This window comes from Spinacia oleracea, chromosome 4 (genome assembly GCF_020520425.1).
Source record: "Spinacia oleracea cultivar Varoflay chromosome 4, BTI_SOV_V1, whole genome shotgun sequence".
Taxonomy (NCBI): Eukaryota; Viridiplantae; Streptophyta; class Magnoliopsida; order Caryophyllales; family Amaranthaceae; genus Spinacia; species Spinacia oleracea.
The window spans coordinates 81,277,309-81,349,397 of NC_079490.1; the positions used below are offsets into that span (position 1 = coordinate 81,277,309).

Consider the following 72,089-nt stretch of genomic DNA (forward strand, 5'->3'; position numbering starts at 1 on the left):
ATAAGGTAAGAGTTGTCATCCTTATTATGTCCAGAGGTGTTCCTCGGTTTCAGAGTTCAACTGATCAAATAAACAGATAATCATAGCCTATGATTCATCCGAGCACGGCCATGCATTTCACAGTTTCTAGCTCTCCGAGTGGCCTTGTACAACTTTTAAGCATCTCATCCCGTTTTATGGGAGGACAATCCCAATCTTGCGATCTTGAGATTAGACTTCGTTTGATAGGTGATTACCTGAGCGTTGCCTTTATAGCCTCCTTTTACGGTGCGACGGTTGGTCAACGTCAAAGCAACCAGTTCTCAAACAAGTAATCTCAAATCACTCAGGTATTGAGGATTTAGTGTCTAATAATTTTAATGAAATTTACTTATGACAGATTTTCATCTCTTACAGTAAAGTTTCATAGGTCTATCCGATACTAGTCTTCCCAAAGTAAGTATCTATGCAAATGATTATGACATTGCCATGTCCACATAGTTCAAGAAACAGAACTACTAGTCATCTTGCATTCTAGTCGTCTAACGTTTTCTATGCGTCCAATTTTATAGAAAACTCCGACTAGGGACCATTTTCAACCTTTGACATTCAAGTTCACTTGATAGACATTTCTTAGTCACAGGACTGGTCCTGACAGTCTATCTTGAATATATCGTCAAATTGAAGGGACTCATCATTTAATAAACCACAAATTAAATGGAAAAATGAATTCTTTTCATTTATTGTGAATGATTAACCAATAATGTTTTACAAAGATTTAAACTCTAAAACTTTAAAACATTAAACAGGGTCATCAAAGCCATTCTCCAATATGCTTGATTCCCATAGCTGCAGTGTGCGAGTTGTGCTTCGCCTGCGGCAGAGGTTTAGTCAATGGATCTGATATGTTGTCATCAGTTCCAATCTTGTTTATCTCGACTTCTTTTCTTTCAACGAACTCTCGTAGAAGGTGAAATCTACGAAGTACATGCTTGACTCTCTGGTGGTGTCTAGGCTCCTTTGCCTGTGCAATAGCTCCGTTATTATCACAATACAGGGCTATTGGTCCTTTAATGGAGGGGACTACACCAAGTTCACCTATGAACTTCCTTAGCCATATAGCTTCCTTTGCTGCTTCATGTGCAGCAATGTACTCCGCTTCAGTTGTAGAATCCGCAATGGTGCTTTGCTTAGCACTTTTCCAGCTTACTGCACCTCCGTTGAGGCAGAAGACAAACCCAGGCTGTGATCTGAAATCATCTTTGTCGGTTTGGAAACTTGCGTCCGTATAGCCTTTAACAATTAATTCATCATCTCCACCATAGACCAGGAAGTCATCTTTGTGCCTTTTCAGGTACTTCAGAATATTCTTGGCAGCAGTCCAATGCGCCTCTCCTGGGTCTGACTGGCATCTGCTCGTAGCACTGAGTGCGTACGCAACATCCGGGCGTGTACATATCATAGCATACATTATTAAACCAATCAATGATGCATATGGAATCCCATTCATTCGTCTACGCTCATCAAGTGTTTTTGGGCACTGATTCTTGCTTAGAGTTATTCCATGAGACATGGGTAGGTAGCCTCGCTTGGAGTCCGCCATCTTGAACCTATCAAGCACCTTATTGATATAAGTGCTTTGACTAAGTCCAATCATCCTTTTAGATCTATCTCTGTAAATCTTGATGCCCAATATGTACTGTGCTTCTCCTAGATCCTTCATCGAAAAACATTTCCCAAGCCAAATCTTGACAGAGTTCAACATAGGAATGTCATTTCCAATAAGTAATATGTCGTCGACATATAATACTAGGAAAGCAATTTTGCTCCCACTGACCTTGTATACACAAGATTCGTCTGCGTTCTTGATGAAACCAAAGTCACTGACTGCTTCATCAAAACGTATATTCCAGCTCCTGGATGCCTGCTTCAATCCGTAGATTGACTTCTTTAGCTTGCATACCTTTTTAGCATTCTTTGGATCCTCAAAACCTTCAGGCTGTGTCATTAACACAGTTTCTGTTAAAACGCCGTTTAAGAAAGCAGTTTTGACATCCATCTGCCATATTTCGTAATCGTAATATGCAGCGATTGCTAACATTATCCGAATAGACTTTAGCATTGCAACTGGTGAAAAGGTTTCATCGTAATCCACACCGTGGACTTGTCTGTAACCTTTTGCAACCAATCTAGCTTTGAAAACTTCAAGTTTCCCATCCTTGTCCTTTTTCAGTTTGAAAACCCATTTGCTTCCAATGGCTTGGTAGCCATCTGGCAAATCGACCAAATCCCATACTTGGTTTTCAGACATGGAGTCTAATTCAGATTGCATGGCTTCTTGCCATTGCTTGGAGCTAGGGCTCGTCATAGCTTGTTTGTAAGCCGCAGGTTCATCACTTTCAAGTAATAGAACGTCATAGCTCTGGTTTGTCAAAATACCTAAGTACCTTTCCGGTTGAGATCTATATCTTTGCGATCTACGCGGGGTAACATTTCTAGATTGACCATGATTCTCACCAGATTCTTCTAAAGATCTTGAGTTTCATCCTGAATGTCATCTTGAGCATTCTCTAGAGTTTGTTGTTCGACTCGAATTTCTTCGAGGTCTACTTTTCTCCCACTTGTCATTTTGGAAATGTGATCTTTCTCCAAAAAGACACCATCTCGAGCAACAAACACCTTGTTCTCAGATGTATTGTAGAAGTAATACCCCTTTGTTTCCTTTGGATAGCCCACAAGGATACATTTGTCAGATTTTGGATGAAGTTTGTCTGAAATTAATCGTTTGACGTATACTTCACATCCCCAAATCTTCAGAAAAGACACATTTGGAGGCTTTCCAAACCATAATTCATATGGAGTCTTTTCAACAGCTTTAGACGGAGCTCTATTTATAGTGAGTGCAGCTGTATTTAGTGCATGTCCCCAAAATTCTAATGGAAGTTTGGCCTGACCCATCATTGACCTGACCATGTCTAGCAAGGTTCTGTTCCTCCGTTCCGACACACCGTTCCATTGTGGTGTTCCAGGAGGAGTCAATTCTGATAGAATTCCACATTCTTTCAGATGGTCATCAAATTCATAGCTCAGATATTCACCGCCTCTATCAGACCGCAGTGCCTTAATCTTCTTGCCTAATTGATTCTCTACTTCACTCTGAAATTCCTTGAATTTGTCAAAGGATTCAGACTTATGCTTCATTAGGTAGACATAACCATATCTACTGAAGTCATCAGTGAAAGTGATAAAGTAGCTGAAACCACCTCTAGCATTTGTACTCATTGGTCCACATACATCTGTATGGATTAAACCTAATGGTTCATTTGCCCTTTCTCCAACTTTAGAGAAAGGTTGCTTTGTCATTTTGCCAAGTAAACATGATTCGCATTTACCATAATCCTCTAAGTCAAATGGTTCTAGAATTCCTTCCTTTTGAAGTCTTTCTAAGCGTTTCAAGTTTATATGGCCTAATCGACAATGCCACAGATAGGTGAGATCTGAATCATCCTTTTTGGCCCTTTTGGTATTTATGTTATATACTTGTTTGTCGTGATCTAATAAATAAAGTCCATTGACTAATCTAGCAGATCCATAAAACATCTCTTTAAAATAAAACGAACAACTATTGTCTTTTATTAAAAAGGAAAATCCCTTAGCATTTAAGCAAGAAACTGAAATGATGTTTTTAGTAAGACTTGGAACATGGAAACATTCTTCCAGTCCCAAAACTAGCCCGGAGGACAACGACAAATAGTAAGTTCCTACAGCTAATGCAGCAATCCGTGCTCCATTTCCCACTCGTAGGTCGACTTCACCCTTGCTTAACTTTCTACTTCTTCTTAGTCCCTGTGGATTGGAACATAAGTGTGAGCCACAACCTGTATCTAATACCCAAGAAGTTGAATTAGCAAGTATACAGTCTATAACGAAAATACCTGAAGATGGAACGACTGTTCCGTTCTTCTGATCTTCCTTTAGCTTCAAGCAATCTCTCTTCCAATGCCCCTTCTTCTTGCAGTAGAAGCATTCGGATTCAGAAGTGGGTTGACTGACCTTCCTCTTTACAGATTTGGCGCCAGTTTGCTTAGTTGGGCTGGCCTTGTTGCCACCTTTCTTAGCATTCCTCTTCTTTCCAGATTTCTTGAACTTGCCCCCACGCACCATAAGCACATCCTGCTTATCACTTTTGAGCGTCTTTTCAGCGGTCTTCAGCATACCGTGAAGCTCAGTGAGCGTTTTGTCCAGACTATTCATACTGTAGTTCAGTTTGAACTGATCATACCCGCTATGAAGAGAATGGAGGATGGTGTCTATAGCCATTTCCTGAGAAAATTGCTGATCCAGCCGACTCATATTCTCAATGAGTCTAATCATTTTGAGAACATGTGGACTTACGGGCTCGCCTTTCTTAAGCTTGGTCTCAAGAATTTGCCTATGAGTCTCGAATCTTTCGACTCGAGCCAGATCTTGGAACATGTTCTTCAACTCACTGATGATTGTGAAAGCATCTGAGTTGATGAACGTTTTCTGCAGATCCGCACTCATGGTGGCGAGCATTAGACATTTCACATCCTTGTTGGCATCAATCCAACGATTGAGGGCTGCCTGAGTGACCCCGTCGCCTGCGGCTTCGGGCATCGCCTCTTCTAGGACATACTCCTTTTCTTCCTGCATAAGAACTATTTGCAAGTTCCTTTGCCAGTCAAGGAAGTTCTTCCCGTTCAACTTCTCCTTTTCGAGAATCGATCGAATGTTGAATGAATTGTTGTTTGCCATATTTAAAACTACAATTGAAAAGAATAAACAAATAAATAACCATTCACAGTTTCTCTTAATAAACTTAAATTCTAGCATACATGCATAATTCAATGTTTATTAAGCATTTTATTCAAGTTATGTGTTCCGGCAGGTGTGAATAAAATGATTCCAAGATCCTAAAATCATTGAAGAACTAAGCACAGTTTGTCGACTTAATCCTAAAACATCTTAGGTAAGCAAAAGCCTTTTGCTAATAGTCTAGAAACTATTCTTGGTTGATAGGTACGTCTAAGAACTTATTAGGTAAACCTATCGATTTTGCCACGACATAAAAGGACTCCTTACTTATATCGTTGAGTTTCACCAAAACTAACATGTACTCACAATTATTTGTGTACCTTGCCCCTTTAGGACCAATAAGTAACACCTCGCTGAGCGAAAACTATTACTAGATTGATGTAAAGGATATCCAAGCAAGTGTATATTTTGGCATGGCACCTTTTAACTCAATTTTTAAGTTTGGAACTTAAGGCTCTTACTATGTTGGTTAGATTTTAAGTGAACTAAAATCCTTAATCATGCAACATAATCAAGCTTTTGATCTCATGCATTTTAAGACATATTTAAAAGCAATAAATAACTTAAAACATGCATAAGATAAATGTGATCTAGTATGGCCCGACTTCATCTTGAAGCTTTAACTTCAAAGTCCGTCTTGAAAATCTCCGTGGGAGGCACCATTTTCTTCAAATAGAATAAGCTATAATTAAAACTAATTACAACTATTTGATGGTACGCAGACCATATTTGAATTTAAAAAAAAAACTTTGGTACTTTAGACTCTTTACATTCAAATTAATGGTACGCAGACCATATTTTCTATCCTATTTGGGCCATACTAGTCACTTCATAACCTGCAAAACAGTACATATACAATATATACCATTCACCCATTCATTATCATGAATGGCCCACATAGCTGGTTAGTAAAACACATTATGCATCACGTAAACATTTGCAGCAATTAATCAAGGGCACCAATAATCTACCAATTATTCAGTCCTTATTAATTCTAATCAAGTTGTTTTAACCTTAAGGATTTTTAGACCTAATCAAGAGTTTATGACTAAAAGGGGCTCCCACTTAAACCAATAAATTCATATGCTTTACTAATTTTAAACATAAAAATGTATTTCTAGTCTGACTGAAAACATACAAATTTAATTAAAATTTAAAGCTCATATAAATTTATAATTTGAATCCAAAAAATTTAATTTAATTTCAGTCGTATTTAAATTAATTCATGATTTTAATTTTAGTAAAATAATTAGAATAAATAAAATTTATTATAATTACAATATTCAAAATTAAAATCCAAGAAAATAATTTAAATTTTTAATTTTAAAATTAATTAAAATTACGTAAACTGAAAATTTCAAAACGATCTAATCGTAACGCAACAACCCCACGCAACGCACGCCCATGGGCCACACGCACACAGCCATCGCTGGCCATGTGCGCGCAGCCCATGCGCTGCGTCGCATTGCTGCTGCTGCTCTCCTTCGCAAGGCATCACGCGAGCTGGTGCTCGCTGCGCGCGCCAGCGCTCGATGCACGCGAGCCATCGCTCGCTGCGCTCGCTCGCCAGCGCTCGCTTCATGCGAGCCAGCGCTCGCTTTATGCGGGCCATTGCTCGCTGCGCGCGCTCGCTAGCGCTTGCTGCGCGCGCTTGCCAGCGCTCGATCCTGCGAGCCATCGCTCGCTGCACGAGGCATCGACGCTGGGCGTAGCACTTGTGGCACGCGAGCTTGCGCGAGGCAGTGCGCGCTGTGGCGCAGCTCGCTTGCTGCCCACACGCGACTGCTGTGCCTTGCTTTCGCCCTCGCCCATTCGTCCATTGCTCACAGCCCACGACACAAGGCAGGGATGCTGCCTTGTGCTCGTGCACCATGGCCTTGCTCATTGCATTCGTGCCGCATGGGCGACGAGCTCCCTTGCTCGTCGTCACATGCCCGCACTATACAACACCCCTTAAGGGTAACACGTAGCGTCCATTGCTTTGTGCGTGCCAGTTATATGAGCGAATCGCATAAAATTTAAAAAATTTATATTTAAAATTAATGACAAATTAATAAATAATATTAATTTCATAATTTTAGGGCGAAAAATCGAAAATTTATTATTCAATTGATTTCCGATTAACATGGATTCAAGTCTAGGTCATAAAAATTTAAAATTTTAACATAAATTTACAATTTTTATGGTGGTTTTTAATCATAGGTATCTAATTAAATTATAATTAATTATGAAAATCAAATTAATTCTAAATTATTCTAATTTTCAACAAATTAATCATAATTACAAATTAGATTTCATAATTAACAAGGCTAGGCATTCAAACTTGTTAAACATATACAGTAGGTCAATAAAAAATTCAAGATTTATCAACAAGAATCGCAAATATTTAATTTAACATCTTAAATTTACGAAATTTTGCATTCGAAAAACTAAAACCTCCGAAAAGTCATAGTTAGGCTTCGAATTTGAGAATTCTGGGTTCGGCAGAAAAATACTCTTTTTGTCAAAATTTTAGAATGCCTTTTACATGCGGAATTGACACAAAAATCACTCGATTTGGATGAGTAATGAAGAAACTGCCGAAAAACTGCGTACGTATAATTAAATAAACGCAATTTGCAATTAATTAACAATTACGAAAATGAATCACCCCTTTTAATTCTTGCAAATTTGTAATATTTAACCATGTTCATGCAATTTAGATTATGAAAATAATAAGAGGCTCGTGATACCACTGTTAGGTTATGATACATATGACAATTCATAAATCATGCGGAAAAACCATAAAGCCAGGAAAACATATTATTTACACATAATCATTTAGCATAGTTTAGATGCATACTCTTTGTTGCGTGCCTTCCCTAGCTGCGCCCGAACCGAACAAGAACAAGTCTTTAGGACTCCAAGTGTTGTCCCTCCGTAGATAGTCCACAGCACGTCCGGATCTGCCTTAAGATTGACCAACTAGAATCGCCCCTAAGGTACTTAGAATTTTCGGCACTTTATAGGCAATTGTATGACTGAATTTTGCTCTCAAAACTCACTTTGAATACTTGAATGCTCGATATAAATATGTGACCCTAGGCACCTATTTATAGAGTTATGGAAAAGGATTTGGAATCCTATTAGGATACTAATTTATTTAATTATAATCCTACTAGGACTCTAATTAAATAAACTAAATCTTTTAGGATTAGATTTAATCATATGACAAATCCCGGTAGCATTATGATTCGAGTAGCACACAAACACACACGCACGCACAGCAGCCCACGAGGGGCGCCATGCGCGCGCGCGCAGCCCGCGAGCTCGCAGCCCACTGCCGCAAGCCCACACGCTGCCGCAGCCTTGGCGCGCGCTGGGCCTGCCTTGCGGTGGGCCTGGCGCAGCCTTGGCTGGTGCGTTTGTGGCGCGCTGGCTTGCTGGGCGATGGCCCGGCTTCGTGCTGGGCCTTCGTCTGGCAGGCCTCGTCCGATGCTAATTCGTACGGTAGGCTTCCGATTAATTTCCCGATTCCGGAATTCATTTCCGATACGAACAATATTCAATATTTCCGATTCCGGAATTTATTTTCCGTTTCGAACAAATATTTAATATTTCCGTTTCCGGAATTATTTTCCGATTCCGATAATATTTCCGATTCTGACAATATTTCCGTTTCCGGCAATATTTCCGATTCCGGCAATATTTCCATTTCCGATAATATTTTCCGATACGTACCATGTTTCCGTTTCCGGCAACATCTACGACTTGGATAATATTTATATTTCCGATACGATCCATATTTCCGTTTCCGGCAATATCATCGTTTCCGGAGTATTCATTTCTTGCCTGTGACGATCTCAGCTCTCACTGAAACCAAGATCCGTCGATTCCGAATATCCATAGATGGAGTATTTAATGCCATTAAATACTTGATTCGTTTACGTACTATTTGTGTGACCCTACGGGTCCAGTCAAGAGTAAGCTGTGGATTAATATCATTAATTCCACTTGAACTGAAGCGGCCTCTAGCTAGGCATTCAACTCACTTGATCTCACTGAATTATTAACTTGTTAATTAATACTGAACCGCATTTATTAGACTTAACATTGAATGCATACTTGGACCAAGGGCATTATTTCCTTCATCTAGAACTTGGGAGGCTAAATGCTTAAAGTCCAAATATTTTAATATGAAAAGATCTCAACTTTAATATGCTCCACAACTTTGACATTGATTCTAGTTTAAGGAAGTGATTACAAACAACCTTAAACGTCATAGAATCCATAACTTATATTTGAATCATAAAAGGGTTTGATTTTGTAAAAATGTGTGATTGTTGTAAGTAACACTTTTAAGAGTAAAAGTGTCAACTTTACTAATCATTTTTGGAGTAAAGATTGAATCTTGTATGGCATAATGGAAATGGTGTTTTGGACAATCATTTGGAGAGGGTTTTAAGAGTTAAACCTCCCAAAGATGACACCTTTGGCATAATTCTTCCTAGTTAATCAAGGGTATGAACCCTAATGATAACATCATAGGATTTTGTATTTAGAAAGGAAGAAGCATAGAATGCATTATAGATTTGAGTAGGGATTCAGAATTACCTAATTAGGGTTAGGTTGGATTTCCGATTGTGCTCCCAATTGCTTAAATATTTGAGATTGTATAAGAATTTGGAGTTTAGAATTTGATTTATGTGTTTTGATTTTGAGAACTGATTTCGAAATTACGACGTTCTGTTTTTGATTTGCTGCCCTAAAATGCTTGGAAATGAGGGCTTAAATAGAGAATTAATCGGCTAAAATCCTAAAGCCAGCTGCGACTGGCACAGGGTCTGCGCCTGGCGCAGGTGACGTGGCTTAGAATCCGCCAAAGCAATGACGATGACGCCGTCCTTGCATTTGTCTCTTATGGATGTACCTTTGTACGAATTGTACGAAGTTGGTACGTAGTGAATGCTTAATGATTAAGGCTTTGATTTTGTGACTAAAAACAATCCTTTATCGGGTTTGAACTCGGTTTTACGGGACGGTCCCCGGCATGCTCGGTTTTGTGGGTCGGCGCCCGACATGCTCGGTTTTGTGGGTCGGCGCCCGAATTCGGATTGCTTAATGTCATTTTGACTGGAAAAGGCCTTGTAAAGCCAATGGAGAGGTCCATTGGGTGAGATTGTGTTTGGATTTTGAAATTGACTTTTGGAAATTGAATTTTGTACCGAGTTTCGAAATGGGAACGGGCTCGGGAATTGGACTTTGGATTTTGGATTTTGGAATATATTTTAGCAATTGGGACTTTCGCACGGAGTTGCACCAACCACCTAGCAAGGATAATAGTATCGTCATCATCCCTTTAGGGGAGACACGATTTAGGTGTCTACACTACCTCTCAGTGTATTTATTTCCCTATATCCTACATTAATTCTTTATTAATTACGATTAATGGAAAAATTTGTTTGGTCTTTTATTCTCATCCTCTGGATCTTGATTCAAAGGCTGCGATCTGCTCTCCGGGAGCTTGTCTTGGTTTCTTCATCTGTGATTATGATTATTTTCCACCTTTAGTGGATTTAATTTTACTTACAAAATCTTGTTGCTTCATTTTGGCCAATACGATGCCTGATTGTTCTTAGTGGACGAGTTTGGCGGACCTTGCTTGCTGGAGTTATTCTAACTCTTCGATTTTCTCAGGGAAGTACCTATTTTTGGCTCATAATTGTCTTGGAAATTGTCGTATTCGTTTTATCTCTTCTGATCTGGTGTTTTCCTCCCTTATTCGTATCCTTGAAGCTTGTGATAGTTATATTTTTTGGCTTAATTTTCGTTGGTTAACTCACCGTGCTCTTGTGCCCGTTTTACTCCTAGATCTAGCCTTAATTGGTGTTTACTATAATTTTGGATAATTTTTTCTGGCTTGTCATTAGTTCTATTTATTTATTCCATGTGTTTTCTCTAAGCGTGCTTATTAATGTGTTTATTACTGTGTTCTTCTATATCCCATTATTTAATTGGTGTTGTAAGACCCCCCCGCCCTTTTTTAAATTCTGGACATTATATATATGCCCCCCATTTTCACTATTGTGATCACACCTCCACCTGTCCTCTCTTCTCCTTTCTGAATTTTCACTATAAGCTTAAGTATTTGAACTTCTCATTCATGTGTGATATTCCTTCATCCTCCAACTATGCCTCACTTTTCAAGAAAAACAATCCTTCAGTTCCCACTCAATCTCAATTTGCATGTCTTCTTGGTAGTTTAGTTAATACCATCCCCAACCCCATATCCCACTCAGACTCAGAGTCTGTTGGAAGTCACAATTTTATTGATGCTCCCCATACCCCACCTTCGAACACTTCACACACTTTCCTTAGAGAGGTTCACAACGAATCTCCCGCTGTGATTTCTCTTAATGTTCCTCGTCTTGCTGATGATGAGGTATCTCTTATGGAAAAGTCTTGTTTATATGGGAGAGGTTGGGGGGAATTCATTCCTCAATCTGCTATCATTGCAAGATTAAACAAGTATTGGAACAAAACTAAGGATGAGATCAAATTCATGTATTTGGATAATGGTTGGTTTTTAATTCAGTTTGATAACCCACTAACTAAGTTAGATGTCTGGAATGGTAGGCCTTGGTTTGTTCAAGGCCTGAACTTTGTGCTAGTGCCTTGGTATGCTGGGTTTAGGGCTCAATTCTGTCGAATAACTAGTGTGGATCAGTGGGTCAAGATCCCCTTCTTGCCTACTGAATATTGGGCTTGGAGGCATCTTAACCAGATTGTCTCTTGTGTTGGTCATCCTATTAGACTTGATCGTTATACCCAACAAAACGTATAAAAAGGTCAGTTTGCCCGAGTTTGTGTTAATCTTAATATCACTAAACCTGTTCCGAGATCCATCACTCTCAACTTTGGGACACACTCTAAAGAATATTTCTTGTCCTATGAAGGAGTATGGGAGGTTTGCCTCCTTTGTGGTGATCCTAAACATACTATGAATTCCTGCCCTAATAAGCCTCCTCCGTGCCTCAAGTTAGTTGTTGCTAAGTTCGAATCTGCATCCCTAACTTCTCCCACCCATCCTGATAAGGCTAGTTCCTCTGATTGGTGTACTGTCCTCCCCAAAAGGAGGTCCAAACCACAAATCTTTGTCAAAGGAAACCGTTCTAGGTTCCACCCTTTTGTCCCCCCAGTGTATGTCAAACCTGCTACTACTGATAAAAGCCTTGTTGTTGCTGGTGACCTAATTCCAGTTACTAATCCTTTTAAGAAACTGGCTGAGTTCCAAGTTTCTACAGGGGTGACAATGACTCTCAAGCCTCCTGGTCTTGATTCTGATCATCAACGCATGCTTAATGATATTGACAACCACAATACCTTGAATGAGGCTCTCCCTGGTTCTAGTACTATGTTTCCTGATACTGATCTTCCTTCGGGTGATATTTGTCTTGCTCTTGAGAGGCATGATGTGCCTTTCAACATGATTGATGATGATGAGATGGATAACTGGGAGGATCATGATGACTTTCTCAATCCTAGAATGCCCCCAAGGCTGCTGGACCTGCAAAAAAGGAGGAAGAGAGACTCATCTAGTCTCTCTCCACCCTCCTCTCCAATTTCTTAAGTTATGATAGACATGCATTGGTTTTTTGGTTCTACTTTTACGCTTTGGTTTCTATGCCCAGACTTTTGTGCTTGCCTGTTTATCACTCTTATCAATCATCATTTTCTGGATCAAGGAATTATGTTGATTGTACCTCTGCAACCTTTTTGCTTGGAATGGTTTTCTTTGTATCCGGCTTTATGTACTATGTATTTTCAATTTTTTAGCTCTTTTATCCTTAGTTGCTTCTACTTACTAGGTTTCTGGTTTCATGTGGCACTTATCTCAATCATGTATCTATCTCTAGGCACCCATGCATGATGGTTAATGAAATTGTAGTTTGCTTTTTATATGGTTATGCAGTGTTCACTATGCTTCAATCTTCTGCAGTTCAGCCCCTTTATGTTCGCAGCACTATTAACTTGACTTATCTTGCCGTCTCACTTCAATCTTCTGCATCTAGTGAGTTATTTTCTATTGCTGCCAATCTGCTTGCCCCTATTGCTGCCTGTCTGTGGTGTGCTTACTCTGCAGGACCAGATTTCCAAACTAGGCCCCCTTTCAAGTTGAGGTACCCATTTACTAGGATGCTGCTTGGAAGGTGGAAGCTTGGTTATGTGAGGCAATCCTCTAGTGAGCCTATGTTCGATGATGCATCTAATAATTCCCTTCATTCTTGGCCTGAGAACTATAATACACCCCCCCTCCTTTTCCTATCAGGGTCAAAGTGTATAGCTTGAAAAATTGGGTTTTTCACCTCCTTACACTGATTTTTTTCTAACTTATGCACATGTTTTTGGTTAGTTTCAGACTCGATAACTCTTGGTTCCGGGAGCTTTCTGAATCAGTTATGCACCTGGGCTACCTTCTTTTGGGGTTCAGTTCAAGAATGGAAGCATAATGTAGTTTATGTAACTTCTTGTACCACATTTTTATTTCGTTCCACAGCAACATGAGTTCTATCTTTTTTGTACAAGGACTCCAAACCCTTAAGGGTACGGGTTTTTCTACCCGACTTTGTTTTTATTTTCAAACTTATGACTCAGACTATAAACTCTGATATTGACTCGCCTAAGGAGTTTACTCCTTATCGGAAGCGGATTTTATTATGTGGGACTGTTTTTTCCTACTTGTACCAGTTTCTAGAATGCGCTTTGAATTGTGCTTATAACTCAAAGAAATGCAACTCACATTTTAAAGAAAGATGCAATGAAACCTTAGTAATGATCAAATTTACTCATTTTGTATATAAATGAAAGTCCGCGCTTGGAATATACGAGGTGGTAAACGAGATCACGCAATAGCTGAACTTATGAACCTAAAACAACAAGAAAACCCAGATATATGCTTCATAATAGAAACATTAACTAACAATATTCACAGACAAGCAATTGTTTAAGCTAATCGTTTTTAGAGACATCTAATTATTGATCTTGTCAATCATTGCGGAGGAATTTGGGCCCTTTGGAATGAAGATAGTATCAAGGTTATTAATTCGAACCTAACAGATAGGTGTGCACACTTGATAATTCTCTTTAAACAAACAAACACCACCTTTTTAATCTCAGGTTTTTATTGCCTAGCAAAAGAGGAAGATAAGCCACGCTTTTGGGAGGATCTTTCGTCCTTTTACGCCAACATTTCCCTTCCTTGGCTCCTCATTGGAGATTTTAATGAACTTCTCTCACCAATCGACAAATTTGGCGGGAATCCTATTCATTCACAACAATGTCAACGCTTTTCGACCTTCCTTACCAACAATAATGCTATAGATGTCCCATGTTTGCAGACTGCTTACTCTTGGAAATCAAACCAAGATGCCTTTCTCCTTGAACGCATTGATCGGGCCATCATTGACACACAATTCTCTAACTTGTTTCCCAAAAGCATTGTCAAGTATGGTATCTTTTTAGTATCTGATCATGCACCAGTAATCTTCGACTCAAATTCTGAAACTTCCAACACAAATCGCCTATTCCGTTTCAACAACATGTGGACCCTTGACCAAGAATCTCACACCATTGTTGCCAAAGAATGGAATATCCGGAAGGAAGGCTCTTGTTTTTTACAGAATCCGGGATAAGCTCTCGGCTATAAAACTTCGCCTTCGTGATTGGGCAAAAGTCAAATATGGGAATAATATTGCCAAGCTGCAGAAGAATAGCGAAAATATTGCGGAGATTAAATCCCATCTAATAGCCCAACCTTTCAACCAAATTCTCATAATCATCTATTAAGAATGATCAAACAAAGGGAAAAATTACTTGTTTTTGGTCAGTCAGCCTGGAAATCTTTTAACAAGAAGAAATGGCTCATTCAAGGAGATAAAAACTCCAGATTCTTTCATCAAAAGATAAAATAGCAATCTGCGAGGAACACGATCTTTCGATTACAGAACGATTTAGGGAAATGGGAATCTGATCCCTCCATTGTCAAAAGTATACTTATTAATTCGTTAAAACAACGTTTCTTATCCTCCTCGGATCCCAATAGGCAACTTGATCTCTCCTTTCTGCCACAATGACTCTCCCAAGAACAACAAAGTGATATGTTAAAACCCTTTTTGGACAATGATATTAAAGAGGCCTTCTTCTCCTCTTAAATCTCCAGGATCAGATGGTTTTGGCCCCCAATTCTTTAAAGCTTATTGGCCAATAATCGGCACTGAGGTAATTACGGCTGTGAAAAGTTTCTTCTTTTATGGAAAAATTCTCAAGGCTCTTAATCACACAATAATTGCACTCATCCCAAAAAATGACAATCTTGGGAATCCAAACCACGTTAGACCCATCAGTCTATGTAATACTATGTATAAAGTAATCTCTAAGTTATTAGATAGTATACTACGACCAATTCTATAGCAACATATAAGCCCCTTCCAAAATGCCTTTACAGCAGAACGATCCATCCATGATAACATGTTGATCGCTCATGAAATTTTGAATACGTTCCAAATCAACATCAAAAGTTGGATGGTGTGCCCTTAAACTCGATATGAAAAAAGCTTTTATGATAGAATCGAATGAGACTTTCTCTGGGCTACTCTGTCATCCTTTGGTTTTCCAAATTAATGGATCCAGCGGGTCAAAGCTTGTGTTACTACAGTTTCTTACTCTCTTAAAATCAATGGCTCCACTACGGAACATTTTACGCCTTCTAGAGGTATTCTCCAAGGAGACCCTCTCTCCCCCTATCTTTTTCTTATATGCATGGAAGTCTTTATTTTTATGCTTACTAAAAGTAGCACACTGCCAAGCACTGAGAATGGAATTCGTATTGCACCACTTACTCCCAAAGTTCATTGCCTCCTTTTCGCCGACGGCAGTCTTCTGTTTGTTAAAGCTACATCCTCGGCAACAAACCATTTAAAATACTTGATTAATACTTTTTGCAACTTTTCAGGCCAATTAGTTAATTTTCACAAGTCAGCGATTATCTTCTCAAAAAAGATTGAAAATTCCCGGTCGGATAATCTTGCAGGAAATTTCTCAATGACTAAATATTCTTCCTTAGGGAGATATCTTGGTGCACATTTTTCGTCCTTCAAACCAAGAAAAACAGAATACGGTGCTCTACTTCAAAAGAATATCTCTCGTATCAATCTATGGAATGCTTACTTCCTTTCAAAAGCAGGTAGAACCATCCTTATTCAAAGCAATCTCGAAGCATTACCAGCTTATGTCTATTATTCTTTCCTCCTTCCTCAAAAGACTTGTTCTAATCTAGACTCTATCCATCGTAATTTATTTTGGAAGCAATCCCCAAATTCAACGCATACTCCTCTTATCTTGTGGAATAAAATTTGCCAACCTAAAAATATGGGGGGCTTGGGTCTCCGAAAAATGAGACCTTTAAACCAAGCCTTCCTTGCGAAACTCGGATGGAAGATTTACAGAATGAACAAAGCTTATGGGTCTCCCTTATTAAGAAAAACTATCTTGCTAACACGACTTTTTTCGAGTGTATGCCTAAACCAAAACATTCTTCTATTTGGAGACGTATCCTTAATGAAAGAGAAATCCCGTGCAAAGGAATCCGACGGAAAATTGGGAATAGGAAATCTATTAATTTTTGGCTTGACAACTGGGCAATCTAGGATAATCGTCTCAAACACCTGAATTTGAATATTAGTAATGTCAATACCGACCTACAGCTGATTTTATACTTCCCAATCATGAATGGGACCGTCTAAAATTAGCTTATACGGTTCCTCGGTCCTTAGCAATAAAAATCCAGGGTCTCCCTATTCCGACAACTAATTTAGATGATACCCCGATTTGGGGTGTCACCTCATCCGGGGATTTCTCTGTAAAGTATGCTACTTGGATAGCGCATGGGTTGGATAATTTTCTCCAAAAGTGAAACCATAACTGAATTTGGAAACTAGATATCCCACCTAAAATAACTATCTTCCTATGGAAAATATGCCACAATAGCATCCCAGTCAGAGACACGCTACATAAACGAAACATTCTTCCCTTCGATGTGTGTCCTCTGTGTGACACTTATATTGAAACCATAAATCATTTGTTTATTCAATGCCCATATTCCAAACTCATGTGGGATCTCCCACTAACTAACACTGGCTAGATTATTCTATAACCTCGCATGATCTTCTTGAAAATATGAAGCTTCTAAGAAAATACCCCATTTCCTTGTGTAAATTCACCTTTCTTATATGGTCACTCTAGAAGGAAATGAATGATTGTATTTTCCCCTTCAAAGTTTTTCATAAAGCTAACTCGGCTTATCATGAATGGAAGTATCGGCTGCAATTAGATCATCACCAGCTGAAGGGCACCCCTTTCACCTCACACACTTCCACTGATTCCTCTCCACTTTCTCCTCCAGTCATGGTTCTCTAGTACCCCCCCCTCCAATGGGTACCTTCAAACTCAATTTTGATGGCTCTAGTAAATCTTCATCGACAACAGCAGGAATTATCATCTGCAACGGTGCAGGAATCTCTATCTCAGCAGTACCTTAATCCTTGGTCACACTCAGTCTTTCATGGCTGAAGCTATTTCTCTTCACAAAGGACTTTAAGAAGCTAGGCGACTCAACATTGGTCACATTCAGATAGAAGGCGATAATCGTCTTATCATTAATTCAGTCAAAGGATTATCGGCGACTCCTTGGAAAATTCATAACATCATTACTGACATCAAACACCTCCTCGGCCTTTTTGATACTTGGGAAATCAACAAGTTTTCAGAGAAGCAAATTCAGCAGCAGATTGGATAGCAAATGTTGGACATCTAATTGTTAGGAATATGTATATAGATTCTACGACTAGCGAAAGTTTATCTTCCATTATTTGTAGTGACTAATTAGGAGTGACTCTCACGCGGAGAGGCTCTTAAGTATATTCTCCTTACCTTTCAAAAAAAAGTTATCGATGTTAGACAATCACTGTTCTATAAGGGAACGACTGAAATGTTTGCTTTTTAGTATTTCTCCTATTTATTTATCTTTATACACATAAAATGGCCAAATGGGGTTTATCTATTACGGGGTATGGTCTAAGTTGTCGATGTTAGACAATCTTTATCATTAGTCACACGTCCCAGCTGGTTGGGCGAACTTCTAGGGAGTGACTCAAGCGTTGACCTGCGTAGTTGGGCTGGTTAACCTGTGTTAGGTGCTGGTTCAGTAGGGTCCCTTCTTCTTACCTAAAAAAAACTACTCTACTATCTATAAATCACTAATCAATATTAAATCACTACGAAATTGAGATATCAAATATTAAATTCGATCCCAAACAATAATTTTTTTTCTTTCTTTTTTCGGTGCAAATAAGCCACAAGGCAATACAAATTACGAATGGGGAGACTCGAATTTGAGACCTATTATACAAAAGTCTTCGATCTTAATCACTGGGTCCATATATCATTGGTTCCAATTTGGAATACATAAACATACAAAAAATATACTACTTATATATATATATATATATATATATATATATATATATATATATATATATATATATATATATATATATATATATATATATATATATATATATATATATATATATATATATATATATATATATATAGGACCAGGTTCTGGTGAGAACCTCCCTTAAGATAAGAACCTCCTTATAATGAGAACCTCTTATCACCGTCCTATTAAACCTAGATTAACGGATGAGATCAAATCTTAACAAACTCACTCCCGATCACCTTTGGTTCAAAAATTCAAACACATGCGTTTCTCTCTCCTCCTTCCAAAAATATCACGACTTTCTCTCTCTACTTCCCTGAGAAATCGGCTGTGATTCCTGTCTCTTCAAATATCTTCAAAATTGTTGCAATTTTTTAGCTGGATTTTATGCCAATTTCTAGAGATGATTTCGATCAGTTATTTGAGAGTTTTCAAGTTATTTGGTGAATTCACTCCAAATGTTATCAATCGTAGAGGTAAATGTTGCTAATAAATTCAATTAGATTTCTCGATTTTTAATTTCACTAATTTTAATTGTTAATTTTCTTTGATCTTCGCATGTTGATTGAATCATTTTTCGGCATGAATTGCAAGTTCATCAATAATATGCTGAGAAGATAGAGATAAGTGTTATTAATTCAGTCCAATTCGATTTATAGGTTTTTAAATTGAATACTTAGAAGATCATCTTGTTCGATGTTCTTCCCCTTTTGGTTACCGGACTGATTGTCGTCCTCCATCATCGTTGATTGAAACAACTCGGAATTGAAGCGAGTACAACAAAAACAAAAAATTCCACAAAAAGGTAACGTAACCTAATTTTTGTTTAGTTTTGAAGATATTTTGTTTACTTCTGACTATAATAAGTGTACTTTTGAAGCAATGTTTTGTTTACTTTTGAATCTTGATAGTCAGTTTTGGTTCTGGAATTAGCTGATTTATAAACTATTCTAGAGAAAATTTGTGTGTAAAACTGGAATTAGCTGTTTTAGAAGCAGTTAAACTTGATTTTGAGGTTATTATCCTATGCTGGAGTACTGAGTGTAATTTCCTCGATATGTGGTCCTCGAAATCAGAAGCAACTGAGAAATCAGCAGCACTAGCAGTTACAACACTCTACTCGATGCTATCCTCGTTAGGTGTATATCGAGTTGTTTGGGGTTGTACTTCCATCAGAGGGTACTACTAGCCTAGGCATCTGATTCACTGGGTTGGAAGTACACGAAAGGCACTCGATCTCAAACAAGTCGGAGCTAGCATCGCTCTCTGTGTTCTTGTACGTCTCACTAGGCGCGTCTAAGGTGCTAAACTCCTCAATTCCTCTGGACAAATGAAAAATACCTGTTTGTGTGTTGTTCTCTTTTCCCCCATTATTCTGTACACTGATTTTTTTAGCTCTCTGGTTTTGTTAAGGCTAAAATCTCTGGTTTGGCCCTATATTGGAGATTGCAATATAATCCATATCAATTGAAGTATTAATGTTAGTATTAGTATTACAGCATTCGTTAAAGCTACTTATACATGACTCCTTTGCAGCTTTAACTAGCGCGAAAGTAGCATCATAAGCCCTGTTTACTTTCTTATTTTGGCTTCCATGAATTTGATTGAAACTCCCACATGTTGAGTGTCTCGCCCTGTCCAGCGGCTTCCTAGCCCTGGTTTAATACCAACAATTTCTTGTTGAATCTGCAAAGAGAGTACTCACTACTCAATGTAGGTAATAAAAATTCATGTTAATTCGATGGAATTTCATAGTTAATTTGAAATCAGTCATGGCAACTAGCTAGCAAGGCCTCTACAAAGGAAAGCGATAAAGATGAGATTTTGTTTGTAATCTTTACTTTTAAATTAGTTCCATTTATTTTTTTTAGTCATTTATCTACTTTTAAGCAACTTGAGATTTTGTTTATGTGAATTACTTAAATCAGTTCCATTTACTTTAAAATTAGTTCCATTTTACTTTTCAGAGTTAATTATCTACTTTCGATAATTATGCTTAGAAGTAAATTCTTTTGTAAGTCTGGATATGAATACTTATGAGCCTTTTCCATAACTTTTACATTTGGCATCTTTGAATATAATTAAGATGGTGTTTTGACCAAACCAGGCCAAACAGATAAAGAGACTAATTTGTGCAAGAGTAAACTAAATCTCTCTAAAAGTAAATTTAATCTATGTAAAAGTAAAAAAAATGATAACGGAACTTTGGTTTTAATTTTTTTTCTTAAATATTAAGCCGAAACCTATTAGCTCAAATAGGAGAGCAATGTGCCATTGCACATGGATGTAGGTTCAACTCCTACATAAGTTGGTGATTCATATGCGTAAAAAAAACTCAAAAATGGATAAGAAACTCAAAAGTAAATTAAAATTACTCAAAAGTAAATTAAAAGTACTTAGAAGTAAATAAGAAAATATAAAAGTAAACATTCGCAGATTGTTAGTTTCTTTTTTGTTTGTTTGAGAAATGAAATCAGTATTTTTTCTGTTGGTATGTTTAGTGTTGCAGAAAATTTTGAGGGTCTGCAGACCTGTTGCAAGCGCTCCAATGCTCGTTGAGTTAGTTTTTGTCCAGTTCAGCAAAAGTAAACAATATAGACTCAAAAGTAAATAAAGGAGACTAAAAAGTAACAATATAGACTCGAAAGTAAATAAAGGAAACTCAAAAGTAAATGAACCTACGTGGGATTCGAACCCACATCTTTTTGCACAATGATATACCAATTGAGCTAGTAGGTTTTGTGATAAGATTCAATGCATCACATCCATTCCCTGAAGCCAATCAACTCATTTGTTACATTGTTCATCAAAATTATTCATAAAGTAAATAAAAAGAACTTAAAACTAAATCGAAAGAACTCAAAAGTAAATCTCAAAATTAAGCATATGTATACTAAAAAATCAAATGTAAATAATACTAACTCATAAGTAAATTAAAAAATCTCAAAAGTAAATAGAAATGTTCTAAATGTATTTACCAACAGTGTCCCAAGAAGATTTGAAAAACTTACTGGAATAGCCAGCAGGCCTTAGGCGCCTTTGAATCCTGAAAGTCAAAAACTGCATTCTTTACATCCTCACTTGCATAGATCCTATTCTAATCCAGGTTTAAAGTATGCCCAACAGTAGGGACCTCCAGGTCAAAGTTAGGTTCTCAATGAACATACTCAGGGTAGAATCGACACTGGTCCAGTGGTCTTGAGTCTCTTGACATCAATACGAGCCTAAAAGAATGCTTGACACTTCCTTCTTTGGTTACAGCTGCATCTGTATTCAGTTTGTAGTGTTAAGCAGAGGGTTCACCTGAACAACAACAATATCAGCTTGGTTTGACATACACCAAATTAACCACAAGTAAACTTAATATCTCTAATAGTAACCTAAATACCTCCAAAAGTGAACAAAATAATAATTAAACATTCTGCATCAAGTCTACATCAACTAGCTACTGCCAACAGATAAGTACGCGGTTGCCTAGGTGATAAGAACAAAGGTTGCATCTGATCAGAACAAAAGGTTTAATATGTTCAATTTCTGTTTCAGGAAGCTGCGTTAGTGGGTTGGAATTGTAGGATGAGTTTCATATTTGCGCATTTGCACAACTCTCTTATCCAACACACAAAGATAAATCCACGTGGGATTCGAACCCACATCTTTTGCGCTTTTGCACAATGCTTTCCAATTGAGCTAGTAGGTTATTATCTAAACATAGATTCGGGATAACTAGAATACATTCACATATTTTTCCTTTTGTTAAATTTAAAAGTAGATAGAAGACCCATAAAAGTAAATATAATCAATTCAAAAGTAAAGGTTTTCATATTAAACGTAAATAAAATAATACAAAAAGTAAAAACCTTGATAAATGCAATAAAGCTATTGCTACGTGTCTATGTGATTGTGTACTCTTATTGCTATCTGATAATAAGTAGAGTAAATTGACTGTCGAAGTAAAGAAGAAAAAAATGCAAAAGTAGTTAAGAAACTCCAACAGAGGCCACAAAACCAACCTATCATTCAGGAACCTATCTTAGCATAACAGACTAAGCACCACACATAACCCATCATAACGTGGTGTGTTGACAAAAACAGATAAAGTAACTGAATTGAGCGAAAGTAAACTAAATCCCCCTAAATGTAGACTAAATCCCTCTAAATGTAAACAAAATACTAATGAAACTTGAATTGTAATATCTTCTTAAAAACTAATAGCTCAAATTGACCATGAACTACTCAGACGCAGACAACAACAAGCAGCAAAAACAAACATGTATCGACCTGTTACATAATTCAACCTTGAACAGTTGACTTCAGATCGAACATCATGCATCAGGTCTACAATAACTAGCTACTGCCAAGTGCAAACAGACCTGCATAACCAGCAGATCTGAACGTGGGTGTCTGGTTGGTCAGAACAAAGGCTGCCTCCAATAGAACTAAAACCTCGTTTGCAAACAAGACTGCTACAACATATAAAAGAACATAAATATATCCACCATACCACCCCCACTACAACCTCAAATACTCACTAATACTCAAGGATTGTCACTTAATACATCTAAATACAAACAACTTTGGATATAAAACTAAAAATCCACTATTAATGGCTCTAGCGCGGGGATTAGGCGGGTGAGTATGACTGTATCCATAGTTCCATTCTCATCCCACTACCCAAGATGGGTAGAACTTTCAAGTATAGGTATGCATTCACCTTTTTTCTCCCACCTATAATCCCTATTTGTAGTCATCAAATGCTACAGACTACAGAGACTGATGGACTCCTCAATTTACAGTGCATCCATATACCTCTCAAAACTGAATATGGCTCCAAGTCAATACGTTAGACACTGCAGTTAGGCCGCCAAAATAAGACAACAATTACAGATGAAAACCTATGTCAATTTTTTAATAAAACAGACATAGTGTATGCTCAAAACTAATCTGATCAAACACTTTAACAACTGAACAGTTTAGAGGCAATTACAACTCACCTGCATATTTCAGGTGATTCTTCGGGATCAAGATGGCCAGAATTTGCAATATTAACAGCCAAACTGTCCCCCCAATTGGCATCATGTGATTTATAAAGGTTATAATTACTTATATACAACAACGTAAATCAAACTTGCAGAGCTGGGAGCATCCATCTGTTATACTTCTCCTAATACCATGGTTTCCCCTAATCCTCCCTTTTTTTTAATGTCAGATCTTCATTGGCTCTAGAGTGGTGCTAAGATGACTCAATTATTGCTTTGACAAATATACATTCGATTTGAATAATACAAAACTTAATCAATAGAAAACACTAATTTAACGGAATTAAATAAACAAACACGGATTCAAAACCCTAATTTGTAAAATCAATCGATAATATCAACAAAACAAGATAAGGAACATGAATAAGGGAACAAAACATTATTCGAAAACCAAATTGAATACAAATCAAATACATGAACATAAAAATTTGAATAACAACAACAAAATAATTAGCAAAATCGAAGAACAACTGCATACTAATTCAATGAAGAGATAGAAATTAAAATAACAAAAACTGAAACAAAATCCAAAAAATAAAATACGTACCTGACAAATTAATTGGAAGAGAGTTGCAAAAAAAAGTTGGAGATATTTGCAAGAACAACGAGAATGTTGAAGAAGATAAAGCCCAAGAGTAGAGAGGATTTGCAAGAGGAGAGAGAAAACTCAATGAAGAGAGAGAATTATGGATTCGCTATTGTGTGGGGAAGAGGTCGTTCAACAATGCAATATTACCATATTACCCTTATTTTTTTGATTTGTTCGGGTGAGATGTGGATCGTTAGATTGATTTGATCGACGGCTGAGATTAGTTCACAGTTCTCATCTTAAGGGGTGGTTCTCACCGGATGCTGATTATATATATATATATAATAACATATTTTTTTCTAATATAATTTCAGACGCATCGCGTGCATATAAGACTAGTATATAATAACGAAACATGAATCAACCCATATTATCCCAAATTACGTCCAACGTACACTCTGACAATATCCCAAGTACTCTAACCAAATTATTTAAAGTCAAGTTTTGCAATAACCCCTTCATAATATCCATTTAACTTTCGAAATCGACAAGTAGTAATAATAATACGGAATTTTCAAGAAATGACCCCGAGGTTTGCGTTAATGCACCAAATACCCCTAATGTTTTCCGATTTCACCAAATACCCATGACGTTTTAAAAAATAACACAAAATGCCCTTAATGAGCATTTTACGTCCATTCCGTTAACTTTCCTTTAACATAGCCTCTAATTACGGATTTTTCATGAAATGACCCCGAGGTTTGCGTTAATGCACCAAATAACCCTAATGTTTCCCGAATGCACCAAATACCCATGACGTTTTAAAAAATAACACAAAATGTCCTTAATGAGCAATTTTCGTCCATTTCATTAACTTTTCTGTTAACATAGCCTCTAATTTTTATTATTTTCCTATTATTTTATTTATTTTGTTTATTTTCCTAATTTATTTTTTTATTTACTTTGCTCATCTCTCTTTCTCCATGGCAGTCTCTCAACTCTCTTTCCTTTCTTCTCCTTCTATGGATTCTCTTCCATCTCCAATCCTCCACCAAAAAAATTATTTTATCTTCCTCGCCATCATATCATCATAATCACATCACAAATGAAATCCTAAAAAACCGAGCGACCAAAACCACCACCCAGAACCACCAAATCCGCAACCACCCCAAGCCCCCTCTCTCCCCCATGGCAGTCTCTCGATCAGTTCCTTTCTCTCTCTTCGTCACAACCATCCCAAGCTCCAAATTATTTCTCTAACTCGCCGCTCAAACAATCCAACGCCGCCGACCCGCCGTTAGTCGCCTTCACAACCACAAGCCCAGATCAAAGCCAACCACCCTGATCTCTAACAATCGACTTCACAACCATGAGCCCAGATTGAAGGCCAAAAAACGAGCCCAGATAGTGGAGAGTCATTGGAAAATGCGACAGCCCATATCAGAAGCCAACAACAACCTCGCCGCTTAGAAAGTCTGACCCCTGCAGGCGACTCGCCGCCCTCACCCTCCATGTTCGCCTCCTTGAATTTAATTATTCAGGTATTTTTAAAATTTATTTATTTAGGTAATTAAATTATTTTGGTAACCTAAATTGAATTTTAAAAGTAATTTTTTTTCCAGCTTGGTTTTCTGATGAAGTATGGAATAGGAAGAGTAATTGTTGAATTAATTACGGGATTGAGTGGTAATAATGGTTTCTATGGTAGTTAGATATGAGAAAGAATAAGATGAAGATGATGGCGAATTGAAGTGAAGAAGAAGAACAACAAAAGTGAAGAAGAATTCCCCAACAAAAGTTTTGGGGTTAATTGATGTTTTTTGGATTAATTTATAATTTTTTGGGTTTAATTACTTAAATTAAGGGTTAACTAGTGTGTGGCCCGGGCGATGCCCCGATTGCTACATTGAATAGTTAAAATTTTAGAATTTTCTTAAGCTCGATATTTGATAAAATACATGTATACCATAAAGTGAAAAGTATCCATCCAGTTCGCCAAATACACAAACACACTACGTCGTTTATCATGGGAAATAATTTTTCAATTACATCATCTTACAATTTGTATAATTTGTTTTCTAGTGGAACAAAGTGATTCAAATTAATAAACACCAAATTAGATATATACAGCAATGCAAAGCATTTATGTAGTTGATGCTTATGAGACTTATGACATAATGTCTATTCATGGTTGTCCTAATTCTTTAATATTGTTTTTTTCCCAAAATAGTCGATAGAAAATAAAAAGTCACATAAAAATTTAGTTGTTTTAGACTTCATGTTAACATTCATTTATAAATTAATGTGAAGAGATAAACCACAATTAGTTGTTGGTAAAGATGGTAATGAGAGTTATCATCCACACTTGAGGTCTGGAGTTCGAACCTTATTGTACGTGTTGATTTTTGGTTGTTTATGATATGCCATTCATTTGGTGAGTGAATGATGTGGCGCAAAGGGAAGAGTACTACGTGACACATAGACATTTTTCTCAACACCTTTTAATATATTAGTATAGATGTTATAATTAATAGATAAAATGGTTGATTAAGGGTAAAATGGTAAACATACGCTAATGGAGACTTAACGCCTGTTAGTCTTACGAACATTTTGTGTTATATTTTAAAACGTAAGGGGTATTTGGTGCATTTGGAAAATATTAGAGGGAATTTGGTGCATTAACACATAAAAAATCCGATAATAATATCGTAAATGGCAAAATGATACATAAAAGTACTACCTCTTAATTAAAGTTATGAGCGTAGCATAATGTAGTACATAGTTTCAAGTAAAAATAGTTACTCCGTACATAAAAGTAGTAAAAAACATCCTTACCTTGTAAACACTTTGTACCTAAATTACACAAATATAATATACTACACTTAGCACATAGTTAAATAAAACTACTCCCTAATGGGATCCTAGACACGATGAACATGATAATTACCTCGCGAAGTGTAAAATTGGTAGTATTTATGGAGTTGATGATGGGTTGATGAAGCGATTGACGGTAATCATATTGGTGAAGATGAAAAGTTATAACTCATACAATTAAAATGGTTTGATATTTTTGTCATTCAAAGCATTTGACAGAAGTACCGGAGGAAATACTCAACCTCCAATATTACATTAAATGAGTTTAATTTAAGAAGGAGAATAAAGTTTATGTTTTAAAGAATTGAAATTAGGGGTAATAACTAAAGAGATAAATATACCTATTTTTATTAAAATATTAATTTTAAAATAAATTTGTTGACATTCGGACTAGTTTTTCATTAATTTGACTTAATACAAGTAATCACCAATTTCTAATTCAAATGTTTTAAATCAATTATGTTCAACTAGCCTAATAGAATCATGTTAGGATTGTTGCATGAAAATGATTATTGTATTGAATTTACATACACCTTAGTTAATCTGAATAAGTGTTTTGTTCCTGAATCCGGATCTCTTTTCCAATGCCTTAATCCGAGTTATTTTTATTCTTTCCAAACGGGCTATAAATTGTTTGGTGGCTAATCTTTAGATGTACAATATTCTAAGTCGTAGGGTGTTCAATTTTTCTAAGTATTTAATGTACAAAACCAAGGTATAATTAGTCATGAACTCTAAGTGGCTTCCCTTGAGTGTTGGATTGTAAAAAATCAAGTCATTTGGTGCACATATATTTCTTTTTGTCTAGGTTAGATTGTGTGCTTTTAGCATTTTGTCAAAACAATTTGTTAATCTCATGAAAATCAACATTTAGAAAACTTTTTATACTGATCAAAATAATCCCTCACACATCCCCTTGCAATCCCCCAAATAATTGACTTACTATTAACCCTCTAAATAAATAATTGACCCACTTACATATTATTTTAAAAAATTAAACTCAAACCTTTTAAATTTATGTGGCGATCAAAGTGTATCACTTAAAAAATATGGAGGGAGTAAAATGTCACACACACATTGCTTACGTAAATACTAGTTTGATACGAGTATAACAGAACATGTCGACAACAACGCTTGCCATTTAGTGTAAAATTTTGCACGGTCCACTTGCGTAGAGAGATCAGACGATGCACTGCTTAGTGTACTCAACCATTGGTCATGGCTTGGTCATTAGGAGGGAGAGAGCATTAAAAAGAATAAAGAAATATGAGAGATAAGAAGTAGGGAAGAGAGAGAAGCATGACCTGGTCATGCCCATCACCAAAACTAACTCTTGGGCATAAAAGGTAGTGAGGACAAGTGGAAATAACATTGTTTATTTATTTTTATTTTTTGTTATTAGTAATATAAAGGATTTTTTGGATAAAACCACCTTTTAAAGTTCAACTTTTTGAAAAAACCACCTTATATGTTTTTTTTTTTTAAAAAACCACCTTTTATGTTCAAAGTTTTAGAAATCACCACCAAATACTAACGTCCGTCTACAATTTCGTCCGTGGGGTCCGCAACCAATGACCCAAAATTAATTTTCCCTCCTCTTTTTCTTCCTTCTTCCTCCCATTGAACAGAGCCTCCATTGTCAAACCTCTCTCCAAAAATTTGCTCAAAAATTCGCAACCTTACACTCAATTCTCTCCCAAATTTTCAAGTACAATTCATTAGCAATCCATTTTCGGCGCTTGCCCCCAAAAATCAACATAGTTCGCGTGCTTAAGCAGGTAAATTGAAATTAGGGTTCTTAAATTGTTGAATTTGGGGATTTTCCAATTTGGGGATTTTAACTCAATTGATTGTTGCAGGTTGATGGACCACGAGAGTATTGTTATTGCGGAGCTCCTGTGGCAATTCATATGGTGTTATTCATGTGTTGCCTAATGTTTGTAGTTATTCATGTGTTGCCTAATGTTTGTAGTTATTGTATTTGGTGTTGTGATTTTATTTAAGTAGTTCTTGGATTAGTGGTGTCGTTAATGATCCGAATATAGGATGGTTTGAGCGAATTGATTTAGTGTATTGATGGAAATGTAATATCGTATGAATCAATGAATGAATATTTTTGTGTTACCTTTCCGTTGTAATTTCGCATCAACAAGGATTAATGAAGAGGCAAATAAGTTGCTACAATTATCGTAAATCTTGTCATTTTTCTATTTTTTTAGGTCTAAACTCCGTCAACTCAAAACTTTCCAAATTGGTTATGGTCTCTCCTAAACCCTTCAATTATTCGACACCTAAATGATGGTTGAAAAGTAATGATAAATATTCAAAGAATCGTACACGATCAAAGATTGAGTCATTATTACTTGGGAAGGTGTTAAACAATTAAAAGCGAACTAATGTGGACCTTCCTCACCAAAGTCAACATTAATCAACATAAGTCAACCATGGTTACATTTGCCATTCTCACCTGATCAACCAACAAGAACATTTACAACAATGCAATATCAACATCTCCATAGCACAACTAATTTATCAACCAAAGTTGATTGACCAAAGTCAACCTAAGTCAACTTTGGTTGTGTTGCCTATTCTGACATGATGCAACAATTGTAACAACATCAACAACTGAAGAACAACACCAGCAGCAAGAAGAAGAACACCAGCAGCAAGAACAAATACAATACCAGCAGCAATCACCACCAATACCAGAAGCAAGAACAATAATACCAGGAACAAGAACAACTTAAAAACAAGATTACCAAGGCGTTAATTTGATTAATTGTCATAATACTAAGTCAAAATTAGCAAAATTACCACCAGTTGTTGTGTTGTTATGAAAATAGCAAAATTACACTTCAAGGCATTGCAAATGCTAGAAACTACAAACTACAAACTACAAATTAGAAGGAATGTTCCTCCTCACTGGTAATTTAGTCCTAGGTTGTTGTGGCTGAGTTTGGGACTGGTGTTGATGAGTTTGGGACTGTTGTGTTTGGGTTACTTGGGATTGGGGCTGACTTGAAGTTCCTGCACATGCAGCTGCAGCTACAGCAACCTTAAGTACCCTTTCTTCCTTCTTTATTCTCTGTTCAGCAACCCATGGAGTGTTGGATGTTGGCCTACCACCCTTCCCTTTGTAAGCTGGTTGATCAGGTGCAACATCCTTCTTGCAAGTTGTTATGTTGTGACCAAGTCCACCACACTTCCCACACTTGTTTTGTTTTTTTGGTCTTTTAGGGTGCTCAACCTGGGTATGTTGGTCTCCCTTGGCCTTCTTCCCTTTCCCTTGTTTCTCCCCTGCTTCCAGTCTCCTCTTGTTTTCCTTTGGCCTACCAGGTTGTACCTTGTATCTAGGTGGTGCTGGTGCAGGAACACCTACAATGTTGGATAATAAGGGGCAAATTAAAGGCAAGCATATTACATAAATCAATGATTATTTAACTAATTTCATGTGCAACAAGCCAATTACAAATTAATTTCATTGTTTATTCATAGAAAAACACCCAAATTATATTTTAATCAACCAAATAGCATCAATTTTAACAAATCAATTTTTTAGGGTTCATAATCAATAAAACCAGAATTTTTTTTACTAATTAATTGCCACAGGAGCTCCGGAATAACAATACTCTCGTGGTCCATCAACCTGCAACAATCAATTGAGTTAAAATCCCCAAATTGGAAAACCCCCAAATTCACCAATTTAAGAACCCTAATTTCAATTTACCTGTTTAAGCACGCGAACCATGTTGATTTTTGGGGGAAAGCGCCGAAAATTGATTGCCAATGAATTGTACTTGAAAATTTAGGAGAGAATTGAGTGTAAGGTTGCGAATTTTTGAGCAAATTTTTGGAGAGAGGTTTGACAATGGAGGCTCTGTTCAATGGGAGGAAGAAGGAAGAGAAAGAGGAGGGAAAATTAATTTTGGGTCGTTGGTTGTGGGCCCCATAGACGGAATTGTAGACGAACGTTAGTATTTGGTGGTGATTTCTAAAACTTTGAACATAAAAGGTGGTTATTTAAAAAAAACATATAAGGTGGTTTTTTCAAAAAGTTGAACTTTAAAAGGTGGTTTTATCCAAAAAATCCTAATATAAAAGTAGAAAAAAAGTAAAAGATAACTACTCTTAATTTATTATCCATTGGGGGTTATAGTCATGATTGGGAATGAGATTTGGTCATAAGTAAAATGTAAGAGAGAGAAATTTTATTTTATTTGATGAAACTCTTTTTGGTCATCCATTGGTTTGCTAATGCATAACTTTGATGATGAAGTATTTTCGGATATCTGATATGTGTGGCAACACACATCAGAGCAAAAGACAAATAGCTAAAAGACAAAATAGGGAAAAAATGAATTACCATTCATGTTAAAAAAAAGTACCATTCTGTAAAAAAAAGTACCATTCAATTTCCTTTTTTTCTTTTTTCTATTTTGTCTTTTGCTATGATATGCATTTGCAAGCACATATCAGATATGCAAAAATATACTTCCTCTAACTTTGATAGCCTACAAACAACAAAACGAGCAAACAAATATATCCTAGATGTCGTTTGCACATAACTTTAGGTAGTTTTTGGATATGAATATTTCATTTCAAATGACAAATTCCAATTCCTTAATTTCAAATTCTGGCGTTAAATTCCAAATAATTTGTTTGTGAAAAACAAAAACTTTAAATCCATCATTTCAAAATTCCAATATTGTATGGGAAGATACTCCTTATAATTTATATTTCAAATTAAACAATTCCTAAATATTTCCATGCAATTAAAACGGAAATTAAATCCAAATTGTGCAGAAGCAACACTTAACAGTCAAATTCAAACAAAAAGTTAATGTTTTGGATCTTATATTTGAAGCCCAAGGTGATGAAGAATCAGATCACAAAAACTCATTATCGCATAAAAATAATTTGAAATTCAACATTCCCTCAATCATTTTTTTTCAATCTCCTTCGCCACTTCCATTATCCATCTTCATTCTCATATTTTCTCTCTCTTTAAACAAGAAAAAAAAACAGTATTGTTAACTTCCTTGATCTGCTCCGATGGACGCTGCGCTTTCAAGCTCAAATTAATGGCGTCTTCTATTGTTGTCTTTTCCAGCAGATGAACGGGCCAACGATCAGAGGTGAATGGTAGGTATGACTATATGAGTAGTAGAGGAGAGAGAGATTGAGGAGAGAGATTTTTAAATCTTCTTTATTCATCGTCGGTATCATCGAGGAAGGAAAAGACTAAAGAACGTAATAGCTGGAATTTAAAATGACATGGTTTTAAAAAGAATTTTCAAATTCTCATTTTGGGTTGATTTTAGGTAGTATACAAAATTGGACCAAATTCAATTCGAAATTCTTTTTATTTCCAAACAATTGGATTTGGCGAAATCCATCAATTGAAATGAAATCTTCACATCCAAACACACCATTAAGGAGAATTCATAGACAACCTTCAAAGTGTTGGAATTGAAGAAATCCACATGATATTCAGAGCATATGCCATATTTACATAGTAATCAGGTACTTCTCCATGATTTACATATCCAAAACTACACACAATAATATACATGTAATAGGTGAATAAGCTTGTCTACATATCCAATACGACTCGTGCATCCAGACGCCACACGGCCAAGGATTAGTGAATAGAACTTGGAAACCAAATGAATTCAATGAGAGTAATGGGCAGTTCAACAAATTAATTGATGACCGGGCACAGCTAGAACAATATTTGTTAAATTGTTGTACTCTCCCAAGTAATAACACCAGATGAAAGCTACTCTTATTTCATAGTTCATACTATGAACGTCTTCTTCGAACTTTTTTGACCACGTTTTCTTCTAGGATTAGCAGCAATTATGCAAGAAAAAGCATTGACAAGTTCAGAATCCTCATCACTTATTAGCATCTGGGCGGCATTGGGGTTGTCAAGGAGCAGCTTTGCAACAAGATATCCTGCGATTGACCAAGTCTGGAATAACCGGGCTTGCTTACCAATAAACCTTGCTCTTTTAGTGTCATAATATTCAGGCCACTTATCCTGTGATAAGCGTTTCTCAGCAATACGAACAGCCCTAGCAGCTATTTCAGGTCTATTCATCTTGATACATGCAACAGTGAGCTGTGAAAAAAATATAACAAACTGTTAGTATGAAAATTTATACCACTAAACGCAACATGGCTTTTTAACCACTTCAATTAGTTTATAAATCTTTCACTCATCCATGCACAGATTCTGGATGCAAACATGTGAGATTCACACAGACAACTATAGATACAGCAAAACAAAACCTCCCATGAGCACAATAATTGATGGAACAGATACAAGTATTGTGTGTCAGCAAACGGCCTTGCCACAAGAATTTTGTTTACTAACCTGCCAAAGCAATGTCGGCCAGGAGCCAGCATTGTGATAGGACCAGGGTCTGCAAAAATGACGGAGCTATGTCAGGATAGAGAATTACCTGAGGACGTATCCTCTATCAATCCCACCTTCAGAGTCCCATACTAAAAAAATAATTTCCCGTTCACATATTTTCACACTTTATCGTTACTAATACTTCCTAAATTTGTGTTGGAAGTCAAAATGAGACACGGGAAGGAGAATTCAATGCAACAAGCAGGGCAGAAATCTTACGTATTCTTGGGATCAGAGCCAGTGATAATTTGCCATTCCTGACCTTCAAGAGCAGGATAGCATATCTTTAAAGGCATATCAGCCACAAGGTCTGTCCATTTGGTTTCAATGAGGTCCAATATGGCATGGGACTGATCCTTCGTTGCCAGGCCACTTACCACAGACCAAATATTACCCAGAGAGAAAAATCGAAAATCCATGTGTGCTGGTTGCAAGTTACCAATTAGATAACCTCCTTTCCCTGGCATCCATTCTACTAGCCAAGGAGAGATCTGATCAGGGTAGATATTAAATTTGTTGACAGCATCATATGAGTATTCTTCAGTCTTATAACGATATATCTCATTGAGTTTCTTCATATCAATCCAATAATATTCTCTGATATGAAATGCCAATGCAACCAAACGATTATTCAATGCACGTATAAGATCTGCTGATCCATCTTCTGGAGCAAGCATTTCACGAGCACAACGCAATGCAGAATAAAAAAGTGCCTGAAAAACACGCAGTATTATGTAAAACATCATACTCCCTCCGTCCCTAAAAGATTGCCCTATTTGCCCGTTCACAGACACAACTTGAAACGTAAATATCCCTAACTCTACAAGCGTAACAATGATAAAAAGTTATTTCAAAAATATATTAATGAAACAAATCTAACAAGACTCCACATGACTATTATTTTCTATAGGGTAATGATAATTCATGGTAAAATATTCCAAGGTTTGACCAAAAAAATTGCAATGTGGCAATTTTTTAGAGGAGATGAAGTATGTGGTAACTTCACAATTCATTCAAAAGACAAAATAGTACTCCCTCCGTCCCATAATATAGTGTTATATGTTTTCCTAATCGGGTGTCCCAAACTGATGTGCCTACTTTGACTATTTCCTTTTTAATCAGTTAATTTTTACCCACAATACCCTGATAAGAAAATTATAATACCGAAATTGTCCCAAAAAGTACAAAAATTTGAGCAGACACTCTTCCTTTCAACCCTTATCTAGTGCCCACAAATCTATTAGTTCACTTGATCTTGTACATTTAGCTGTAATATGATGGTTATTGATTATCGACTTGTTTCTCTTAACCATGTTCACCACCAGGGTTAGCTAATATTCCCCTACCCCTTGAACTGCGAAATTCTGTGATTAAATTCACTTGTTCCTAATCGCAGTTCGGTCGCTTCGTCTTCTTCAGGGAACTGCAGTTTTTTCCTTTTTTGTTTTTAATGCCTAAGAGCACCCACATCCACGACTGAAGCCTCCAGTCAAGTGAATGTTGACAGTATAAAATTGCAACAATGTTGACTTGTAATATCTGTCAAGTTAGCTTACTACTTGCCCCAGGTATTCTAATGTCAAGCTTCCTCTTGAGCCAAATAAAGAGAATAAGAGATACATCATTGGCTTTCTTATTTATCTTTTGCTGAGTGGAAGAACAAAATGCATTGTTTTTATATTTCTTTTACTTTTACTGGACAAGAAGTAGAAAAATGGTGGGATTTTACAAGTTCAGACGAATTTGTTGCCATATCTGAACGCTATTATGCGCAATTCAATATTAATTATATATATATATATATATATATATATATATATATATATATATATAGGGGAGGGATCCGGTAAGAACACCTCCTTATGTAAGAACACTTCTTACGGTAAGAACACTTTTACACTCTCCATGTTCTAAATTTGTTCAACCATGTTCAAAATTTGTTCAACCATGTTCAAAATTTGCTCAACCATGTTCTAAATTTATTCAACCATGTTCTAAATTTTCAAGCTCATGTTCTAAATTTATTCAACCATGTTCTAAATTTTCAAGCCCATGTTCTAAATTTATTCAACCATGTTCTAAAGTTATTCAACGATGTTCTAAATTTGTTCAACTATGTTTTAAATTTATTCAAGCATGTTTTAATTTTGTTCAACCATGTTCTAAATTTTTTAACTCATGTTCTAAATTAATTCAAGCATGTTCTAAAATTATTCAACCATGATCTAAATTTTCAAGCTCATGTTCTAAATTTATTCAAGCATGTTCTAAATTTATTCAACGATGTTCTAAATTTGTTCAACGATGTTCTAAATTTATTCAAGCATGTTCTAAATGTGTTCAACAATTTTCTAAATTTAGAACATGAGAAACTAGTCAACACATATACGTATATACATGTTCTAAAAATTCAAGCCCATGTTCTAAATTAATTCAAGCATGTTCTAAAATTATTAAACATGTTATAAATTTATTCAATCATGTTCTAAATATATTCAAGCATGTTCTAAATTTATTCAAGCATGTTCTAAATCCATTCAAGCATGTACTAAATTTATTCAAGCATGTTCTAAATTTATTCAAGCATTTCTAAATTTATTCAAGCTTTCAGAATGTTCTAACTTTATTCAATCGTGTTTCAAAATTAATTCAAGCATGTTCTAAAATTATTAAACATGTTATAAATTTATTCAAGCATGTTCTAAATTTATTCAAGCATGTTCTAAGTCCATTCAAGCATATTCTAACTTAATTCAAGCATGTTCTAATTCTATTCAAATATGTTCTAAATTTATTCAAGCATGTACTAACTTTATTCAACAGTGTTCAAATGTTATTCGAGCATGTTCTAAAATATATTCGAGCATGTTCTAAATTTATTAAAGTATGTTCCAATTTTTGCATTTTCCAAGATCCGAGTACATTTCGAACAATCAAATGATAATGCCGCCAGCACCACCACCACAGACGAGTTCAGCCACCACACCACAGACCAGTTCAGCCAGCACCACCACAATCAATTCCTCTCGCTCACCACCACCACCACATACCATTTCAGCCACGAAATCACAAAAAATTCGAACAATCAATTGAGAATGCCTATTGAAAATTCAATTTCGAACAACCGATTGAAATTTCCACCGCAAGCAGCTATTCAATTGAAAATTCCCTATCGAAATTGATTTCGAATTGAGAAGTGTTGATTGAGGAATTGGAGGAGGGAGGATGATCCAAGAATCTTACCGAAATTGCTCGATTGAGGTGAGCAGCGGCATCGATAAGCGAGCGGCGGCGAGACGTGACCACCGCGAGAAGGAACCACCGCGTGAAGGAGTGGCCGGCGAGCAGCGAAATCGATTTCGAAACCGTGAGAGGAACCACCGCGATCGCCGCCACAATCGAGCACATTGACCGGCGAGAAGTGATGACTGGCGAGAAGCGACCGGCGGAAGTTGGTGGTGGCTACGACCGGCCGGAGATAGAATTAAAGAGAGAGGGAGGTTCGAACTGCAGCGATTAGAATTGGCACCGGCGATTAGAACTGCTGCGAGAAGCGACTGGCGGCGAGGGAGATCAGAGATCGGCGGCGAGCCGGATGGTGGTGGTGCTACGAGCGGTGGCCGAATGTTGGTGGTGGTGGCTACGAGCGGTGGCCGAATGTTGGTGGTGTTCGAAAGAGAGAGAGGGGAACTGAAGAGAGAGAGAGTGGAAAATATAAAAAAAATCTGATTTTTTTTTTTTGATTTTAATCCCAACCTTTAAAATATTTAAAGGTCCAGATTTGTTAAAATTGATTCATTTTGGACGGTCAGATTAGAAACAATCCAACGGTCTAAAAAGTGTTCTTACGGTAAGAAGTGTTCTCACCGTAAGAAGTGTTCTTACGGGAGCCTCTCTCTCTCTCTCTCTCTCTATATATATATATATATATATATATATATATATATATATATTATAATGATAGTATTTTCATTATTATAATTAATAACAACAATATCAGATAATAAAAATAAACTTTCATATATGTACAACTAGATTAGATCCCGTGCATGCACGGTTATTTAAAAGTTATTAATTGATCATCTTTTTTAACTGAAATATTTATCCCTTAAATCTATTGCGTAATTAATAAATCTCGAACGTACTCATTTTATTATATAACAATATACAATTTTCGTTCTATTACGTATTATATATTTTATATGTTTAATATGATGATTTGACCAAATTAAATATTTGATATGCTTAATATGAACAAAATATGGAGTAAGAATGTTTTCTATTATTGATATGGCAATCTGACTAAATATTACCAAAATTGTCTAATAATGTCATATCTAATAATCATATAATTTATTCTATTTATAAATATTTATACAAAAGGAAATAAAATAAAAATAGAATAAAGTAGATATTTTTTTTTTTTAGAAAAGGGTTTTTTGGCGGGAAAAAATTGCACCAGAAATTGACACGTGTCATTCCTGGTGTCTCTTTTAGTATATAGTAATAAATTGTCAAATTAATTATAAATTATTAGTAGTTGAAATGAGTATTCTATAGAAGAAAAACAATTGGGGTAGAGTATATATAAAAAATAGTTGAAAGAGGGTGGTCGGGTGGTGACCTTGGGTGAAGATTGTAGAGAAAAAATTAAAGGTTATAGTAAGAAGTATCTCAAGATAGTGGAAAATGAGGTGGAAGAAAGGGAAGGATGAAAGAGAAATATTTTGCGCAAGGATGCACATGGTGTAATTCAACTTGGAAAGTGCTTTACTTTTTGCCTTTTTGTAAGTGTGAAATTGAAAATATTGGGAAGTGCTTTACCTTTTTGCCTTTTACTAATGGAACTGGGTAATTGAAATATTGGGAAGTGCTTTACTTTTTGTCTTTATTTCCTTTTTAAATGCTTAGAGGGAAAACTGAAGTCTAGATAGGGAAAAGGATAGGAGTACACAGGGTGTGCATCTTGCACACCACCACTTAAAATCTGCCAACTCACAAATCCCACTAAAAAAAGAGGGGGAAAAGTAAACTGAAAAAGAATATTTGGGCGGTATAATTTCACAATTTGCGCCTTTGCTAGCATCTTAGCGGGAATATTTTTGAGTAGTACTCCCTCAGTATTTATTTAAGAGATACACTTGATCGGGCACGGGTATTAAGAAAAAAATTGAATGAAATAAAGTAATAAAACAAGTGGGGTTGGGTAGATATTTTAATAAGCAAAACAAGTGGGGACCATGTCATTTTAGGGGATGGGGGGTGGGGATGGAGTGTAGAACTGTAGATAGATTATTTAATTAGATGGCGGGGTTGATAAGATACTAAAAATGGCAAGTGTATCTCTTAAATAAATACGGCCGGAAAAGGCAAGTGTATCCCTTAAATAAATACATAGGGAGTATTTGTGAGTGGGAAACATTATCATTAAAATCTTTCAAGCTTTCTTAAGTACATGGGTTGATTACAACAAAATGCAACTGGTACTTAATCTCTTTCAAGTTTTGATCTTCCTTTATTTTCATCCTTTTTGCCATTAATAACCAAATAAAGCTTCATCTTATTCCTAAAATTTCTGCCATTACTGTTATGTTATTTTTCACAAAAATTCCATTTCATTTGCACGAATAATTCGGAATGTTTTTGAATCTTAATGAGTTTGTGTATTTTATCGGACATTTTCAAAATATATAAATTTCGTGGAATACAACCAATGTTTAATCAACTTGACAAACCGATCTTTTATATGTTTAATCGGCTTCACAAACTGAATATTTTATTAGATAAACTTTCCTTTGTAATGAATGTAAGATGTTTGATGAAATGCTCAATTGAATTATTAAATTTAATATACTTTTTCTAAATCAATTTCAGTTGTTGCAATGTACTAGGTGGAATAAGGTATAGTAGAGAACTAAATATGGGGATGTTTTGTTCTTCAACGACACCCAACGCTGTTTTTTCTGAATTTGATCTATTTATCGCTAAGGTTGAGGAAGATGACAATGGTTTTTTTGAAGTGACAATGGGAGTATATTGTAATATACAAGCTGATTATAGATTATGTATTATGATTCCATAAATCTTATCAAGAACCAATAACATATAATAACAAAATTAAAAAATAACAACTACAAAAGAAAAAACCGTTCCACATTCAGATCGAGGACCGAACACGGGGTACAACAGTGTAAGGATGGTCGAGTAAGGGTTGTTGTAACAGTTTGGTCTATTCGATAATATAGATAAGTTGATAACCAACATATATTTAAATTTCATAATTCAATCACCGATGCTAAGGCCAACCATTTTATGGAATCATTTTAGTCATTACATGATCAAAATATTGAATGTTATTTTTTACCTTTTAATTATGATTTTTTTGGGAACTCGTTGCTTTTATGGGAACCATCGGATAATTAATTGTCCTCATTATCAAAAAGGAGTTGGTTGTTGGAAATATAAATTTGGTTTTATTTTTTTAATTATATATTAATATATTTTTATGATTATACATGAGCTTACAATAAAACTTAACGATACCAGAGAATGTGTATCGGTCTCCAAATAAGTATTTTTTTATTACCGTATGTCTAAACCTGTAAATTAGTAATGATATCCAAACATAATAACCCCGTATGTTGTAAATAAATTGTTTAGATCATAACTTCAAAAGTTAACAACCACAATTTTTTTTTTAATTACTAAGCTTGGCTACGATTACACGAGATCCTTTGACTTTCGAAAAAATTAAAATTTAATAAAACAAAACTCAACTAAATAGATGTGTAACTCTTAACAATTTCATGATCATCTAAGTTGTTTACTTCTTTTTATAATACAAACTAGTTTTTAGGCCCGGGTTACTGCATTAGTAATATTTATATTATTGTTATTTGAAAATATTATTAATAAATTCCTTTTTTATTATATATATTAGTATTTTTTTTCAATGATAGCATGTAACGTGTTGTAGCTCAATGGTAAACACTTTATTGTTTATACGTGAGGTCGCGGGTTCAAGTCTTGTACACGCTCCATTTCTAAATTTTTAAATATATGAAATTTACATGAAATGAAAGACTCATAAACAGAGTGCCACGTGGCACATAAACTTCATTAGAAACGCCTTTTAATATATAGTATAGATTACGACCACCAGGCCACCACCAAGGTTGGAAGAGGTAGCTATAACAAAGTGTGTTATAACTTTATCTACGACTATAAAGGATCATCCCTTTAAAGAAAACATATTAAGAATTCTCAAAGTCGGTAAACTTAGATTAAAAGATTTTAATTTGCAATGACTTACGTGCTGATACCCCCTTGCTAAAATGGTCATTACTACCATGATATAACATCTACTCTAACTGCGCGCACCGTGGTTGATTATTGTCAAGAGCAAAAATAACCAAATTTTAAATTGTGACAAACCATTTTTATGGGATCATTTTAATCATGAAAATATCAAATAATGGATATTTTTTTCACCTTTAACTATGTCTTTTTTGGCTACTCGTTGCCTTTATGGGGACTATCATAATTAATTATCCTCATTATAAAAAAGGAGTTGGTTGTTGGAAATATAAATTGGTTTTATTTTTTTAATTATGTACTATATAGTTTAATGATTACACAAAGGCTTACAATAAAGTTAACGATACCAGAAAATGTTTACCGATCTCCAAATGATATTTACTTATTACCGTATGTTTAAACCCGTAAAATAGTAACGATATCCAAAAATAATAACTCCGATAAGTTGTAAATAAATTGTTTAGATCATAACTTCAAAGAGTTGACTTATAATTACTAAGTTTGGCTACGATTACAAGGGATCATTTAACTTTTGAAGAATTTAAATTTAAATAAAATCAAACTCAAGTAAAATAGATGCGTAATTCCTAACATTTTCATAAACATATAAGTTATATAAATCTTACTATAATACAAAATTACAACCACCACCGAGATATACCGGAAAAGGTAGCTAGAACACAATATTTTATAACTTTATCTGCGATTATTAAGGTTCATTTCATCTTTCAAGAAATCAAATTCAGAATTCTCAAACAAGGTAAAATTAGAATAAAAGATTTTTGTTTGTAACGACTTATGTGCTGATACCCCCTTGCTACAATGGTCACTACTACGCTGTATAACATCTACTATAACTGCGCACACCTGTGTTCGATTCTTGTTAAGAGCAAAAATAAGCAATTTTTTAATTGTAACAAACCATTTTATGGGATCATTTTAGTCATGAAAAGGTCAAAATGATGTTTTTCTTTACCTTTAGATATCTTTTTTTAAGTTTAAAGATATATTTTATGGGATCATTTTAGCTATAGAAGAATCATAAAGGTAGATGTAAAACAACCCCATCACACAAAGAACACCCTTTAAATTCGCCCAAAGAACAACCCCTACACGCAAATAACCCTTTTAATCGTCAGAAAATCATGAACAACCGTCATTTGATCGTCAACCTTTCGCCTTCAACCTTTGTTGTATTGTAAGGAAGAACAATTGTTCTTGGAACGGACTTGAAGAACAAGATTATACAAGCTTTAGATTCAAGAAGTCACGATTGTAGGAGGGACTGAGATCGATCGTTTTACATGAAGAACCCTAAAGCCCAACTCAACTTATTTGAATGAAGAACAAATGAAAAATCAGAAGAACCCTAAAGCCCCAAAATAATTTAATTTAATTAATGAAGAACAAATTAATAAACCAAGCCTAAAACCCATGATTAATTTATACCAATGAAAGAACAAATGAAAAACCAAAGAACCCTAAAATCCTATGTTACTCAGACACGAGTGTCGGTGTCGTGTCCGACAAGGTGTCGAGTATCTGACACTACGATCCAAATATTTGCAGACACTCTGACACGGCCAAAGGAGTGTCTTGACTTGTGTTTTAGACACTGCTCCCAAACAAAGTGTCGGATAAAAGTTAAGACACTTTTATAAATAAAATAAAAAAATATTTTTTATTTTAAGTAAACATAAAAAATAAAGTAATGCAAGTAAGAATTAGAGTTTTTTTTTTAAAACGTATAAAAAGAAAAAAGAATATTGTGCGACAAACTCACCTGAGTATTGGCGAAAAGTAGAGTCAAAGATAGTAAATTAATAAAGTAAGAATTAGAGTTTTTTTAAAAAAAACATTTTAAAAAAAGAGAAAAGGAAATGGTGGGACAACCGGACAAGCCCACGTGAATATTGGTAAAGGGTAGGTCACGTGGCATTGTTTTCCTTTCCCAATTCCCACCTTATTTTAAAAAAATCAAAAGAAAATCAAAGTCCCACCACCAGGAACAAACGCGTTAATGGAAGGAGAAAGCAGGAGTGCAGGACGACGCAACAGCCATGCCTGAGATGAAGCATTCATAGATGAAAACAATAATTGATAAGTGCTTTCATCTCGTTTTTTCTTCTACAACAAAAGCCCCAACATATTTTTTTTTCTTCTCCACACCTGATTTCGAATTTGCGACCTCGACACCTGATTTCGACACCGGTGTCAACACCTCCCCCGACACGTGTCGAGTGTCGGGTCGCGGGTCGGGTCGGGTCGTGTCGACACCCACTGCCGGAAGAAGTGTCGGAGTAACATAGCTAAAATCCCATTTTTTTTGTTTTCTATGAACAACAAAAGAAAAACCATGGGAAGAAGAAGAGGGATAAGAAACGCGAAAGGGTGCAAAACTGAAAAAAAAAGTTTTCTCTCTCCTATATTTTTTTGAGAATTAATTACAGATTGTTGGAAAGGTAAAACAAATTTGAAATTCAAAATTAACATTTCAAAACAAATTTCAAATTTTAAACTGAAAATTTCAAGGGAAGGGAATCTTTTCAAATGATGTGGCATTGTTTAATTGGTGGGTACAAGATACTCTTGCACACCATGTGTACTCCTATCTGAAGAGTTGAAGACATTAAAGTTAGTCACGTCACGTGGCCTTTTTTCCTTTTTCTTTTTTTTTCTCTTTGTTTTGGAGGAGGCTAAAAGTTAAAGTCTTCCTTTCCCAATACAATTTGTAACAACGAATTATGAATTCGCCCACCCCGCACATCGCGAACTTGGTACTGTTTCTTGTGCTATAGCGTTCTTATTTGAGTAAAATTTATTTTTAAATTCTTGATTTGCACAATGTAAGATTAACTTCTATCCTCAAAGAGATTTGTTGATTTTCCATACACCTTTCTAACCATGTATTTTCTTCCTATTCGAAAGGAACAAATGTTTGTATTATGAGAAATTGGAAAGTTTAGATTTTTAATGGAAATATGGAACATTCCATTAATTCTAGTCTTTCTAACAAAGCCATGAGTTTGAATTTGACAGGGATGAAGTAGGGTAAGCACCAACCATGACAAAAACTCTGTTATGATTTTCAAGACTAAAAATGTCAAAAACATAATTATATGTGGAAGATTACGCTCACTATTGTGTGAATAATCATGAATCAACCAATTTTATTTTATTTTGGCCTACAAAACAGAATGTTAAAAACCTAAGGGTGTCAAATAGATTTTCCTTAAAACAAATAGATAGTAAACTTGAAAGAATAAACTTATAAGACCTTATTGCAACTTTTTTGAACTTATCTATATTTATTGGACCTGGAACTTGTTACTTTTAAGGTAAAGGACACGCAACCTTAATTAGACATTGTCTTGGTTTTACCTTACTCTTAAAATATTGAATTTTATTATTATTTTATTACAAATTATGGGGTATTGGGCTTCCAAAGTTGTGTTAGTTAAATAAGTGGGATATCTTGGTTAATTGATTAATAATATACTAAAAGATAGGAAATCGATGTGGGGCTGACAAGTGTCGCTCTATGATTTGTCTCTCTTATCATTTTTAAAAAAAATTGTCATATCTTATTTAAGGAAAATATACTAAAAGAGAGGAAATCAATGTGGAGCCGACAAGTGTCAAAAGTTTTGAGGTTTAATTTTTTTTTTTTTTTATAATAGTTAATTGATTTTAGGGGTTTTATTAGTCTAATTAATTTAATTAAGGGTGAATAGAGAAAATGGTTGATTAGGGGTTAATTGGTTAACGACGTTACCGACCGTTAGTCAATAGGGGTATTTGGTGCACTTTCACAAACCTTGAGGGTAGTTGGTGTATTTTGAAAAAGTCGAGGGTATTTGGTGCATTTCGTTAAATCTAAGGGTCATATTCATGAAAAAACCGTATTTTTAATTACTTTATATTTCCCCCACTAATCGATCCGCGACCACCACCGTCACCTGATTCGTGACCACCAAGATCATTCCATTACGCATCACCTACGACCGATACCGCATTTTTATACCATGCTCTGCACATGACTGTAATATGGTGTCCTTCTATTGTTCTCCTAATAAGGCAATGACCATCACAGCCATTTGATTATACTAAAAAAAATATTCCATCATGTTAGAAAACTTGAGAGATTCGTCAGATATGAATAAATCACCAAAGACTAAATCATATCAGTTACACAAGGTAAGAGATTACAATGGACGATAAACGCTTGAAAGATGTGAAGAAAGCTCTCTGAGTCCATGGTGATTTCAACAAGTGGAGTAAAATCTTTAACTCTTCCGTTTACACATTTCTTTAGCCATACTCCTGTCTATATTCTGTGTCAAAAGTGATGAATCTTAGCCCATTGACAAACCCCCAGCATCCAACTCCACCATTCCTAAAAAAAATTAGAAATACAAAAGTCCTTGTCATCAAAGGTAGGGTAGCGCCATTGTTTCTACTGGTTTTATATGATTTCTTATCTATTTGAATTTTGAATGACCTTCCATTCACATCATTCCGCCGTAAAATCCTTTTTGTCAACCCAATAAGATCGAAGTTGCACTATTCTTATAGCTACTTAGCTTGCGCAAAACTTGGTCAGTTATTCTCCTGTAGATATCTAAACCAAATTCATTGTCTAACATATCGCAAAAATTTATTCTCATGGTCGATTTAATTCCCATAACAAAGGAGGAAAGTTGCACTGGCTGCATTCAAAATAGTCCTAAGTCTTTACTGTTCTCTAAAATCCTTTCCATGATAAACTAATGCTTCTACAGACGCAAAAGTTATCTAGTGTAGTTACCAAGAGCAATGTAAAATGTAGCAGAAAATTTATCTTGTAAGATGAAAAAAGCAATGCAAAGTATGCTCATTGTTACCTGTATTTCTAAAGGATGCCCATGAATTCCCATACGACGGTCTATCATGCACGAACCATCAGTAACCAACAAGGTTGGGAACATATCAAAGCCATCTGCAAGACATAATCTCAAGATCATCTTAATTCCAGTCTGCACATCAACTCTCTCCTGAAGAGACAGATCTCCAGAGCATTTTCCATAGGCACGTAACAGTATAATCCACCAAAGCCCTGAAAAATCCGCATCAAGAATGAGTAACTAGTAATGCTTTACTGTAAAAAGTGAGCCACAGTAACTTGTGCAACAAAAATATGAGAGAACCAGAATCAACAGGTGCCACACGCCCAATAGCTGCCTCTCCAAAGTCAGGATCCAAAATCTCTTCCGTCGCAGAATCATCACCATCCAGAGGAACAGTACGAACCTTGAAACTAGCAGGCATCAATCCTTGACCAGGACTATGACAATCTATTGTTTTCTCCCAGCTCTGCCAAGATAACAGAGTAGCATTTCATATGATAAACAAATAAATGGCAACTAGCTACAAATAAAGGAAAACACCAAGTAACAACTCAACTGCATATAGTTCAATAATTCAAACCAGCAGCTTTGACAGTCTGTCATAAACCTAGTTTTTGGTCTTAGTAAAGGGAGAGATCTAGATATTTCTTCGAGGATACTGACCGCCTGAGGCAAATCACTATTTCACCCCTCTGGGCCCTGTTTCCTTTCTCTTCTCATTCATGGTTAATCCATTCAGTCATATTTTCTCCAATTGATAAACTCTTGGCTGTACTGAGGGCCCTAATGAAAGTATCAAATGGGATTCTATTTCCCATGTATATATGTAGGTAAATACGGACTCCTTTTCCCTTGGAATTTTTGCTTCTCTTCCTGGGTATGTTACTTAGAGTCTTCTAATCACCCACCGTGGAACTGTATGAAGAGCAACTTTATGAAGTCTCTTAGAGTCTCATATCAAGAAGAAGACTTACCTTTCATTTGGGCATTTAATCACTCCCATCAGGTGCTGTCTGTCAAGTATCAATTTGAACTTCTTTCTTCTACAGGTTATATTTCAACAAGTTATGACTAATAAGAGACTGATCAAAGTCTGCTCTCCGCAATGGGTATTACACACCCATATTTGTGGGCTGGTGAAGGTACTCTCACCAGACGGGGGTAAATCTATTTTTCATTTCATATAACGGTACAGATGACATAGGTTTAATATATGAAGAAGAAATCACAAGTTGTTCATATCTTCTGTAATTCATACGTAAAAGAAATTGGTTGATAATCAAAGTGAGTGTTCACTAAAAAATTCTTCACAGGAGCATACAGTTCACATTAACAGATTGACAAATTATGCTTGTGGAGATGGGTATCACTTGCCCTCCACCAGATGTCGTTTGCATTGAAGATGCTGCAGGGAACTTGTTCAAGCAGAATGTTTAGTATGACTGGAGACCTTCATACTGTAAAGTTTGCCAAATGGCTGGTCACAACTGTGATCAACAACCTGTTGTGCAGCAACCTAGAGCCCAGCCTACGCAAAAGGTCACTCAGAAGTGGGTGCCAAAGCAGACCACACAACTTGCTTCACCTTCTAGTCAACCAGTGGCTACGCCTACTGTTTCTACTACCTGTGGATCAATCAGGGGCAGATGCTGGGTGGAGAGTTTCCACCAAGGGAGGTAGTAGACCTTTACCAGTTCCATTAAGAACCAGTCCTAATAACTCATTTTTCACTCTTGAGGAGGAACAACCGAGCAATAAGCCAACAAGGAGATGATGCAGAATGAGGATATGAGAGGAATTGGTAATTGATGTACTGATGCGCTGGAATATAGTTAACTCGGCCGAGTCTGATACAGGGCAAGCTGGATTGCAATTCCTTGTTAAATGAGGCTTAATTTGTGCAAATGGTATGTGAGTGGATTGAATGAACCCCTCAAGGTCTGTGAGGTAAAACATCTCATTAACACTCATAATTTTAAAATCATGGCTTTACTTGAAACTGTATTTAAATCTCATAATGACCAAAAAATATGAAAAGATTTGGTATGATTGGACTTGGGAAACAAGTTATTCTTGTAGTGATAAGGGGAGGACTTGGGTTGGATGGAAACACCTTGATGTTGATATGACAGTTTTAGCTTGCTCTGAGCAATTTATCCTCTGTACTATAAAGCATATGGTTGCAACTATTTCTTCTTCACAACCATATATGGTCTGCATACTATTGATACAAGGAAACGTATGTGGAATTGTATCATATATTTGAAAAATATTGTTATTGGACCTTGGGTTTTAGCCGGGGATTTCAATTGTGTTCTTTTGTTTGAAGACAGAATTAACGGTGCTCGGTGCTCCTATTACAGGGGCAGTTATAGAGATTTTAATCACTCTTTTGATACTATTGCTCTTTTCCCTGTTAGTAGCAGTGGTAATATTTTCTCTAGGCAAAAAGGAATTGGGGAAGGGAAAACCTCAACTAGGATTAATTGGTGCTTAGTAAACGTTGAATGGATGCATGATTTTGCTGATGTAGTTCCCGAGTATCTGAGTAACTCCATTTCAGACCATACTCCACTACTTATTAACTGTTCACCTGTAGCTAGTGGTGAAGGTAGACCATTCAGGTTTTTCAACTACCTTGCTACTCGTTGCAAATTTTTGAAGACTGTTGAGTATGTCTGGCAAGCTCATGTTACTCGTAGTGATCATATGTACAACCTACGGATAAAGCTTAAAAAGGTCAAGGTGCATTTAAAAGCTTGACACTCAAATTTGCAGGTACTGCAGCAAAAATTGACCAGGCAAAAAGTTTGTACCGTGCAAACCCAGATTCAGTGGCAAGCAACTTCAGAACAATATGAGGAAGAAAAGCCGCATATTCAAGAATTGAGGAAATAGTCTAAAGTAGAGGAGATTTTTTTAAGACACAAGGCAAGGATTGCGTTGTTGACAATTTGAGATTCCAATCAAAATCTTCTATTCCTCTCGTAGGAAAGGCAAAGAAGGATGTCAGTGCTTATCTATTATCATTCAGGGTGATAGATAGATTGATACAGAAGATATTAAATGTGAAATTTTGGGTTTCTACAAGTCTCTGCTCGGTTCTTGTGCCTCTACTTTACCAACTGTCAGTGTTCCTGCACTCAGAAGTGATCCTGGGCTAAGTAAAGAGGCTGAGGACTTCCTATGCCAAGAGGTTACTGAAAAAGAGTTGCAGATGATAATGCGCGATGGTTTTAATGTTTCTTTCTTCAAGCAGACTGGAGCATTATTAAAGGTGACTTTTATTCTGCTATTCAGGAGATATTACCAACTGACACATGTCTAAACAGTTCAATGACACCTCTGTCACTCTTGATCCTAAAGTTCCTAATCCAACAAGGGTTAGGCCGTTAGGGAATACAAACCCATCATGTTGTAATGTTATCTATAAGATTGTTTCTAAAATCTTCATTAGAAGAATGCAAGGTATTATAGGTGATATTGTGCAAGACTGCCAGTCTGGGTTCATTCTAGGAAAGCAAATCTCTGACAATATTATGCTTGCCACATAATTGATTAAAGGATGTGGCCATATGGGAGAGAATATTTCTCCAAGGTGCATGCTAAAAGTAGATTTGAAGAAAGCATACGACTCAATGGAATAGTCCTTCTTTCACGAAGTAATGAAAGAAAAAGACTTCCCTACTCAATTTATTAAGTGGATTCTTGGTTGGATTACAACTGTTTCCTATAGCATCCTCATCAATGGCAGACCATGTGCTCCTTCAGAGGCCAAAAAGAAAGTATTAAGACAAGGTGATCCTGTGTCTACTTTTATCTTTGCTATTGGGAAGGAGTATCTCACAAGACTCATGCAACAACTATATAAGAACCCCAACTTCAACTTTTACCCAAAATGTGAGAAATTGGCTATTACTCACATTCTGTTTGCTGATGATCTCTTGATGTTTGCTACAGCTGATTTAATATCCTTCACAGTGCCTTTCTTTCAAGCTCTTCTGTCAGGCTTCTGGTTTGGAGGCAAATATTAACAAAAGTAACATTTACGTGGGAGGGTTGCCTAACCATAACAGCAGATTTTGGATGCTCTTAGGATCCCTATAGGTGAATTTTCATTCAGATACCTAGGTCTATAAACAGAGAGGTTGTCTTATGCTCATTGTAAATCCTTACCTGACAAGGTAAGGTGGTGAGGAGAGCTAAAAGTTGGACAGCCAAATTCCTATCGCTTGCAGGCACATTACAGCTAGTTAAAGTGAGTTTTCTCAGCTTGCAATCATATTGCTGTCAGATTTTCTACTCCCTAAGAAACTGCAGTAGAAATCCAAGGCTTCTGCAGATTGTTCCTATCTATGGACCGGTGGTACAAATCCTCCAAAGAAAGCATTTGTCTTTAGCGCTCACTTATGTCTTCCAAAAGATGCAAGCTTAATTATAACAAGCGTGCATTAGGCGCCAAGAGACATCAGGAGCAAGCTAAAGCGCCTCACGTGGTCAAAGCATAGCACAATACAATAGGCACATTTAGGCGCGTGCTTTTGTGCGTTTTATCCTGAGGTGCTAGGGAACAGAAGCACACACTTCTGTGATTGAGTGTGCTAGGTTGTTTTCCAACGGGGAGACATAGTGTGAAATGTTTAAAAGAATAACGGATTTTTCATGAAATACCTTATACCCCCGAGGTTTAAGTTTATTCACCAAATACCCTCGTAGTTTCAGGTATTCACAAAAAACCCATGAGGTTTCATATTCTTGCATGACTTACCCCTGTCGTTAAGTGGCCGTTAGAAACTTTATTTCACCAAATACCCTGTATTTTAGAAACTTTATTTCACCAGATACCCAGTGGTTTCTGATGTTTTCACCATATGCCCCTATATTTTCTGATGATTTCACCATATGCCCCTGCTCCACCAGAACACCATGGTCAACCCCTTGCTGTGAACCAGAAGCACCAACACCATACAATACGCAGGCCCTAACAAAACTCGATGTCTTAATATAACACTGAACCGACCCATCAGCTAAAATGGTTGAACCCACACAAGAACCACCAGAAAGACAGTTTCCTCTACAAGCTGAAATACCCACAAAGTAAACATCATTCAGATTTTTAGGTGGGTAAGTTAAGAACTTAGTATGATCCATCTGCAACATTGCTACACTTCTGGGAGAATCCCTAATCTCCCTCTTCAACTTACACCCTTTGTTAATGTCATTCGGGTCAACCAGGGCACCCGCGATACCCAAATACTTGACATTGATCATTAACAGCAGGTCATCTCACAGGTCATCTCACAGTGGAAGTCCCACTTCCTTTGCTAGAACTGTAAATCCTCAAATTACCATCACTATCCAATTTCAGAAACCTCAAGATATTCCTAGATTCAGCATCATCACTCCCATAAGCCATAATCACAGAACCAGATAGATTATCATCATAGAGTGACAAAATCCCAATTGATTGAAGCCCTAATCTAGGGTTACTCAAGTACTAACAGTAGCATTTATTCCACTGTAATGTCAAATTCTCAGTTCTGTTTAAAGAAAATGAATACAACCCAAATGATAAAGCTATCCCAACAGTGAAATTTTGCGATTGAACAATCGTAGCAGTTGGATGATCAAAAGTGGACCAAACAACAAAATTAGACCGATTTTTGAGGCAGAAACTACCGGAATCGTCAAGGGTGGCATGGGAAACGCCGGAATTGGAAGTGTTGGATTGCCAGAGGGTGGTCCTGGCGCCGGAGAGTAGTTGGAAGTTACTTCGCGAGGATGGAATTTGATGCCAGAGGCTTGCCGCCGGCGATGCGTATAGTGATTTTAGCGGCGGTGAGGAAATTTCTTTTAGGGTTTGCGAGGTTTTTCGAGGGAAGAACAGAGGAAGAAGGAAGGAGAAAGGTTGGGCTTTTGGTTGACGAAGAAGGAGAATAGGGGTATAATAGTAAAAGCGCACTAAGGCCTAGTTAACGCCGTTAGCCTCCAAAGGCTCCAATGGTCATTAAGGGTATTTCATGCAAGAAAATGAAACCTCGGGGGTATTTGGTGAATACCTGAAAATACGAGGGTATTTGGTGAATAAACTTAAATCTCGGGGGTATTTCATGAAAAATCCGAAAGAAAAAGGTGAAAGTGACTAGGCCCACCCCATCCCTTTAACCCTATCAAAAGGAGATAAAAATGTCATATATTTTAACATTTTCTTTCTTATATTAGTAATAGGTGTTTGGCTATGTTAACTTCCCCCCTCCCCCTTTTCCTCCTTTTTTTATCCTACTATACGTCCGTACCTTTTTACTGTTTTCTTTTTGTTAGATGCAAATAAGCCATCCATCAGGACCATCATACAGTCACTCATGCGGATACTTGGTATTTTATTTATTTATTATTGTAGTGATTTTCCCCCAATTTCCTTATTTTTCTTCCCTTATTATGCAGTAAGTAACCAAGTATAGTGGCTGCTATATTTCATTTCAGCATTGGTATTGATGTAGATATGTCTATTTCTGATGGAGCCAAAGATTCATTTGTTCTTGGAAAATTAAATTCTAATAATCCAACCTTTGCCCGATAATCTATTAACGGTCCCACCTATGAGGTATTCCTAGCTGATCCAACCTTTGGTACCCATTTTCTTTTAACAAACCCTTTTACCGGTTACCTGAAAAAAAAAGTCAACCAACTTATAATTGACTCAATTAAGCTTGTGTGGCATTTTCTTTTTTTAAGTTTTATGCTGACTAGGAAATAACCCTTCATTTCCCTCTCTTTCCCTCTTAATATCAATATTTGATATCCATAACCATGTCTAAGTGTTGAAAATTCGATAATACTGGTAAAATGAAAAATCCAAAGTTTTGGAACTTCAATTGCCCTTTCAAGCACAGGAATCGCCTCATCAAACCTCCCTAAACTGCAGTAAATCGCAGCAACAACATGAAGACTCATCGCCAAATCCAAATTCGATTCCCCTGCAACCGCACATCTTTTGGTCAACAGTTGAAGCAATCAGACCTGAATCTGTGATTCTTTTTGATTTTGAGGTTTATCTGACGGATACTGCAAACTACACAGAAAACCTGAATGGAGTACTGGACTCTCTGAGATTGCAACCACATCCCCAACTTTTAGAAGGAAAAAGTTGATTAACCTTTGCACTCCAAAATCAGAGACAGAATGCCAAAAAAGAAAATGGCATAATCTTCAAAGTAGAAAAATTATCAAGTTGATGTTGATTTGCATCTCGGTTTCAACATTTATAAAACCACGATATCAAGCCCGAACCGCAAAATCCAGAGCCTTAACCGGGCCATCCCCAGAAGCAATAGTGTCTCTAGCAAGTTTGAGGAGAAACGGACCTAGATCTGGGTTGTCGAGTTGAGGGGTAGTTTTTGCGGGTCGGGTTTTTTCTTCCCGGGGGACCGGTCAGGGGAGGGTTTAGCCTAAGAGGTAGAGGGGGAAGGGGAGGGAGTGCGTCTGGGTGCGGGAGATGGGGAGTTGAGGCGGGACCCGGTGAAGGGGCGGATCTGACTGGTAGGAGTGGTGGTTTCTGCGGTGGAGAGAGAAAGTGTTGATGGTGGATTTTTAGCTGAGACTAAGCCTAGCATTTTTGTTTGTTTGATAGGAGTGTGGGAGGAGAGAGAAAGGGGGAGAAGTTGGAGGAAGAAGATGAAGAATGAGTTGGTTTGTTGGTGGTGAAAGGTGAGTGATGTGAGTTAGGATGGAAATGGAAGCAATTATTATGGGAGTTTTTGGGCTAATTGATGTGGAGAAGAAGAGATAAGAAGAGAGTGATTTTTTGGTTGTTAATGGCGTGTGAGCAAGAGCAGAGAAGGAAATGATTGTTTTTTTTGGAATGAGAGAGACGAAGAACAGAGAAGGAAAATGAGAAAGACGAAGTTTAAAAGAAGGAAACCTGCAAAAATCACAATGGTCATTGCCGCGTAGGACATGTGACCTGAATGCAGGTCGCCATTTAAAAGGGTTTGTTAAAAGAAAATGGGTAACAAAGGTTGGATCCGCTAGGAATACCTCATAGGTGGGACTGTTAATGGATTACCAGGCAAAGGTTGGATTATTAGAATTTAACTTTCCTTTGTTCTTTTGGCTTTGGGATGTAATGGACTAAATCAAAATGGCTCTTAAAACATCTTCGCTTCCTTTCCATGAAGTAAAAGATGGTCGTCCCGACTTCCCATTATCGCTTTTGGGTCAATTGGAAACAACTTCTCTGCAATTGCAGGGTAAGGTTGCGTACGTCCGACCCCCTTACCCCGCTTGTTGCGGAGCCTCTTTGAGGCAATGGGGTAATGATAATGATTAGTATAGATGTACAATTAAGCATACTGGTTAAATTATTAATTTATTATATAGCAACAATATTTTTTTAATAAGAATAATTTTTAATATTTTATACAAACAAGTGCACCTCGCCTATGAAAGGCGTGCGCCTTCGCCTTTCACCTAGGCTCTAGACACCCTCTGCGCCTCGGTTCGCCTAACGCCTTTTAAAACTAAGGTTACAGGACGTCTGAATACCAAAGCCATATGCTTCTGGAATAAAGCAACAATCACTAAGCTACTCTGGGCTATTACTTCTAAGAAGGGTAGACTATGGTGCAAGTGAGGTGATACTTATTACGCCAAGGGCAGAAGTCTACCGGATTTGAAATGCCCTACAAATTGCTCTTGGGCTTTGAAAAAAAATTATTGACAGCATTGCTCTAGTGGCTTATGTTGGTGGTTGGGATCAGATTGTGAAGAATAAGGCTATGTTCTGTTCACCTTATTTCCACTTATTTTAGGAAAAATAAGTTCAGTTAAGTTCAGATAATTTTAGATAAGTCAGAAAAAGTTGACCAAGTACAATTTATAACTAAAATAAGTTTTGATAAGTTTAGATAAGTTCAGATAAGCTCTGAAGCACGGGTACGGCTGTTTTCAGAGGTATCCGTACCGGGTACCTCTTAGGTACGGGTACTGTACGGGTACCTCCAGGAAACGTACCGGATTCGTACCTGAAAATTGGGTACGGTCAACTAATATGGGTACGGTCAACGGTTGAAGTGGGTACGTTTTAGGTACGTTTCGGGCCAAAAAAATATAAGTACCCATTTAAAAAAAAGGGAAAATAATTATATCAGGCCCTTCTCTCTTCTCCTTGTCTCCTACCTCCCTGCTCCAACGGTCACATCTAACCGGCGATGACGTCATGTTCTTCTACTCCGGCGAGGTCGACATCTTCATGCTCCTGCTTCTTTGCTGATATATGTTTGTTTCTTGTTGTTTAATGCTGCTACTGTCCTTGTTGCATGAATTAGAATGTCTTTGTTGTTGTATGAATTATCACATTTCAAAGCTGACAATTCTTGTGGTTAATTTTATTTGTTAACTTTTTTTTTTTTTTTTGCCGTATCCGTTTCTTGAAATTTTGATTTTGCCGTTTTCCGTCCCCGTACCCGTTCCCGTATTTGTCCCCGTACCCCAACGAACAGAAGATGGAACAAGATAAGTCAAGGTAGATAACAATTAATTTGACAGAAAAAGAATATTATTGAAATCAAAACACACATAAAAAATCCAGTAATCAAAAAAACAAAGAAACTGGAGATAACACCAAACAAAAGATCAAAGCAAGTTGGTCTAAGGAGGTCACTTGGTCCTTTGTGACCATCAAGCTTCCCTGGTACTGTGTGTTTCAAGGGATGAAGAGGAAGATATCTACATGGTGGAATGCCTATTACTCGATTTGTTACATCATTTACAGGATAGAATTAGGCATTTACAACGCAAGTTGACAACATGCCTGATAAATAAGCACAACAAAGAGTCTTGTATACTCACAGTGTGCGTCCATGGACATAAATGTACGGAGGAAAATAATCAGAGAAAAGCGCTGAGGGAAGGGGTCAAATACAGCTAGGGCCAAAAAAATGAACTAGAATTATAACATGTTAAAGGCACTAGGAAGTAATCAGACCTAGAAAACCTAGACAAAAGATGTAAGACACATTTGATAATCACTCAATTCAATGAGCTAATATTCGTTCAAATCCTCTACTTTTTTAACCTGATCTGGCTTTTGCTTAACCAGGAGTCAGATTGCTTCCTTGAGTGGACTTTGTCTTTGAAAAAGCACCATTTTTAAATATTGGAAATTTTGTGAAACACTACCTTAATGTTTGGACGTTTTGTAAATTACTACCTTATAAAAACTTTTTTATATTTTTCTACCTTATAAGTTTGATATGTTTTAGTAACACTACCTTGTAACATAAAACGTTAAATCTCTCCGTTTGTGGGCCTCACCCCAATGACTTTATTCTATTTCTCTTTCTTCTTTCTCAATCTCTGTTTTTACTTCTCTTTCTCAATATTTGTACCCATCATTTTTCAATCCTCTTCCTTGAAATCCCCTCTCAAATGGACAGCCAACAATAACATAAGGTATAATCAAATGGACTTATCATTTGTCATCACTTGGAGGAGGAATTTTCTTCTCTGTTTTCATTTGGTTTATGATTTTGCATTTTATATTTCTTTTTACACGAAGGGGGTAAAGTTTTGATTGACAAGATCTGAGGCACCTCTATATTCCTCAAAAATAAGCTATCGAATACTAAATGATTAGACATAAATAAAACTATTGAAGTTCATTGGTATTGTAAATAACAAAACACAAAAAGGGTGTTCCTCATATTTCAAACTGATTAGTGGTGATAGATTTAGATTTAGCTAATTGGATGCGGGTTGTTGATTACAGTGTAAAAGTCCAATACACTCCACTGTTGATCACTGCTCAATTGGATGCGGTTGCTAATTCACTCTCAGTCTCGATATATTGTCATCATTATGACTTCAAATGTTGGGTCATCCTTAATGTTGCTGATGAGACATCATCAAAAGAGGCAACATATGAAATAATAAAGTAGAGAGTTATGGATTCGACAAGAACAATCTTCCGTCACGAGTTCATGAACAAAGTAAATGAATACACAGTTTTCCAGCCTCTTGATCGTGATCAGATTAATAGAATTGTTCGATTACAGGTTCGTCTTTAATACCTTATACCTTCCACAAAGTATGCTTAATCTCTTCTTTAATTTGTGTCTTCTTTGTTTATTAATTTAATTAATTTATTTATTTTTAACCCCATCCACCTACAAAGAGTACAGACTAGGATTACAGATCCTAAGATGACAATTCAAGTGATCCACGCTGCAGTTCAGCTTCTTGGGAGCCTTGTATATGATCCTAACTATGGTGCTAGCCGGTTAAGCGTGTCATACAACAACATGTCGAGAATGAGATTGATAAAGGAATATTGACAGGGGATTTTAAGGAAGAGGATTGAGAAATAAGAGGATAAAGATTGAGAAAGATAAGTAAAGAACAGAGATTGAGAAATAGGAAAGAGAAATGAAATAAATTCGTTGAGATGGGCCCACAAACGGAGAGATTTAACGTTTTCTGTTTCAAGGTAGTGTTACTAAAACATATCAAGCTTATAAGGTAGGAAAATATAAAAATGTTTTTATAAGGTAGTAATTCACAAAACGTCCAAACATTAAGGTAGTGTTTCACAAAATTTCCTTAAATATTTAACGAAAGCTGCTTTGCACAACCAACAAAGCACAATTCTTCAAGCCTTAACACTTCTTTTTAAGAGGTGATAAATAAGTCTAATAGCCTCAAACCATACCCTTAAGGCTCCGTTTGGTTTTGTGTAAAACGTTTTCCAGTGCAAAATAATTTTCCATGGAAAACATTTTCCAAGGGAAAACACAATTCCAAACTAGTTTTCCTTTGTTTCGTTCCTTAAAAGAAAATGGAAGAAGATGGTGAAGATTGAGGGGAAGAAGGGAGAGGAGGAAAGGTGGAAAAGTGGTTTCCCTCCCATTCAAATGGAAAAGGTGTTTCACCTTTGAGGTAGTTATGGAAAATTGTTTTCCATCCCTTGCCAAACCAAACAACGTAAAATGATTGGAAAAAAAATCATTTTCCATGAAAACGTTTTACACCCTACCAAACGGAGCGTAAGTGGGATCTGTGATGTGTTATAATTTTACTAAGTTGCGTTGATCCCGAATATAATTTTTGGCATAGAAAACCACGGATTTCACCCCCTTCCCCACGAAATAAAAAGGGGAAGAAATAAGGAGGTTCTAGTGTATTGAAGCATCATTGGAAATATAATCAAATCATGTCAAAAATACTTGTTCACACTTCCTTAGTATATACTGAGAAATGTACATACCTGCAACTGAAGTGTGTGAAGGAGGAAGTTGCGCACAATATCATACTCCCCTTTCAGAAGAAAAGCTGTTCCAGAAGGTATAAAATCTCTTATGAAAACCTGATCATAATTCAAGGCATCAGAACTTGTAGGGTCATTAGCAGCAATTGTTCCTACAGGGCTGCCACAGTAATTGACAACAGATTCTCGCAAGAGGGCCCATGCTTCCTCCTCAATAGGGTCAGTGGTATCGTCCTTTACAGTAACTTCTCTTTTACCTTGCAACTGCTGAACATCTTCCAGAGTATTTGACCCATTCACCAAACTACTAATTGTATGATGTTTGTGTGCTTTATCAACATACCAGGTTCTATTACCATCAACTGGAGCTGAGCCTTTCACTCTTTCAGCAGATTCACAGCAGAAGATCGAGGACCTACATCGGCGACATGTTGCAGCTTCATACAAGCCACCATTCAGAACTCCAAACCGAAATTTAACCTTTTGCATACTGGAGCATTGCAAAGCTTGAATACATCTTAAACCCCGTTTCAGAACACATTTTCTGCGAGACGTCGAAAAGACTGATGAGTTGTAATTGCTTACGTGAGTTCTAGTTCCAGGACGATAAGGTAAAGTTCCACAGAAAATTTGCAAAAGACCCTCCGAAGTGGCCATTGGAGAAAATACTAATACAGAACTCAATATCCTCACTTTAAATAGATACCTGAAAGAACACACCACCAATAGCACCGCGAAAATTTGTCAAAAAGAAAAATTCACTCCTACTTTATTGGAGAAAGTACCTCAAACAAAAAACGTTAACTCGAACAAATAACTTTTTAAAACTACTCCGACTTTATTGTCAACAATTAATTGTGACATCCCCTGTAATTGAGAATATCCCAGTGTTTTTACGTAATACTATGTACTCCCTTCGTTTCATACTAATGGTTACATTTTGACTTTGTACATTATTATTCACAAATTCAATTTCACTGTCATTTGTGATTTAAGGATAAGGGAAAATATAGTCGTTTGAAATCTTATTATATACGTCTCGATATGTATTTCGCAGTATCATTTTTTATAATTTTTACGGATATAAGATTGGAGATATTAAAGTTCAAACATTTACACTGGCATGCGTAAAAATGTAAAGTGTAACCGTCAAATCGAAACGGAGGGAGAGTATCCTTAACAATCTTTGCCTAATTTCCATCTTCTCCTGACCCGTCCATTAAGTGGCAACATTTAGAAATCATAATCATATTACTTATATTCTAAAGGATGTGATAACCATTTCCAGTATACAGTACATGACTCTAAATTCTCAGCAGACGGAGTTAAGAGTACCGACCAAACAATAAAACGAAGATAACATACCCAATAGAAACCTAAAAACAACGGAAATGAAGAATTAAAAGCTTCATTAGAGAACTAAAACAGCATATAATGAAACCAAATCACACCCACATAAAAAAAAATGAAAAAGTGATAATCAGAAGCGAAATACATGAAATTAACAACAATTAATCATAATTGCAAGACATGAACATATGAAAGAATTCTAAGAGATGAAAAAACAAATGGGGGTTTACCTGATTAAAATTAAAATGTAATAGCGAAATTGGATGATACTGTAGCTTCCTTTGCTTGAATGGTGGATTTGTGGAAGAAACCCTGGGCAAAATTGCGAACAGAAATGCAAACTTATTGTCGATTTCAATTTGATTAATCCTTTCGTAAGTTTTGGAGGGTATGTTTTTTGTCTAAAAATGTTTCTTTTCTAATTTCCCTGTTTTCCACCCATTTTTGTTTTGATTTTGTTTGTTTTTTTTCTTGTGGCTTTGATTTGTTATTTGTACAATGGTTGCACACTTGCACATAAGCACCCCGAACTCGCGAGCTACTCGAACCCGACTCAGTCAAAGCTCGGTCAAAACTCGACTCGAGCTCGAGATCGACTCGAAAATTTAACGAGTCGAGTCGAGCAACTTGATACTCGACTCGAAAAGCTCGAGAAGCTCGAATTATATATACATAATATAAACTTTTATAAACATATAAATGTTTTATTTTATCATTTTTATTCATCATTTTATGTTTTTATATTCCTTAAAAAAAAAAAAAAATTCTTCCTAAAATGGATGAATAAATTATTAAGGACAAAAAAAAGAAAATCTAAATCGTCCATCTAGATTACACTATTTGGCAGTCAAAATGTCTTCAACCATTACTCCAACGTTGGTACATATATGAGGAAGGAAAGAAGGAAATAAGTATATTCATTTTGTCCCACATGGTTAAATAAGTGAGGGAGGAAAGAAGAAAATGTTATATTAACTTTGTCCCACATTGGTAAATAAGTGAGGGAGGAAAGGGGGAAAGGGTTATAAGTCTTACTCTTTGAGTGTGAAAGTGTACAAATCACTTCCATTGGGCTTTCATTTGGGCTAATGGACATATTGATTTGGGGTATAAACTTACTTTTTATAAGATTTGTATTTGATTCAAGTCGAATTTAAGCTCAATTTTGGGTTTTCAAGTCGATCTCGAGTCAAGTTTTAGCTCGAGTGCTTGTGTTTTCGAGCCCATTTCGAGTCGAGTTCGAGCTTGAGTTTAGTTTTTGAGCTTGAGTTTGGGTTTTCGAGCTGATTTTGAGCCGATTTCGAGTCGACTTCGAGCTCGGGTTTAGTTTTCGAGTTCGAGTCGAGTTTGAAAATTTTAAGCTCGCGAGTTTTCGAGTCGAGTCGAGTTTGACTATGAGTTTTCGAGTTCGAGTCGAGCTTAGCCAAACTCGAGCTCAACTCGGCTCATTAGAATCCCTAGTTGCATACAGATAGGGCCACAAAATCACAAATGAGCCGTTACGTGGGAGTGTTCATAAATACCCATCTAAACTATCCGACCCGTTAAATCGTTGACCTGACCCAAATAAAGCGGGTATTTTTTAGTTTTCCTGAAATAATTGGGACGGGTAACCGACCCGAAAAAATTACCGGGTATGTGGGTCGTTTATTTTGGGAATCAGGTACCCAGTACCCGGTTAAATACTCTTTAAAAAAAATACGGAGTAACAGTGAAGCGCAGTAGGGTAATCCCTTTCTTGGTACATCCGCACACAAGTTGTTACAAAGACACATACTCTCCTCTGCCTCTCTTTCTTTTTCTCTCTTTCAATTTCCAAACTCATTCTCACACTCGCTAAAATTTAGGGAGTATCACATTGAATCTCACCATTATAGCTCTCTATTTTTTATTCTTTTAGATTGTTGGTGTTTTTAATCGATTTAATCGCGAACATCGAAGTATGAAGCTGCATAATTGATTTAATTTCTCTATTTATTGGCTAAGTTGTGTGGTCATTGATTTACTCCAAAAATATTGTCTAGTTGATAAATTTGATTTATGGTGCTGCTTCTTTGCCGTTTGATGTTGTTACTTCTTTTTGTTTTGTTACTAGTTCATTACTTGCTTCTACTTTGGTTTAATTTTAATTTCCCTTGATTTGTTGCAATATCTCTCATCTTTTGCTTTTGTGTTAAGAAAAAAAATTCTAAAACACCAAATTATATGGAGTATTGAACGGAGAGATAAAAAAAAATTTGTTAAATATTACGGGTACCCTATGATCCGACCGGGTTAATCGGGTACCCGCTAACCGGGTACCCGATTTTTGCGGGACGGGTCATGGGCTGACTTTTTCATTACCCGCAAAAGCGGGGACCCGCCAATGAACACCCCTACCGATACGTTCGCTAACAACTCGCGAATAAACTCATTGAATGTTCACAAGAGCTCGTTTAAAATCCCATTTATAACTTGCTCAAGATCGAAAAAATCATTTAAATGTAGTAAAGTATAAGTTTTTTTTTTTTTTAAATATATGACCCTTAAGTGTCAAGAAATATATAAAACGGAAGCAAATCTATCATGTACTCCGTAGTATAATATCCCATAGAATATTTCAGTCATACATATATTTTGTGATTCTCCTTGATTAATATGATTTAAATCAATTTGACGATTTCTCAAATCTCGTTTATTAAGCTCGAATAAAGTTCGTTTAGCTCGAGCTTGAAGTTAGGTTCAAGCTTGAGCTAAACAAGCGAGCTTGAGCCTAGCTTGAGACATCTTAATGCTTAGCGAACAAAGCTCGAACCACTAATCGCAAAGCTCGGTTAAGCTCGAGACAAGCTCGAATAGTGAAAATCTTTATCAAGCATAGCTCGAACAAGGTAAAATTCGGATCGACTCAACTCGTTTGCAGCCCTCTTCACAACTTCGGTAAATTGACCTTATGCGCAAGTACTCTCTGCACCCCTAAGAGATTGTCCCAAGTATTTTTGTTTCCTTTATTTGGAATTGGGTATATTCAAAAATAAATTGGTAAGTAGATTTGTCTTTTTATTAAATCACTACTAGAAAAGTAGCTTATTGCAACGCCATCAAAAGCAACGATTTTTACGTCGTTGCAATAGGTGGAATATAGCAACGGTTTTTCACTCTTTAGGATAATGCTATATCAACTACATACAACCGTTGTAAGAGTTGGATAAAGGCAACAGTTATACTTCCCTTTTGTTTTTTCCATAGTTAATGCAACATTTTTTTTTTCTAAAATCTCACATGTTCACTCTATAATTCTTTTATTTACCTTTTTTGATAAAAAAAATTAAAAAATCTTCACCTCCTCGACATTAATTGTGATACCACCACCCCAAACTTTAAACACAAAATCTTTTTTAAAATGGGTGTACAATAAATTATTGTACACCAAGCCCATATTAGGCAATCCCGATTATTTGGCACGTGTGAAGTGTAATTTTTTTTTTTTTCTCTTTCGAATTGGGGGAAGTTGAACGAAGTCATTTGTTCTTCTTTCTTCTTCGATGTTCTCTCTTTTCTCTCTCCTCTCTCTCTCTCTCTTCTGCGCGATTTCTGCTACATTTTCTTCGCGATTTCAACCGCAATTTCTCTCTTCTGCATTTCAACCGCAACTTCTTCGCGATTTCTTCTGCAATTTCTTCGCGATTTGGCTACATTTACCTCGACTGTTCATCCAGGTTAGTTTTCTACCTATTTTCTTTGATTTTTCGTATTTTGATAATTAGGTTTAATTATTTTAGTTGTTCTACTTGAATTATTCTTCGAATTATGTCGCGTTTTGTTTGTGTTGTTTCGAATTTGTATTTGTGTGTTTTGATTTAGGTTTTTCTTCAACGATCATCTGTTTTGCTGCGATTTTGTTTCTTTGCACAGATAGCTTCTTTGCTGCGATTTTGTTCCTTTGCTGCGATTTCAATTTTGTGCTTTAATTTCTGTTATATAAAAGTTAAAGTTTATAAATCTGTTAATAAGTTAAGGTTATTCACCTAATAGTGAAGAATATTGTATTCAAAGTTGCAAGCATGTGAATCCTTGAATCTGTATCAAAGTTGCAAGGTTTCTGATGTTAAAGTTTAGGATAATTGAGTCAAAGTTGAGGATTATAGAGTTAAAGTTAGGGTTTTAGAGTTAAAGTTGAGGGTTCTAAAGTTAAAGTTTAGGATTCTGTAGTTAAAGTTTAGGATAATTTAGTTAAAGTTGAGGATTTTAGAGTTAAAGTTGAGGGTTTAGAGTTAAAGTTGAGGGTTCTAATGTTAAAGTTGAGGATTCTATAGTTAAGTTTAGGATAATTGAGTTAAAGTTTAGGGTAATTGAGTTAACTTTAACTGTGAATAACTTAACTTTAATTGGTAGTAGTCTAACTTTCACGTTTTTACCTTTTTCTACAACTAAATTGAGTCTTTCAGTCTGTTTTATTTCACTGTTGTACTTTGTTGTGTTAAAGTTATAGTTTTATATAATAAAGTTATGGATATTGGCATAAAAGTTAAGACAGTTTTCAATCATTTAAGACTTAACTTTTCTATTAATATCTTAACTTTAACAGTTAAATCTATTACTTTTATATTTACAAATTTTTCATCTAATGGGAGTTTAACTTTTGCAGTGATTTTTGACATCATTGAATCATGCCGAGAACTAAAACTGTTAATAAGAAGGAGATTTTACAAGAAGATGATGACATTCAATATCCAGATTTAGAAAATATGGAATATGATGACGATGATGACGATGTTCTTTATGAAGATGATGAGGATGTTAATACTGATGAGGACGAGGACGAGAACGAGGATGTTAATGCTGGTTTGGTTAAACCGACAGGCAAAGGGAAGAAGAAGCCGAGAGTCACGGAGAAGAAAGTAATGGTTAAGAGTGAGTTGGTTGAAATAAAAACCAAAGGGAAGAAGGCAAGGATTAAGGCTGAGGTTGATGCTGATGTTCCTGTTGAATCTGAAAATGATGTCCAGATGTGAGTTTTACATTTTGTTTTATTTCTCAAATTGAACTTTTCTGTGTTAAAGTTGTATTTGTGTGCCTTAAAGTTATTGAAATGATATAAAGTTAAGGACTCTGAAGTTAAAGTTGAGATTTTTGTAGTTAAAGTTAAGAATTTTGAAGTTAAAGTTAAAGTTAAGAATCCTAAAGTTAAAGTTTATGATTTTGAAGTTAAAGTTTTAAGGACTCTGGACTTAAAGTTGAGGATTTTGACATTAAAGTTAAGGATTTTGTAGTTAATGTTAAGATTTTTGAAGTTAAAGTTAAGAATTTTGAAGTTAAAGTTAAGAATTTTAAAGTTAAAGTTAAGGATCCTAAAGTTAAAGTTTATGATTTTGAAATTAAAGTTAAGGATTCTAAATTAAAAGTTTAGGATTCTAAAGTTAAAGTTAAGATTTCTAAATTTAAAGTTTAAGGATTCTGAACTTAAAGTTGAGGATTTTGAAGTTAAAGTTAAGGATTTTGAAGTTAAAGTTGAGGATTTTGATGTTAAAGTCAAATCTTACAAACAAGATTTCTAAATATAAAGTTAAGGATTTTGACTTTTTTCTCCTAACTTTACCTGCTAAAAGTCAACTTTTTCCTTTTAAATATTAAAGTTGAACTTATGTAGGTTAAAGTTATGGTATTTGTTGTAAATATTATGAAATTCTTCCATGGTCTGAAACCTAACTTTTACTGTTAATAACCAAACTTTAACTGCTAAAAGTCTAACTTTTACCTGTTTAACTTTTTTTCAGCTTGGATGGGGGTTGCAGTACTTCAAACATGACTACCCAGTGTAGACCAACTGCTTTGTTAGCTGTCATACAAACATTCAATTCAAATCAAATTAAGGCTGTTTCGGAAATTGGATTCAGTTGGTTGTTATCTTTACCTACGCAAACTTCTAAGTTAGATACAACATTATTTCCCTGGTTGATTGATCATTTTGATCCTGTTAGTTGGTTGTTTAAAATAGAAGCTGGAAAGGAATTCATATTTAGTCCATGTGATGGGCATGATGTGTTTCTTCTCCCATTACATTCTGACAACGCTATTGTAGATAGCAGCACTAGGACTAAGGATGTAGGTTTGAAAAATCAGTGGAGAGAGTACTTTCAAGTTCAAAAAAATGCAACCATTCCATTGCGTCTGTTGGAGATTAAGATGGGTGAATTAGAGGAAGGTGGAGAAATATTCAAGCGAATATTTGTGATGTTTGCATTCTCTATTTTCTTAGCTCCTATAGCTAATAGGACTGCTGATTTGGGTTTAGTTAAAGTTCTTGAGGATGTAGATGAAATAAAGAATCTTGATTGGTGTGGATATGTCCATGAGAGACTTTGTCGAGCTATTAGGAAGTATAAAACTTCAGGCTGTCAGGGTAACGTTGGTGGTTGTTTATGGGTTTTACAAGTTGTCTATTTTCATCTCTTTCAATTTAGGGGCATTGCAGAGAGTTGTAGTCTTCCGTTGATGAAGCATTGGTCTGGTACTAAAATTCACGAAAGGCTTGTTTTGGAAAAGGATTCAGCTTGCTTTGGCAGTGGTTTATTAAATACTGTGACCTACCCTATTTGTCAAAAGTTGGGTTTTGAAGAAGGTTTTGCCAAGATTTGTGGTAGGCATGATGCTGTGAACGATGATGAGAACCATATACGGTTCGTCATTCCTGATGGGCAATTGTCAAATTCAGCTATTCAATCAATTGCAACTGATGTAAGTTTCTTCTCAACATTTTTATAGTTATTTCTCTTTTATTAATTTTTTTTATTGTAGTTTTGATTTGATTCTAAAGTTAAAGGTAAAGATTCTAAAGTTAAAGTTAAGGATTATGTATTTAAAGTTAAGGACTTTGATGTTAAAGTTGAGGATTTTGAAGTTAAAGTTAAGGATTCTAAAGTTAAAGTTAAGGATTATGTATTTAAAGTTAAGGACTTTGATGTTAAAGTTGAGGATTTTGAAGTTAATGTTAAGGATCCTAAAGTTAAAGTTTAGGATTCTAAAGTTGAAGTTAAGGATTCTAAATTTAAAGTTGAGGATTCTGAACTTAAAGTTTAGGATTCTAAAGTTAAATTTAAGGATTCTGAACTTAAAAGTTTAGGATTCTAAAGTTAAAGTTAAGGATTCTAAAGTTAAAGTTAAGGTTTCTGAAGTTAAAGTTAAGGTTTCAGTAGTCTAACTTTTAAGTTCAAAAGTCTAACTTTTAATTCAAAAAGTCTAACTTTTCCCGAATCTTGAAGGAAATGCATGCGGAGTTTTTGAGAATGAAGAGGAACTTGGAAATTGTTTCAAATTTTCATTTGAAACAACTTGAAGCTGTATCAGCACTGAGGCGCCGTTCATCTCCATCGTTGCCGGATGATGATTTGGATCCAAGGTATTATGCCATGATGCAAGAATTGGTTGAGATGGTAGTTTCAGTTCAGTCTATGCCAGGAGGTTTGGAGAACATATATTGTGATGGAAAACCTAATTCTATACCTTGAGATGTTAGTCCAAATCAAAAGATCCAAGAAGTTCTTCATCAAATTAATGTCAATGAAATTGCTAACAAGACTGCTGTACAGTGTGAAGAACGTTGTTTTGTTGATGCTATCCCTGATCCATCTCGGCAGACCAATGCAACTCTGGAGGTTGCTGTACAGTGTGAAGAACCTCGTATTGTTGATGCTACCACTGATCCAGCTCAGCAGACCAATGAAGGTGCAACTTTACTCTATTTCAGTTTACTATATGTTGAAAACTTAGAAATATCTAAAAAAAACTTTAACCTTTTCACATTAAATGATAAGAAATCATTTATTCTATTACAGGCGCAACTTTGGAGGTTGATGTATGAAGGAAATAATGCCCTTGGTCCAAGTATGCATTCTATGATAAGTCTAATAAATGCGGTTCAGTATTAATTAACAAGTTAATAATTCAGTGAGATCAAGTGAGCTGAATGCCTAGCTAGAGGCCGCTTCAGTTCAAGTGGAATTAATGATATTAATCCACAGCTTACTCTTGACTGAACCCGTAGGGTCACAAAAATAGTACGTAAACGGATCAAGTATTTAATGGCATTAAATACTCTATCTATGAATATTCGGAATCGACGGATCTTGGTTTCAGTGGGAGCTGAGATCGTCACAGGCAAGAAATGAATACTCCGGAAACGATGATATTGCCGGAAACGGAAATATGGATCGTATCGGAAATATAAATATTATCCAAGTCGTAGATGTTGCCGGAAACGGAAACATGGTACGTATTGGAAAATATTATCGGAAATGGAAATATTGCCAGAATCGGAAATATTGCCGGAAACGGAAATATTGTCAGAATCGGAAATATTACCGGAATCGGAAAATAATTCCGTAAACGGAAATATTAAATATTTGTTCGAAACGGAAATTAATTCCGGAATCGGAAATGTTAAATATTGTTCGTATCGGAAATGAATTCCGGAATCGGAAATTTAATCGGAAGCGCATCGTACGAATAAGCATCGGACGAGGCCTGCCGGACGAGGCCCAGCACGAAGCCAGGCCATCGCCCAGCAAGCCAAGCGCGCCGCACAAACAGCCACGCCAGGCCCAGCGCTAGGCCAGGCCCAGCAGGCCGCGCAGCGTGCACAGCGCGCGCGAGAGCTGCGTGGGCTTGCAGCTCGCGCAGGCCTCGCTGCGTGGGCTGCTGCTCGCGCGCACGCATGGGCGGCCCATCGTGGCTGCCGTGCGTGTGTGTGCAAGTGTTTGTGTTCGTGCACGTTTCCTAAAACATGCAGAGTTCGGTTAATGATTAAATTCCTAATTCTATTTGATAAATTAATTAAATTAGAGTTCTTGTAGGATTCTAAGTTTAATTAATTTGTATCTGAATAGGATTTCGATTCCCTTTCCATACCCCTATAAATATGAGGCTAGGGCTCACAATTTATAACGAGTTTCAAAGTATTCAAAGTGAGTTTTTGAGAGAAAAATTCAAACACACATCTTGCTCAAATTGCCGAAATTTTCTAGTACCTTAAGGGCGATTCTAGTTGGTCAATCTTAAGGCGGATCCGGACGTGCTGTGGACTATCTACGGAGGGACGACACTTGGAGTCCTAAAGACTTGTTCTTGTTCGGTTCGGGCGCAGCTAGGGAGGGCACGCAACAAAGAGTATGCATCTAAATTATGCTATATGATTATGTGTAAATAATATGTATTCCTGGGTTAATGGTTGTTTCCGCATGATTTATGTAATATCATATGTATCATAACCTAACAGTGGTATCACGAGCCCCTTATTATTTTCATAATCTAAATTGCATGAACATGGTTAAATATTACAAATTTGCAAGAATTAAAAGGGGTGATTAATTTTCGTAATTGTTAATTAATTGCAAATTGCGTTTATTTAATTATACGTACGCAGTTTTTCGGCAGTTTCTTCGTTACTCATCCAAATCGAGTGATTTTTGTGTCAATTCCGCATGTAAAAGGCATTCTAAAATTTTGACAAAATTAATATTTTTCTGCCGAACCCAGAATTCTCAAATTCGAAGCCTAACTATGAATTTTCGAAGGTTTTAGTTTTTCGAATGCAAAATTTCGTAAATTTAAGATGTTAAATTAAATATTTGCGATTCTTGTTGATAAATCTTGAATTTTTGATTGACCTAATGCATATGTTTAACAAGTTTGAATGCCTAGTCTTGTTAATTATGCAATCTAATTTGTAATTATGATTAATTTGTTGAAAATTAGAATAATTTAGAATTAATTTAATTTTCATAATTAATTGTAATTTAATTAGAAACCTATGATTAAAAACCACCATAAAAATTGTAAATTTATGATAAATTTTAAATTTTTATGACCTAGACTTGAATCCATAACAATCGGAAATCAATTGAATAATAAATTTTCGATTTTTCGCCCTAAAATTATGAAATTAATAATATTTATTAATTTGTCATTAATTTTATAAATTTTAAATTTTTATGCGATTCGTTCATATAACTTGCACGCACAAAGCAATGGACGCTTCGTGTTACCCTTAAGGGGTGTTGTATAATGCGGGCATGCGACGACGAGCAAGAGAGCTCGTCGCCCGTGCGGCACGAATGCAATGAGCAAGGGCGTAGTGCACGAGCACAAGGCAGCAGCCCTGCCTTGTGTCGTGTGCCACGAGCAGTGGACGAATGGGCATGGGCTAAGGGCGAGCCAAGGCAGTCGCGTGTGGGCAGCAACCGAGCTGCGCCACAACGCGCGCTGCCTCGCGCAAGAGCGCGCAGCCTCGCGCGCAGCGAGCTCAAGCTCGCGTGCCACGAGCGCTGCGCCCAGCATTGCTCGCGCGCACAGCGAGTGAGGGCTCGCGCGCACAGCGAGCAAATGCTCGCGCGCACAGCGAGCGGTCGAGCGCGCACTGCTAGCGATAGCTCGCATGCGATGAGCGCTGGCGCGCGCAGCGAGCACCGAAGCGTGCGGAGGATTGCGATGGGGAAGCAGCAGCTATGCGACGAGCGCATGGGCTGCGCGCACATGGCCAGCAATGGCTGTGTGCGTGCGGCCCATGGGCGTGCAATGCGTAGGGTGTTTGCGTTACGATTAGATTGTTTTGAATGTTTAATTTGAAAATTTCAGTTCACGTAATTTTAATTAATTTTAAAATTAATAATTTAAATTATTTTCTTGGATTTTAATTTTGAATATTGTAATTATAATAAATGTTATTTATTCTAATTATTTTACTAAAATTAAAATCATGAATTAATTTAAAAACGACTGAAATTAAATTAAACTTTTTGGATTCAATCATAAATTTATATGAGCTTTAAATTTTAATTAAATTTGTATGTTTCCGGTTAGACTAGAAATACATTTTTATGTTTAAAATTAGTAAAGCATATGAATTTATTGGTTTAAGTGGGAGCGTTTTTTAGTCATAAACTCTTGATTAGGTCTACAAATCCTTAAGGTTAAAACAACTTGATTAGAATTAATAAGGACTGAATAATTGGTAGATTATTGGTGCCCTTGATTAATTGCTGCAAATGTTTACGTGATGCATAATGTGTTTTACTAACCAGCTATGTGGGCCATTCATGATAATGAATGGGTGAATGGTATATATTGTATATGTACTGTTTTGCAGGTTATAAGTGACTAGTATGGCCCAAATAGGATAGAAAATATGGTCTGCGTACCATTAATTTGAATGTAATTGGTCTAAAGTACCAAAGTTATTTTTCAAATTCAAATATGGTCTGCGTACCATCAAATAGTTGTAATTAGTTATAGCTTATCCTATTTGAAGAAAATGGTGCCTCCCACGGAGATTTTCAAGACGGACTTTGAAGTAAAAGCTTCAAGATGAAGTCGGGCCATACTAGATCACCTTTATCTTATGCATGTTTTAAGTTATTTATTGTTTTAAATATGTCTTAGAATGCATGAGATCAAAAGCTTGATTATGTTGCATGATTAAGGATTTTAGTTCACTTAAAATCTAACCAACATAGTAAGAGCCTTAAGTTCCAAACTTAAAAATTGAGTTAAAAGGTGCCATGCCAAAATATACACTTGCTTGGATATCCTTTACATCAATCTAGTAATAGTTTTCGCTCAGCGAGGTGTTACTTATTGGTCCTAAAGGGGCAAGGTACACAAATAATTGTGAGTACATGTTAGTTTTGGTGAAACTCAACGATATAAGTAAGGAGTCCTTTTATGTCGTGGCAAATTCGATAGGTTTACCTAATAAGTTCTTAGACGTACCTATCAACCAAGAATAGTTTCTAGACTATTAGCAAAAGGCTTTTGCTTACCTAAGATGTTCTAGGATTAAGTCGACAAACTGTGCTTAGTTCTTCAATGATTTTAGGATCTTGGAATCATTTTATTCACACATGCCGGAACACATAACTTGAATAAAATGCTTAATAAACATTGAATTATGCATGTATGCTAGAATTTAAGTTTATTAAGAGAAACTGTGAATGGTTATTTATTTGTTTATTCTTTTCAATTGTAGTTTTTAATATGGCAAACAACAATTCATTCAACATTCGATCAATTCTCGAAAAGGAGAAGTTGAACGGGAAAAACTTCCTTGACTGGCAAAGGAACTTGCAAATAGTTCTTATGTAGGAAGAAAAGGAGTATGTCCTAGATGAGGCGATGCCCGAAGCTGCAGGCGACGGGGTCACTCAGGCAGCCCTCAACCGTTGGATTGATGCCAACAAGGATGTGAAATGTCTAATGCTCGCCACCATGAGTGCGGATCTGCAGAAAACGTTCATCAACTCAGATGCTTTCACAATCATCAGTGAGTTGAAGAACATGTTCCAAGATCTGGCTCGAGTCGAAAGATTCGAGACTCATAGGCAAATTCTTGAGACCAAGCTTAAGAAAGGCGAGCCCGTAAGTCCACATGTTCTCAAAATGATTGGACTCATTGAGAATATGAGTCGGCTGGATCAGCAATTTTCTCAGGAAATGGCTATAGACACCATCCTCCATTCTCTTCATAGCGGGTATGATCAGTTCAAACTGAACTACAGTATGAATAGTCTGGACAAAACGCTCATTGAGCTTCACGGTATGCTGAAGACCGCTGAAAAGACGCTCAAAAGTGATAAGCAGGATGTGCTTATGGTGCGTGGGGGCAAGTTCAAGAAATCTGGAAAGAAGAGGAATGCTAAGAAAGGTGGCAACAAGGCCAGCCCAACTAAGCAAACTGGCGCCAAATCTGCAAAGAGGAAGGTCAGTCAACCCACTTCTGAATCCGAATGCTTCTACTGCAAGAAGAAGGGGCATTGGAAGAGAGATTGCTTGAAGCTAAAGGAAGATCAGAAGACCGGAACAGTCGTTCCATCTTCAGGTATTTTCGTTATAGACTGTATACTTGCTAATTCAACTTCTTGGGTATTAGATACAGGTTGTGGCTCACACTTATGTTCCAATCCACAGGGACTAAGAAGAAGTAGAAAGTTAAGCAAGGGTGAAGTCGACCTACGAGTGGGAAATGGAGCACGGATTGCTGCATTAGCTGTAGGAACTTACTATTTGTCGTTGCCCTCCGGGCTAGTTTTG

General features: G+C 36.3%; 1 protein-coding gene and 2 long non-coding RNA genes across 6 annotated transcripts; 1 reads left to right on the forward strand and 2 right to left on the reverse strand.

Annotated features, from left to right (window-relative positions):
- Window positions 1–19,791: 19,791 nt before the first annotated feature.
- On the reverse strand, window positions 19,792–24,095 carry LOC110776464 (uncharacterized). 4 transcript variants are annotated; one of them, XR_008919421.1, is made up of 4 exons: window positions 23,936–24,095; window positions 21,364–21,655; window positions 21,052–21,124; window positions 19,792–20,038 (listed from the first exon to the last, which is right to left on the reverse strand). It is a non-coding gene; the product is annotated as an uncharacterized lncRNA (long non-coding RNA). The 4 variants fall into 4 exon arrangements; XR_002530142.2 differs by having other exon boundaries at window positions 21,035–21,124; XR_002530141.2 differs by lacking the exon at window positions 21,052–21,124.
- Window positions 24,096–27,531: 3,436 nt separating this feature from the next.
- On the forward strand, window positions 27,532–28,915 carry LOC130459796 (uncharacterized). The gene is made up of 2 exons (XR_008919422.1): window positions 27,532–28,569; window positions 28,651–28,915. It is a non-coding gene; the product is annotated as an uncharacterized lncRNA (long non-coding RNA).
- Window positions 28,916–32,209: 3,294 nt separating this feature from the next.
- On the reverse strand, window positions 32,210–59,496 carry LOC110776463 (neutral/alkaline invertase 3, chloroplastic). Its single transcript, XM_021981029.2, has 7 exons — window positions 59,258–59,496; window positions 57,678–58,383; window positions 45,716–45,881; window positions 45,413–45,624; window positions 33,432–33,925; window positions 33,171–33,219; window positions 32,210–32,915 (listed from the first exon to the last, which is right to left on the reverse strand). Exons 2-7 carry the CDS (start codon window positions 58,332–58,334, stop codon window positions 32,589–32,591), a joined length of 1,905 nt encoding a protein of 634 aa, XP_021836721.1. The 5' UTR covers window positions 58,335–58,383; window positions 59,258–59,496; the 3' UTR covers window positions 32,210–32,588.
- Window positions 59,497–72,089: the final 12,593 nt, after the last annotated feature.

What these genes read in the sequence shown, in the direction of transcription:
- LOC110776463 (XM_021981029.2), bottom strand. Translation starts at nt 58,334, where the DNA reads ATGGCCACTTCGGAGGGTCTTTTGCAAATTTTCTGTGGAACTTTACCT. An exon ending in TTCACACACTTCAGTTGCAG is followed by an intron (nt 45,882 to 57,677) that starts GTATGTACATTT and finishes TTATCTTGGCAG; the next exon opens with AGCTGGGAGAAAACAATAGA. An exon ending in GGCTCTGATCCCAAGAATAC is followed by an intron (nt 33,220 to 33,431) that starts GTAAGATTTCTG and finishes TCATTTTTGCAG; the next exon opens with ACCCTGGTCCTATCACAATG.